The sequence below is a fragment of the Harpia harpyja genome, chromosome 3 (genome assembly GCF_026419915.1).
Source record: "Harpia harpyja isolate bHarHar1 chromosome 3, bHarHar1 primary haplotype, whole genome shotgun sequence".
In the NCBI taxonomy this organism is placed as follows: domain Eukaryota; kingdom Metazoa; phylum Chordata; class Aves; order Accipitriformes; family Accipitridae; genus Harpia; species Harpia harpyja.
The window spans coordinates 19,056,668-19,128,756 of NC_068942.1; the positions used below are offsets into that span (position 1 = coordinate 19,056,668).

General features: G+C 39.1%; 1 protein-coding gene across 10 annotated transcripts; it reads left to right on the forward strand.

The window, feature by feature from the left end:
* The first annotated feature begins 5,486 nt into the window (after nucleotides 1-5,486).
* MAP3K7 (mitogen-activated protein kinase kinase kinase 7) lies at nucleotides 5,487-55,502 on the forward strand. Of its 10 annotated transcripts, none has more exons than XM_052781495.1 (18): nucleotides 5,487-5,718; nucleotides 17,994-18,104; nucleotides 19,722-19,787; nucleotides 21,283-21,328; nucleotides 22,003-22,141; nucleotides 23,277-23,401; nucleotides 26,896-27,024; nucleotides 29,164-29,294; nucleotides 29,695-29,776; nucleotides 30,966-31,117; nucleotides 31,762-31,921; nucleotides 34,515-34,595; nucleotides 40,971-41,038; nucleotides 46,693-46,801; nucleotides 48,733-48,819; nucleotides 49,645-49,706; nucleotides 50,246-50,361; nucleotides 52,436-55,502. In XM_052781495.1, the coding sequence occupies exons 1-18, from the start codon at nucleotides 5,629-5,631 to the stop codon at nucleotides 52,614-52,616; spliced, it is 1,935 nt and encodes a 644-aa protein (XP_052637455.1). In that variant the 5' UTR covers nucleotides 5,487-5,628; the 3' UTR covers nucleotides 52,617-55,502. The 10 variants fall into 10 exon arrangements, with proteins under 10 accessions (XP_052637455.1, XP_052637456.1, XP_052637457.1 ...); XM_052781496.1 differs by having other exon boundaries at nucleotides 40,974-41,038; XM_052781497.1 differs by lacking the exon at nucleotides 34,515-34,595.
* The last annotated feature ends 16,587 nt before the right edge of the window (nucleotides 55,503-72,089 follow it).

The following is a 72,089-nucleotide window of genomic DNA, read 5'->3' on the forward strand; positions in this document are numbered from 1 at the left end:
AAAATACCACAGAATTTATCAAAAATGATCTTTCGTTAATCTGAGATAATCTACCTTTGATTAAAAAGATGTGACATTTCATTCCATTTACCTCCATGTATTATTCTCTCCACATTTTATTTTAAAGCCTACTGAGAGCAGACCAACACATACTTAGATGCCTGGATCAGTTTTTGCACCTTTCTAGAATACCTTTGCTACTTTATAGTTACCTGGTAACACTTCTGTCTTTCTCTAACACATCTTCTATCAGAAATTTCACATACTACGTCTTTCAGACCTCTCAGTTGAAGATAGGCCAGTCTATTGCCATCTGTCTCTCCTTCTGTGTGTGTTAAATTCTTTAGTATCTTTTTCCCACTGGCCATTTAGTCAGTCAGCTGACCCCAGCTGCTGATAGCTGCAACAGGGGAAACACGTTAGTTTGGTTTCAGGACTGCATCTAGATTCTCTCTCACCTTTACTTTGCCCTTACTGCACAGTGGCTGCATTACACCTCTTTCTTAGCTCTCTTGGGGGTTTAGGCTGCTGGAAAACTTTGAGAGATATAACATGCCTCAGATTAGGAGGCAAAATAAGCTTCAGAAACAATTGTGACCATTTGAGTTCCTGTAACATTCATACAAAAGAACTTCTTCTTCTTTTTACCGAAATGAATACAGTTCCTTGCATACAGTTGTGTTTGGTATTTAGCAAAGCAGCTCATGCATTTATTTTGCAAGGTTTTTTTTTTTTTAATATATGCATTTTATTACAAATGATAAGGCACACCACAATTGAAGGAATTCACAGCTTTTTAGAAGACTTTACATAGTGTGAGGAAGTCTTCCCAGAACAGGAAAGAAGTAGTAAGAAAGCATGAAGCGTGTTGGGGCTGCTATCTCAGTGTATTCGGCAGAAGACACCCTCATGCTGCTTTGCAGGAGTTTGCAAACCACTAATGCAAGACAGAATTGGTGAAATCGAGATTCATAGTGAAATCTGACACACAAAATTTTGCAACCTGCTCTTGGGAAACCTGAACACAAAGAGCCAAAGGAGCTACATGAGAAGAGAGGATTAGGCAACAACTCTGCCATGCTGAGCGACAGAAATCTTTCACTATCATCACGGTGATTTGTAGTCCGGAGATATTTTCACTGTACCTGCACTGGAAGAAGTGGCCTTCTCCAGGGTCCCTCCTGGCTGGGACCTGAATTTGTATGGCATGTGTTTCATGGTGTGCTCCATACTACTGGTCACCAGGGACCTGCTCTGGCCTCACCCTTGCAAGGCAATGTACAAGACAGTTCATCCACCAGTTCTTGTCACTCAGTCATCCAGGCTAATTCCTCTCCTTTTAATTCCTGCAGGTTTCCTATGAATAGTGTGCATCCAGACACCTTCCAACACACAGGTGAGATGAGGCTGATGACTCACAATCAGTTCTACAGCTGGTATCAAGGTCTTTAATCACACAGGGTTCCCACAAACTGAAGTGACATAACTTCATATTTACAAGACTATATTTAACAAGAAAAAAACAGTCAAGTCTTGTCAGAAGCCTGAACTATTCCTGTGCTTAAAGCTAAAAGGGAACCTTTCTTGTTGTAAGTATGCCAGTTGTTGAGACCATCCAACACCTTCCACCACTACTTTCTAGTATCATTCTTCCATTGCTTAAAATGAGATATTTTAACCAACTTAAAAAAATTTGCGTATACTGAAAATACAACACAAGTTGAAATCTTCTGAGAGAAGAAATCACTTAGCTTTTTTCTAAATTGAGTTAGAGAAGAATAACGCTGGTTTGCTCCTCTTAAAAAACTCCTACAACTGTTATGTGGAGTAACTTTAAGGGAGCTGGACAGAGGGTAGCCAGGATAATATATCTGCACCTTCGTCTGTACTCATGAAAATGTGCCCAAATTCTAAGCTGCAAGATTCTGTATATGTTGGATAAATTCTAGCTAAGATATCTGGATGTTTGGGCTAAGCCTCAGGTCTGTTAAGTTGGCCCTGTAAACTTAATTTATATTTTGCGTAAGACCTACTGCCTAATCTTTTGAAAAAATATAGCTCTTAAACCTGCTTTATGACAGGAGCTCTGCAGCAGTTACCTCAGGTTTGAGCATTTGTGCGTGCTCTGACCACAGTATCCTGAGAATTCCAACAATCTTTAAGTGCACACCTTCCCAGCAGTGTAACCTCTTTCTGATGTTAGAGACAGGTGAGTGAGACCCAGAACGTGGGCTTCCCAGGTTATAGGTTTTTCTCCTTAACACAAAAGCCGCTTTCCTCCCAGATAAACACAGCCTGTGGAGGATGCAACTCTTCTTTTCCTTCACCCTTCAAATGTGTTTGTTAAATAAATATTTAAAATGTCCTATTTTGGGGGTGTACAAGTTATACCCAGTCCCCAACACACAGCTAATTAAGACTGTGTCAGTCAGAAAACAAAAAGAAGTAACATCACAATTACCACGCCCTTAAAACCCCACCTAATCTTCACAACAGTGACATTTTGATAATGATGATGACTCTGCCTTCACAAAGAGAGAACTCATTATTTTTGAGATACCTATTTCTACATCAATTTCTGAAAGGAAATGAACCCTACAAGCAACTATAATTGGAATGCTCTCCTCTGCGCTCTTAATTCTCATCAACAAAAAAAAATAAAGGTAACAGAAAAATCTCACCACTAAAATATAAAAGACTGCAACTGTCACTTGCCTGATATATATCCTCAAGAGAGGTCTGTGAAGCCTAACAAAAAGACAAATATTCAGTTACTTTTACTAGAGATCACCAACTGCCACCTAAAGGACCACCAACCCCCTAGCCCGCTTTCCAAAAAGCACTGAGGTAGTCCACCTTCCCCAATGCATAGCATATGTGTCCAAATAAAATATTTTTTAAAAAGTTTTAAGTTCAGAATTCTGCCTGACACCATGCTCAGGATTGCAACTAGGTATCAAGACCAGCAGTGACAGATTTTCACACATCCTTTTTTTTCATTCACTCCTGTTCCTTGGCTTGGGTTGACTTTATGTGTTGGCTGTCTTGAATCCCAGTCTTAAAAGTGTTTAGAGAACTGAAGCAATTCATCCAGCACTACGAATTTATCTGAGAGGAGTATGGTTTTGATCTGATCTGCACCTTCTCAATACCTCAGAAATCCATATTCTTCAACTTCCAAAACCCAACAGATTGCACACTCAGCAGCTGAGACAATAGCAGCTGCTTATACAAAAGTGATACGCTTTGCTTTAAGATGTTGGCAGGTCCAGGTACAAACGTGATACTTTGTAACTCCATGTCACAGTATGATCAAGATGTGTACTAATGGTGGCTTTCATTAAAACGAAACTCAAATGTACCTCTGGATATATGCCGGTGCTAGATCGGAATCATACGGAGACTACGTCTCTGGAGAGCACCACGGTCAATATGAACATCCAAACCTGTGTACAACCTGAAAAACTAGGGGCTCTGAATAATCACATTGCTGGATGAAGAAGATATTAGTCAGATTTTGTGGTACCTGGAACACTCCCATGTCTAACAGAAGCCTCTTTAGATCCTTCTAGACCAAGTCACATCAGAAAATCAAAAAGTAACAGGAACTCAACCCATTCAGGATACAAGTCTGCTCCCCACGTGCACACAGATGGATTGCATGATGTAATCGCACCGACCCAACCTGTTCAGGAGGCTCGTTTCAACTTGCATGCAACACAGTCTGCCCGTACACGCACTATGTCTGCTTGTCTGGGATTTCTGGATTGCTAGACATCTCGAAATCCTGGACAAATTACTAAGGCTGACAGAAAAGGGCAAGGGGAGAGCAAACAACCCAAAGTGATGGCCTGTCACAAGGCACAGTAGCTCTGACAGAGGCACTTTCACTTTAGTTTTTCTAACAACAGCTGAGCCATCGTGACAGTAGGTCACTGCCCATATTCATCCTTGATCCTCTCTCTCCTAGTTAATGGCTTAAGCGGCTTTCTCAGGCTAGCTCTGTAAACCAGCTCTATCTCCCATTTACGAGACTTCACTGTGAGGGACAGACATTCACTAGCATTTTAGCAGAGGAAGATCTAGGAAAGCTTACCAGATCTACTAAAATTACATACTATTAATAGTATTGTACAATAACATAACTTTTTATATATAGCCCCGAGGCTAAACATATCAAAACGAAGCACAGCTGTTTCAGTGAAACACAGCAGCTACATCCACTCATCCCAGCACCGATTTCACACTGTGGGTCACCCTGAAGCCTCAGCCTGGGAGATTTACCACCGAAACACTGATGCGTTGCTCCAGCCAAAAGCGGAAGCAGGCGCTAGCTGTTGGAAGAGCGGGCCGAGATTCCCATTAGCTGGGGACTGGAGAGGGAGCGGTTAAGGTATACGTTCATTCCCGAGTCCCCTTATCGCTATGTGTTTACATCATTCGCTTAATTACCCCCTGCTCCCCAGCTATCCTCCTACACACAGGCTCCCCCCCCCGCCCGAGAAAGAGCCGCTAGAGAGCACAGGCCAGCCAACGCTGCGCTTCTGCCTTCAGAGAAAGACGTCCCGGGACGCACGTCCCCCATACGCACACCTCTTCCCCTGGGGAAAAATTATACGGATTAGGAAAGGGTATAAAAATCCGGCACTCGAGGCGCGCTGCCCCGCACCCGCACGCCGGTAACGCGCGGCAGGCCCGGGCCCGGGCCTCGGCCTCTGCCCCCGCCGGCGCCCTGCGGAGCAGCGGCGCCCCGGGATGGGGTGGGGTGCGCCGGGCCTGGCAGCTGCCCGCAGCCCGGAGAGGTCCGCCCGCCTCTGCCCCGCCAGCCGCGGCTGAGACCCGCCGCCGAGACGGCGACATCGGCGCTGCCCGCCCCTGCCGCGCCGCTGCGGCGGCTGCCGGCGGCGCCGGCCGAGGCGGCAGGAAGAGGAAGCGGGACCGGCGCCGGCGCCGCGGCGGCTCCCCCTGGCGGAGGCGGGCGGCGGGGCAGGGGCGGGGTCGGCGCCGCCGCCGCCAGGCCGTGGCCCCGCCGCGGCCGGCTGAGCAGCGGCCGCTGCCGGCGCGTTTCCCCTTCCCGCCCCCTCCCTCGGCGCTGCCTCTCCCCCGCCTCCCCGGCCGGGGCAGCAGGAAGCGGCTCTGATGTCAGCGCCGGCGGCCGCGGCGCGGCTCTGAGCGGCTCCCCCGACCCCGCCGCGGCCCCCGACCCCGCCGCCGCCGCCGCCGGGGCTGGCGGAGGCGGCCAGCTTCGGCCCCGGGGGCGCCCCCTCCTCTCCGCCGGGCACGCGCGGCCGAGGCGGCTCCCGGGCTCGGCAGAGGCCGCGGCCTAGGGCAGCCGGCGCGGCGCTCCGCGGGGGTGCGGGAGGGCGCGGGATGCGGAGCGGCGTCGCCGCCGCCGGCGGGGCCCCCGCCCGCCGCCGCTGAGGCCCGCGGCCGCCGCGGATGCGGCCTCGCCCCGCGCGGCGGCCCAGGCGGCGCCTCGGCCAGGCCCTCGCCGACCCGCGCCCGCGCGGAGGGCGGGAGCCGCCGCCGCGCCCCGCGTAGCCCCGGCCCAGGCCCTCGGCCGCCCGGCGCCGGGCCCCCCGACCCCGGCCCGCCCTGGCCTCTCCTCCCCCAGGTGAAAGAGGAGGCATGTCCGCTGCCGCCTCCGCTGAAATGATTGAAACCCCCCCGGTCCTCAACTTCGAAGAAATCGACTACAAAGAGATCGAGGTGGAAGAGGTGAGTGCGGGCCCCGCCGCCGGGCGGCCTCCCCCCCCGCACACATACACACACACCCCCGCTCCCCGGGCGCGGCCTGCCAGCGGGCCGGGGGACGCCAGCCTGGCCCCCGCGGGCCGCCGGGGTTGCCGTCCCCGGCGCCGTCCCGCCGCTGGCGGAAGGGGCCGCGGGGGCTTCCTGGGTCTGCCGGGACACCCCCCCCCCCCCCCCCCCCCCCGCAGTGTACCTGCACGGGGGTTGTTGCCTTCTCCGCTGGATGCTGCAGCGGCTGGCACCGGAGGAGAAAGGCGGTGTGGCTGGGAGCGGAGGTGCCAGCTTCCTTCTGCCAGCTCTGGTGCTGGTGCTGTACTGGGGGGGGGTTACTTAAGCGGGATAGATTTGTTCAGGACTTTAAAGTTTCGCCGCCCATTTTGCCACCCGCTTTAGTACGGGTGGCAAACACCGTTGTCAAACGCTGTCACAAGAGGCAACTCTTAATTCTGATGTTTCTTTCGGATCTCTGCTTCTGTATGCCGCTGCTTTCTCCATCTGCCACCGAACTGAACCGCCGTATATGTAATCATCGTACCAGTGTTAATTATTTGCTGAATTTACAGCTCTGTTAGCTGTAAGGACCTACAGATCTCTCTTTACTATTTTCTCTTAACATAGGCTAGTGATGTTGCACTCGTGGATCTGTAACATTTCATTTATGATGTTGCACTCCTGGATCTGTAACATTTCATTTGTGACCTGTGCATGTTACCCAGGAAGTGACATTCGGTTGTGGTGTAACGTAGCTGGAAGCAAGTATTTCCCCTTCTTCGGTAGAAAGTTATATAGTAAAATGGTGTTACTTAAGTTCTTTGAGGCTGGAGTGGGATGGATAAAGTACAGAATTTCATATGTAGCTTTCATCTGTCTGGATTTCTTGTGAAAGTAGGATGGGTGTGATCTAGGATAGCTTACGTGCTTTATTAAAGGGCTCAGTAGTATGTATATACCACAATGTTGTTTAACTCTCAGAATCGCACAAAAATATTGCCGCTGTTAGATTTTTTTTTTTTTTCTTCCTCCCCTGCTAACGTCTCTACAGGAATGAAGTTGCTTCATGCAGATCTGTGCTGAATTTGATGAGGCCACCTTGGACCTAGCAGACACCCAAGACTGCTGAAAACAGTCTTTGTGCTTTTATTCATAGATTAACATCTTTCTCTTTCAGTAATAATTACCCTCCTTTTCTTAAAAAGTTTATGCAGAAGTGAATTTAGTTTTGTGTAGTAGCTTTTATAGATATGACAACCAGTGTCTCACGTTTTTAAAGTGGTTTGCTAGCTACTGGTTTGTTCATAATTATTATGGTGGGCTCACGTGGCCTGGGAGAGTTCACAGAACATAAAACCTGCAGTATTTTCTTAGAACACCAGGGCACTTTCTGCTGTATTCAGGTAGTGTTGTGGTAACTTTGGCTTTCACCATAGCAGACACTGGAAATTCTCAGAAGATAGTGTCTTCCAAAAGATTCCCTTTTCCCCTTTCTCTGAATGTGGCAATCATGAAGATTTTTGACTCTGTAAGTCTAATAGTTCCTCTTCCCTTTATGCATTTAACTGTTCTGAACTGAGAAAATTTTACAGTGTTTGGGAACTGAAAGTATTTTTGCATTTGATAATATGCTGATGTTTTTGCAACACTTACTAATGGACAGGGATCAAATCATCTGCTTTGGGAGAAATGGCTTTTCTCGCCCAAAGAAGAAAATAAAGTTGATAGGAATTTATCCATCATAAAAAGGTGTCCTGTGATGGCTCCTAGAAGTGAGTAGCACATCTAATATGTTACAGATAGCACCTTGAATTAATAAAACGCTATACAAATCTTTAATCCTCACGACACCCTGGGGAAGGCTGTTAGCAAGGATTATATCGCTATTTTACGTGTAGGAAATGTGGAGCTGCATAGTGTATAATTGGTGTAACTAGAATTTATCATTCTCAGGTTTAGTGCTCAGAGCTTGTATGTGTCCTATGTACCTGCCTAGCACCCACAGAGACAGGACTACATGCAGAAAAATGTATGTAGAGATGATGCCTAAGCAGTAATTTGTGCTTTATTTAATGTAGTTGTTGCATTATCCACAAAGTAGTATCTCTGTTGGAGATGACAAAACTCATGTGATGTAAGCAGGGCAAGCTCTCCTAAAGTCATCTCTCTATGAGAAAATCTGATGACGATGACGGCTGGTGTAGCATTTTGAGTTACGCTCAGTGTACCTGTCCTACCAGAAATTCTTACAGGTAGTGGGGATACCATAGTGCTGAACATGGTCTAAATGTCATTGCACAGAGGAAGAAATAAGATCTACTTTACAATAACACAGGTGAATTAGAGACCATCCTTAGATGTTGCTTTTCTCAACTGTGGGTATTGACCTCTTACTCAGGATGCAGTTTCAGTGCAAATAGTCAACTTTGCAGTCATAACAAAACATACATTGTTACTGAGGATTTTCTGTGCTCTCGCTTCAGGCTCAGAAGTTTTCAAGAATTTTCAAATGGCTGTAAGGACTCAAAATGGTCAGATCTTAATATGCTTGGCAAACTTCACATGTTTCAAAATGGAGTGTCAACAGATCTACACTGGGAACTCAAATGAATGCTTGTATAATCATAGCTTTGCTGTTGTATTATCAAGGCTGTCTTGTCAGCAGATAGCAGTCCCACTCTGCCACTGGTTTATTAATAGATATTGAAGTTCTGGAATACTTGCAGGCCCTGAGTCCTTGCTAATAAATGTGAGATCTATAAGTGTGCTTTCATTTAGGTTTGGGTGAACTCTACTGGATAATACCAAGAATATACCATATTTTGTTTTAGCTACCACGCACATGACTAATTGTACTGTAGTGTTACTTCCCACCAACATGTCAAACATGTCTCCAACTTCAAACTGCCTTTTCATTATTTAAAGTGCTTAGATTGAAGTAAAATATAGAGATAATTATTATGAATGAGTTGGAGTCAAATCAAAATTGATGTGACACAGTGGGACTATCTGCAAAACTAGATGGGGAAAAACAACGTAAAACTTGGGTTCAACAGAAATGTTCCCTACTTTACCATGCAAATTTTTGGCTGCGAGAATGTCCCCTCTTAAGTTTTCAGGTAGTAGATGGACAAATCATTAGAAACTGAATAAATAAAACTACAGAATTTATTTGAAAACTTAATGTAACTGAAATCAAGTCAACAATAGCCTAATAGCCCTATTTTAAAATCTCGTATTTAAATCTAGCCTAAATACTGCTGTCTCTTCTTCCCAGAGGTGCTTTCACATCTAAGCAATCAACAGACCTTGTTTTTGAATTGTTCTGGCAATCTGCTCCCTGCCACTCTTTCCTGAAAATCCCACAGCCCTTCCTCCATCATGTAACTTGATAACAGTCCCATACATGACCAAAACGCAGACCTCTTGATCACATGATGTGTGTATGCCTTGGATCACACAGCCAAAGGATGCGTGTCTGGTCATGTATGCTGTGGCCCTGCCCAGTCACTGTCTGATGTAGCCAGGCTGAAAACCATTGCCATATTTGCATGATTGCAAGTTACTTTCAAACAGTCTGAAAGTGTAAATTATTTGGAAACTGTTGTTTAACGCTCTGCTGGTATACTGTAGTATCCACTGAAGTTTATTTTCAATAATCTATTTGGGCAACAGCAGTTAATTCTAAGGGGATTAGGGTAATGTTTTCTTTAAGATGAACAGGTAAGCTTTCTAAATATTTATTTTAAAAAAACTACTTAAGGTGCCAGCAGCTAAGGAGATGCAATTTATGGCATGTTCACCTACCTTAGACGTTTTTGAAAGAGTTGAATAATGTCATTTACTGTCTGAGAAGTGTGCTGAGAACTGCATGTGTTCCTTGCAGTTATGGAGCAGAGTAGCTCAGAGACAAGAGAATGAGGAATACAGCAAGACAACTGAGTTTTGCTCCCCTTTATAGTAGTTAACTTTTTAAAAGTTAATGAGATGCAGTGACTGATTATGTCCATTACACTACAAGGTAAAGCAGATTTGCATGAGCTCCCGCTGAACATGGAGTTGTTACTACCTCCATTGTTTTTTATGTCCTGGGGGATTCTGTCCAATTGTAGAACACCAATCTGCAAAATTGGAAGAAGTTTAGATGACAACCGCAGGTGTGATCTGAGACGTGAACAATATTCTTGGATATCTGACCTGAGTACGAAAGGTTTGGTTCTCAAGAGCCAAGGGTGGTAGTTAGGAATCTGTTTGAAGTCAGTCGCATCTACAGTTTCTCAGCCTTTTTCAGAAAGTAAGCCTTCAAGGTGCAAAGCTGGGCATCCAGAAGCAAAGGCAAAAAATTAGTACATGGTGAAAACGTACACCAGAATTTTCTGTGATTTTACTCTAAATGAATTTCTGATATAATTCAAATCACTATTTAAATTTTGTTTAGTTATACCAGTGGAAGATTCTCTTCATTCATCTACATAAGAAAATAGCTGAAGTGTCAGCTGGAGTGTGAGTTTATAGTGGAAGTTACACAACACAATTTCATGTGGATGAAATTTAGGGTGCAGCAAATGTTAGGAGGTGGCTAATAAGCTAGTTAAACTGTTAATGTAAGACTTTACACTTATTTCTACACATGCAGATTTATTTAATGAATCAATTTGCATCCTGTAAAATAAACTTCTATTTTACTCTCCTAAAGAATGCGTGGGAAAGAAACCTCACAGGTTGTTCTATTCCAGCAATGAAAGCAAGATGCGCATTTGAGATAATAATAAAGTTCCGTGTCTAACGCAGCAGCTAAGGTCACAACTGACAGTGTAACTGCTATCAGGAATTGGGGGCAGGGGGAAGGCCTTTCCCAAAGCAAAAACTGAAAACAACAGAAAAAGCTTCACGTGTCCCTTATTTATCCCACCCAGTGGATTCTAGCAGTATTTTACTGACTGCAGAATGATTATTTGTTTTTCAAAGACCAGTAATTTTAGACTGTGCCAGCCTAGCAAGCCCAACTCCTGTTGGAGCACTTTACCCCAAGTGCCTAATTTCACAGCATTTTGTGTATAAAACTAGAATTTCCTGTCTGGGGTGCTGGAACAGGACAAACTGATTCATACTAGAACATCAGACAAGTGTTTTGTTAATGTGTTTAAATTACTGGTAATTAAAATGAGTTCAGTTCTTGAGACAGATGCATAAAAGGCTATCAGTATGTAAAAAGCTGGAATTAAAGTATAACCTGATAAGCTGTTATCTTTGCTTGAGATGCACGCATTTCTTAGAATGACTGAGCTATCAAAATGCAAAGAGGGTTGGTTGTGTGTTCAGAGCAAAGGAAGAATTTCTGGAAACACCCATCATTTTAGGAACATATGTGATGGTACTTTGATTCTCGATAAACATGTTCTGAAGCAGTTGAAAAGAGAATGATATCTTAAAATGGAACTAAATTCAGATAGCCGTGTCACTAAATAATAACTGTACAGTGTTGTTCAGCTCTAACAGATGATGCCCTAAATATGAACCAACTATATTAGTTTGTGGCAAGCAGAAGTTATGTGTATTTATTAAGAATATAAGTTGATTTTTAATAACTGATCTTTTTCATTAAGAAATATCTTTTTCTTACAATGTTTTGCATAACTTTAAAGTTGAAACTTGGAAACTAAATCTAAACTAAGTTACTTAGTTCACTTAAAATTAGTGGGTTTGCTTATGGGGGGGTTGGGGGGGGGTAGGAAGGGGGGGCAATTTGGGAGTTTGGGTTTTTTTCATTGCTGTGTGAATCCCAGAAAGTGAAAGCAACATTTAGAATTGGGTTGAGCACTTGTACAAATAAACTTAACCAGTCAAAGAACATAGCTGTAAGAATTAGCAGATCTGAACGCCTTCCTAAAACTACTGCCAGGGTATTGGCCACAGTTATTTGTGGCACGGGGCCGATTTGCTTCAACCTGCTTAATAAAGCATAGCACACACAGAGGAACCAAAGTTGGAATTTGAGGCTGGTTGAATGAATGATAGAAAATGTAGGCATATATTTTTAGGGGCTGTAAACTGTTGTTCATGGCTGCTTTTGGCACTTTTTTTTTTTTTAATCTATATGCTTTCTATGTGTCGTATGGGCAGGTGTGTGAAAGTGTCTGAAAGTATTAGTATGCTTTGTTGGTACTGCTGGAACTGTGGTAGATAGAAAGTAGAAGCAACTAAATTTTAAACTGTGTTTCTGTTTTTACAAAGCATTGTAGAACATCTTTTTTTTCTTCCCCCTCCATCTTGCATTGTGTCTGAAGCTTGAGAGATCCAAAAGTTCAGTTTGCATAAACCTTTCATTTGCAAATATACCAGTAACCAAAGGGACATAGATATTAAAGATAATTTAGAGACTGCTGTCTGTTTGGAAGCACGGATTTTGTTGGTGTTGTGTTGGGTTTTTTAACTGCTTGTCTTCCCAAAATTGTAAACAAAAATGTCATGTAGATACTGCAAATTATGAAGACAATTCTCCAAAGAATACTACATCTGCTAACCAGGGAGCTATTATATTTTATTGCTCTCTTACATATCCAGCAGGGGTTTTTTAGAAAGAAAAGCATTAGGTATCCAGCATGCAGAGCTAACTAACATGGAAACTTCATGGCCAGAGATGAAAACTTTGTTTCTTTATATTTTTGAGTAAATAGAAAACCTGTGCAGTTAACACGAAGTTGAAATTAATTCTTCCAAGGTTTTGACATTTGACAGGGGAATAGGGTGCATCTGAATAAACAGAGATGCATTTTTCTTGTTTCACTTGGGCAGGGGGGGTTACTGGTCACATCCCTTAGGGTGAAATACATCCTTGAGAGCTTAACATATCTGCAATCTCTATTTCCTGCATGATTTCTAGTCTACATACTTACCAGTCAGTATAGTCTACATACTTACAAGTCAGGATCATGTATCTTTGTTTATGTACAGCATTTGATTCTATTTGTACGCAGAGGTAATGTTTGTTCCAGGGAGCTTGCGTGGTTCATATTCTTTAAATAAGACTCCAAATACATTATCTGGAAAACATGCAAACGGCACACTCTTTCACCATGTCACTTCGTCACACAGTAAAACATAGCTTTTTACTGGTATGAATTTCATAGGGAGAGGAATAAATTTGTACATACTTTTCAATCTTTAAAGCTCTTAAAGCATTTCTACCAGTTTAAACCGTGTCTGTGTCGTGTACTAACCAAGTGGTTCTTAACAAACTTCATTCTATTATGTGGAAAAGTAGAAGCACTGGTGTTCTATTTCTAAATGTGTCATGCCCTGTATTTTCCTTTTTTCTCCTAGAAGATATTTAGAGAGATAAAGTCTTTCACCAAAAGAATGTGTTTATTTTTAGATCATTTTCCAAACATACACAGTGCTACAGATCAACTTCTGTTTATTGATTTGTTGTGTCAATAATTCCATTAACTGTGCTTCATATAATTCAGAATATGCACTACTGCCCAAACATATGGTGTGGCACCAACAGCAGGGGACAAGAAGGAATGAGCGTGAAGAAACTAAAGTTCAGGCAGCGCCTCCCTCCTGTGCTATTAAGTTACTTAGTTCCAGCACACGGTGTTGAAGGAAACTACATAGTGTTTAAACTGTTCTGACAAATTCTAATACCTACTCCTTTAAAGTATAAGTTCAGTGAAATCTTAAAGGAAGAAAATGAAGTGTAAGTGGAGTCTACCACAAGCTCCATTCTGTCGATTGTAAAGGATGTTTTTACGATGAGTAAGATATTTTTTCCAGATTAAGTAGGAAGGACATACTGGGCTTTCACATATGGTAAACTTCAAATTTGTATCAGATCTGTCATTGCTTCTGACGGTTGCTCCTTTCGTATGCTGTCCAAGAGGCTGAGCTGCTTTAATGGAGGATCAGCTCTTCTCTGTTTTCCCTGTATCCTAGGTAAATATTCAGTGCATTCGTGTCCTCTTCTCAAGTTCAACCCTCTGCCTAAGCAGGCACCAAGTCACTGATAAATTGTTATGAAACCTTGACTGCATAGTCATTTATCAAACTCTTTTCACCAACCATAAAATTTATATATCAGATGGTCTCTCACAGCCTTCTCTTATGTAATTAAGATTTAGATTACCTGGTAAGCTCTTCCTGTTGGTGCCTGACACTGATTTTTTTTTTTTTTTTTTTTTTTTTTTATTCCCCCCACCCCAGTCATCATCAGGACTTCATACAGTGCATCTGATTCATGGAATTTATTCCACTTTTCATCTAGAGCCCGAGTATTGTGACATTCATGGCACAATGTAAAGCATCACATTGGGTGGTACACTTGTTTATCTTAGTTTTTTCATTGAATAGAAATGTTATATAAAATATGGCAAAATTGAAAAATAGTAGTTTCTCTAGTATGTGAACTGGAAACACATGTACCAATTCTTGGTATTAAACTTGCAGATAGTCATGGATTTATCTTGAGAGGAACAGTATGCAGTTGTATTGCCTTATGGGCTGAATTTGACCATGTGGAATCAAATGCGAGAGATACTTGGGCGTTCTTTTTTCTGTTATACGTGTAATTTTATTTTTATATACATGTGAAAAATAAATATATTTAATATATAAAATATGTAGTATATATTACATAATCATAATATTAAAACTATATCTGCAGTACATATATTTGTACATATGGACATACACAAGTCTTTTCAGCAAGGAAAAATATGACTAGCCAAAAAAAGTAAGCCTGATCTGTCATAAACTCTTGTAAATTATTTGGGCTAAGTAAAAAAAAAAAAAAATGTTCAAATTGCTTCATTAAATTTTATCAGATGTATCTGAGACCAATCTTTTAACTGACATATATGCACTGTTTTCAAATAGCAATTTTTTTTTTTCCATGTTACTGAATTGAATGTGACAGAGCCGTAGTCAAAAACCGTGAAAGAGTGTGAGAAGAGGTGCACTGAGAAAAGGAGCCTTCTAAAAGGACTCTCGCTCAGCCTTGTGCCATAAGGCCAGCTGTATCCAGCTAGGAGAAATCATTACATGCACACCTCCTTTTCCTAAAGTGAAGAGTTCTTCCCAGTTACTTCACCAGTCTGGGTTCCTTCATACCGTAGGGGAGCAGCAGACCTTGCATTGCTGCTGCCAGTGCAGTTCGTCCTGCCCGAGTTGCTCTGTGCATCCTTCTCTCGGTAACTGTCTGTCATCAGTACTTCTCGGGAGTGAGCGGGCTGCTATCTGAGTTACGTGTGCTTGCACAGCGGATGATTTCCATGTGCTCAGTAAGTCACCACTTCTGTGAAATGCAGGCTTAATGGCGCGCGCACAGACTGATGAGATTTTTCTTAAACTGTAGGTCTGGTTACGCGCTGTGCGAGGTGGGTAGAGGGGTTGTAATGGACAACTCTCTTGTGCCAGTAGAAGAAGGTGGGGGTCCTGCCAACCCCAAGAAATTGGGCGATTTTATTCAAAACGTGGTCTGAGAGAGGATAGAAAATACCAAGGGAGACTATTTGGGACTTTTAGGTCTTCAGGTGATTCACTGTTTCCAATTTGTTTAGATGTACTATTTTCATAGGCTGCTTGACTATCATTCATATGGGTTGGTGTTTCCAATCTCAGTTGTGGACTGCCAGAAAATAGTTGGTGTGTGTTATATCACAAGAAGAGTCAAGGCCCTATACTGTAGCTGGGGGAGGAGGTGACAATCAACAGGTCCCTTTTTACATGGGGCAGAATGGGACACGTTCTGTGGATCTGCTGTGGATACCTTGTGGTAGACTCAGTCTATGAACCACTGTTGTGGAGGGTAAAGGTGAGAAACCAGGAACTCCTGGAAGGGTAAGTGTGTGCTGTAATGTAAAAGAGAAGAATACTTCTTTGTGTGTATTAAGGAAACCAGAAGAGGAAAATGCTGTTGATCACCACTGCTGGACAGCTGTCTCTCATATCCATATGTAACCTTTCAAAAATATTGAGCATACTTCCCCTTTTCTCATCTTCTTAATGCAAAATCTTGATTATTTTTTTAATTACATTTCTCCCCTCTTCAAATCAGGCCCTTGATTCCAGACTTTCTCATATTCATCATGAAAGTTTAGCAGGTCTTGAGCTGTGCACCTGCAGCCTTTTCCACCCCATTCTCAGGGGAAATCAGCTTCACTATTTATTTATTTGAGGAAATCATGTAGCGAGAACCTAACCCAAGTATGGTTTACATAAATGATAGTCAGTTTGCTTTGACATGGAGCCTTGACAAGTACAGTCTGGTGCTTGCACATTCCTGGCTACCAAGTTGCCTTCTCTGCATCAGCACTCTTAATTTATGTTCTGGCTTATTACGGGGGGGGAGGGGGGTGTCTAAAAAAAAAAAGAAAAAAGGAAGGTAAAATTATTAAATGTTATTTCCTCAAAGGATGAGCATTCAGGCAGCAGGCAGTTTGCATTGTTTCAGCATTGGGAATGTGTGGTTATTCACTGATCTCCTACAAATCACACTTTTCTCTTAAGAAATCATCCTGCTAAGGAGTGAATTCACTAGTGAACCTATAAGAATTGGTGTGCTGTTTATAATGTGGATGTAATATTATGTTTGAACATTTTGTGGGTCCTTTAATTATGATGCATCTCTGTATTTTAATTTTAAATATTCCTTCCCATCCCCTTTTCTGTTTTGGGGGGAGTTGTTTGTTTGGTTTTTTTATAAAGTCATAAATAACTATGAGTTTCTAGTGAAGAGCTTTGTAATTTTGGGAAGTGTGTTTTTCCATCCAAAATAATATTCTTTTGTGTGCATTACCCATTTAAGGAAGACAGAAAAATTAAATTCTGCCATAATAAACTGGTATGATAATCACGTTTGTAAATGTTTCTAGTCCACCTTCTCCTTACTTCCCTTCCTTTCCCTTCTCTTCTCGTTCACCTCCCAAAAAAGTGTTTATTTCATTAGAAGTGTCTGCTTTGTTCCTCAGAATACATATGATATTACTTGAAATCAAGGACTAGGAAGACAAGCATGGAATGCTGTTAAAACCAACAGTGAAGAACGGCTGCTAGGGCCAAATACAGAATCTGAGACCCCCCTACCTAGCCCCTTGTTTGTTCCGCCGTCCCCATCCTTCTCACCTGCCCTGCCTTGCATTTTTTGGAGTTGGAGGAGCTCCTGTCCCTTAGCTTCTTCTGTGCCTTTGTGTGCCTTCCATTTCTTCCTCCTCTCCACCTTTCTCTTTGGCGTATGTGTAACAACTTGCTTGTCTGTACTTTCTTGTAGCAGCTAGAGTCACTTTTGGTGACACGCTGGTTTCAACTTTACATTGCATATGCATGTTTTGTTGTTATTTCTGTACATTGCCATTTTTCCCCTGAAGAACACAATTAAAAAGTGAAATTTCAATTTACCATAGTTTGTAACTCACCAGTAACTGAAAGTGACCTCATAGTAAAAGGACACTTCTCTCTATCTTGCTTTCATTTGCATGCTTGGTTTCAAAGAACTACTCCAAATAATGGTGGTGGTAGGGCATCTTCACACCAAAAGTAAGAGGATTCTTGAATAATGTAGTATGCAGAAGCTGCTGCTACTGCTTCTGTAAAGTTACAGTGAAGAGTTATGACTCTTGTCTGGTTTTGTGTATTTTTAGACAATGTTAATTCCAAATAAACTAGAAAGCAGACTTCAACAAAAACAGAGAAAGCATAGTTTATACAGACACTGTGCTTATTTGGAGGACTTTCAGGAGAATTTGCTACTCTCACACTATTGAGGCATCTGTGAGAAAATGAAAGGGTAACTTTGAGCACATTGAACACCTCATCCTGACTTCATCATTGTCCTGTGAAATTGTTTGCATATGCATTTAAATTTCAGAAGTTTGAATTCCTATTACTAGCAAGAATAAACAAATACAGCAGATAGATATCATTTCACTGGTCAAATCTATAAAAATAAATTTGCCATCATTCCCCTAATTTTCTTCTGAGCAAATCTTGTTTGAAATAATTAAGATCATACTTTTCTGAAATACTGTTACTGCATGTTAAAATGTTTGTATGTGTATTTTCCAGTTCTTCTGTGAGGAAGCTTAGCTAAGGACCAGTTATGCTTTGATGGCATAATATTAAATTGCTGCTGCAAAACTTGATTCTGCATGTCTTCAATTTTCTAAGTTAAATTTCTTTTCTGTTTGTGAAGTCCTGCACAGCAAATGAAACCATTTCAAGTTTTAACTCAAGTGTTTCGTATTTTGTTCTAGGTTGTTGGAAGAGGAGCTTTTGGTGTGGTGTGCAAGGCAAAATGGCGAGCTAAAGATGTAGCCATTAAACAAATAGAAAGTGAATCTGAAAGAAAAGCCTTCATTGTAGAGGTACAGTAAGTTTGCTGGAAAATATGGGTTTTGATAGAGCTTGTTTTCTTAAAATCATGGGTGCATTTAGTGTACTAAAAGCTATGTCTGTATTACAAGGTAAATGCAGCCTGTGGTACCCAGTATAAGCCTGGACTCCTTGTCTTGCAGAACGGGACATCTCTCAGAGCACATTGCAGCTCCTTTAGTTCACTTTCCATAAAAACTGGAAGCAAGGGGGAGAAAGGAGGGCACACAGTCGGGGAAACACCAGTGTCTAGATTCTGTCCCAGTGTCGAGTCGGGGTGCATCTGAAATACCCACCAAAATCTTAGAGCTGATTAACTCTTCCAGGGACTACAGCATAGGTTCTTCAAAGGATCAGGTCCATACTTGAAACGGTTTCTAAGTTTTTTTAGCAGTTCTAATAATTGGGGTTTTTTTCTTAGATGTCAGTTTATTATTACTATGTAACTCATTAAAGGGCAATCACTCTTTCCGTTCAATGTCTACTTCTTCAGAAAGATCTTGAGTAGTTCAGATAAACTGATAAACTTCCAAAGATACATAACATTTTCTAGAATCAAAAGTTAGCCATGTAATTTAAATGAGATATTTTGTGACATGCTGCTTAGTATTTAGTCAGTAAGAATCTAGAATGTTCAAGATTTACAAAATATGCTAAAAATAAATCTCTTAATTTTGGAACTAAAAATTTGATACACTGAAGGGTTAAAGGAAGCATATTTGTAATAAGCCCCTCTGTGTAAATATTTACATGTTGTTCATTACCATGGAAAGTTTTTAATGTTATTAATCTGAGTCTAGTTTAATACTGAGTAGATCTGATCAGTCTCAGCATTTTTGTGTTCGAAAGAGATCTGAGAAGATAATGCCAGAAGTACCCTACACAGTGCAAGCATCAGTTGTAATACTTCATTCTGGTTTTTTAGAACTTCTGAAGTGTGCAGAAAACATAACATTAGCTCCCTAGACAATGAACAGCATAAGCTGCCTCAGAAGTCTGTATAAAGGGAAAAAAACTCCTTTTTCCTTCCCTTCTACTACCTCCTGATAAAGAAAAATTCAGTGCAAAATAGTCTGATCGCCAGTTAGTGCAAGCAGTGGTAGGTTCTTGGAACTATGTCACATTAATATTAAACTGGCTGGCTTACTTTATAGGGTTGTGGGGTTTTGCCTTTTTTTTTTTTTTTTTTTTTTTTAGAACAGTAATCTTCTATATTGTGAATAAAGCCAATATGATTCAGAGTGTTTATGTAGTCAGACAACTGGGATTCCAAAATTGTAGGCTCTAGGAAGAGCACCGAACCTATAGAGGTCGTAGTTGCACAGTGCTTATGACTTGAGTGATTTTACTACACCGTGAAAAAAATACTTTCTTTAAATTTAATTTCCTCAAAATTTCTTTGAAAATACAGTTCCAGTTAGACACAAACCTCATGAAATAAATTAAAATGCAAACAGGGCCATCAGTCTTGTGATTCCTAAAATCACCGTCTAGGGTTATGCAGACAGAAAATTGTAATTGCTGTTGTGGTTTATGAATTATAGATGTGAAAATAAAGCATTAGCCTTTTTTTTCCCGTGGTTTGAAATGAAGTGTGATTTGTATTGCAGCTTCGACAACTGTCACGAGTAAACCATCCCAATATTGTCAAGTTGTATGGAGCCTGTCTAAACCCAGTAAGTTACAGCTTTGTCAGTATGACAAAAGGTGACTAGCTTAACATATGCAAGCATCAATGCACAAAATGAGTATTTTATATACAAAAATGTGTATTTTATATATATTGTATGTTTTAGCCATAATAAGGAAATATACAGATATGTAGGTTGGTTGATATTTTCAGGTTTTTGTTTTTTCTTTCCCCTGCTATGAGAAATAAGTTCTTTCAAGAAAACCTCAAAGCTCTTTCTTAACACCGATTATACTTCAGTTTGTCAGAATGGCATCTGGTGTATTACATATGTAGTGTCATTCATATCTACAGTCCTATTAATTGCAAATCTGCAATATGAAAAGAAAATACATTAGTAACACATGATTCATAGCTTGTAAATCAGTTCCTATTCTCATATATGCAATTTTCAGGATTTGCTTTCTTTCTGCCACAGCTGCAAACAGTCCCACATATTCTCACAGCAGAAAAGCAAGTACTGTGACAGGACAGATGTATCCTTAGCTAATTCTAGTGTGGGCTATTTAATTGGTTAAAATAATGCTGCATCCCTTTTTTCTTAGTACTAGTGAAATTCTTTTGACATGGTGTCCTAGTTTCAGCTGGGATAGAGTTAACTGTCTTCCTAGTAGCTGGTACGGTGCTATGTTTTGAGTTCAGTATGAGAAGAATGTTGATAACACTGATGTTTTCAGTTGTTGCTAAGTAGTGTTTAGACTAATGTCAAGGATTTTTCAGCTTCTCATGCCCAGCTGGCGAGAAAGCTGGAGGGGCACAAGAAGTTGGCACAGGACACAGCCAGGGCACCTGACCCAAACTGGCCAACGGGGTATTCCATACCATGGGACGTCCCATCCAGTAGAGGAACGAGGAAGTGGGGGGCAGGGATTTCGCCGCTCGGGGACTGGCGGGGTGTCGGTCGGCGGGTGGTGAGCAATTGCACTGCGCATCATTTGTACATTCCAATCCTTTTATTACTACTGTTGTCATTTTATTAGTGTTATCATTATCATTATTAGTTTCTTCTTTTCTGTTCTATTAAACCACTCTTATCTCAACCCACGAGTTTTACTTCTTTTCCCGATTTTCTCCCCCATCCCACTGGGTGGGGGGGAGTGAGTGAGCGGCTGCGTGGTGTTTAGTTGCTGGCTGGGGTTAAACCACGACACATGGTATTTAAAATTTTTTGTAAGCCACTAAAAAAAAAAAAGGCAAATGAATTGCAGTTTGAAGACAGTATTTGCTTTTCAAGACTGGGGGGAGGGAGGTCATTCTCTTGTTTCCTAACTTACAGTGGGAACTAAGTATAAAACTGATTTCTGTTTCTTAAATATGTACCATTCAGACTGACTCTTTACCTCATAGATAAATTTTCCATTAGCTTAGGTATGGAGACTTTGCAGTTCCTCTCAAAGAACTTTTGTTTCAGTTTAACAAAAGCTGTTTTCCACCCCTACGTTTAAAACATCCCTATTTTTTGTCCCCTCCCCCCCCCCAAGGTGTGTCTTGTTATGGAGTATGCTGAAGGAGGTTCTCTATACAATGGTGAGTATCATTTCAACATAGTGTCTTCCTGAAGCTGAAGTGCTAGTGTTAGGGCAAACATGATCTAAAATATAAAGTTGTTTCATACATGCATCTCCATCCTTGGAGATACTCGGAAGCCACCTGGACACAGTCCTGGGCAACCAGCTGTAGGTGGCCTGCTTGACCTTGCTTGGTAGACCTCCAGAGGTCCTTTCCAACCCCAACCATTCTGTGGTTCTTTGAAATTCTTAAAATAATTTTAAGGAGAAAGGAGTGTGCTTTTAAAAACCGCTTTTCAGTCCACTGGTTTGTTTCTTGATATTAGTTTGTTACATTTTATAGAAGTCATTTCAGGTTTTCCAGTGGAACATCTGAAAGGATTGTTCCTTACCTTGTAAATTCCCTGAGCATTTGTTTAACATATACTTTACCAGAGATAGCTGAGAACAAGCAACACCTTTCATATTGAATTTTAACATCAAAAATTATGAAAACCATACTAAAAAAAATGGAAAATATTTTGACATTTCCATTATTTTAACAGTCTGCAGAAGGATATTTTCAGTTGCGGTAATGAGGCATTGATAATGACTTAGATTCCATAGAGCTTTCTGACTGGTATGTTGTTAACTCTGTTGTATCTGTTGTAATATGCAATAAAGTTCTTTTTAGTTTGTGCCTTTGTTTTCCAGTGCTGCATGGTGCTGAACCTCTGCCTCATTATACTGCTGCACATGCCATGAGTTGGTGTTTACAGTGTTCCCAAGGAGTGGCATATCTCCACAGTATGAAACCAAAGGCTCTAATTCACAGAGACCTGAAACCACCAAAGTAGGTTTATGGCTCATATTTCATATTTTCTTAAAATTGGAATTTAAGATAATTTGTAATAATTTCATTACATTTGGAAGAAATACCTTTAATTCATAGTAACTTTATTGGATGCACTGTATTCTAAATGAAAGCTCTGCATTTGAAACTTCAGTTACAGAATGATGGTGCATAGTACAGGAAATGAACTGTACTCAGTTACTTTCTGTTAAACTGCAAAAACATCCTGCTCCTGCCCTGCGTCATGGAAGAGGGTTTTGATAGGGATGTGGCTTCTAATCAGAGGCATTTAAAATGCCCCAGTTCTACAATGGGTTGTGCTATTCAGTAAGAGAACATTAGGTGGGAGGTTGTTTGGTTGCTTGGTTTTAACATCATATTTAATCTGATACATCAGAGCTCTTTTCCCACATAGCCATCCTCCTCTATCCCTTCCTTCTGCCTGTTCCACTACCCCTGCCAGAATCTCCCATCACTTTCCACTGAAACAAAAATGGATAGTTTTCTGCCCAGTCAGTTTGTCTGACTCATTTCACAACTTCAGATCTGGCTCCACAGATTAGGTGGAAGCAGATTAGGGGATCAGCAGGATCATCCCCTTTTGGTGGTAGCCTGCAGTTACTACCAGATAAAATTATAATGTGAAGCCACACTTTAAATCTTGAATTCTTTCTTGTATCCCCAGTCTTGATTTAGAGAGCTGTTAACATGTAACTTCGAGTGCTTTAATTTAAATAAATAGCTACGTTGACTGACATTAATGGGAGTCTTGATCGTTCTTCTTTTGGTAAAATTTTTACAGCACTTGTTTTTCAACCTCTGGCATCTGAAAGACTAATTTTGTCAATATATGCTTAGTAGTTTGTTATGGCTAAAGATATTTATTTAAAATTAGCATGTAGAAATATTAATAAATTATAATATATATTTGATTATTTTAAAATATTTCTTATGTTCAGATTAGGCAAAAGTGACTTTACTTATTTCTCAAATTATAAAACTAAAGCACTAAGAAGCAAAGCCTTAGATACTCAACTATACTAGAAGATAGTTGTTGGGGTAAAAAAAAATCAGTGGTTTATTACCAGAGTATTTCATCCTGCAATTTTAATTTTTTTTTTTTTTTCTTTGACAGTTTGCTCTTGGTAGCTGGGGGGACAGTTCTAAAAATCTGTGATTTTGGTACAGCTTGTGATATTCAAACACACATGACCAACAATAAGGGAAGTGCTGCTTGGATGGCACCTGAAGTTTTTGAAGGTAACAATAATTTACAGTGTCAATATTATGTGTTCTTTCCAGGGATGCAACTGTGAATGAATTTGGTGTAGGAAGTAAGAGCATCGTGTAATCTTACTTTATGTCAGTCAGTGTATTAAAGTTTGAGGTAACAGCTGAAAGAGTCTTGGCAGAAGTCTAACGTTTATTTAAAAATCTGTATGATTGTATATTACCAAATAATTATGCGGAGTTTCCAAAACCAGCACAGAACTGACTCTGTTGTGTTAGTATTAGACCGTTAATTACATGAAGATGTGGAACCTTTATGTGTCATTGCTGAGATTTACATAAGGAGTACCTTTAGACAGCTGCTGTTTCTTATTTTATAAGTAAAACACAGCCAGAGGGCTATTTCCCCAGGATTATTCTGTTTCTGAGATTAAGTAATTTCAAACTCTTCTGACATTTAAATACACTGTCATTTCTTTCACTCCCTATTCTGATCAGCTTTTATCTTTAGAATTTCCCTGTTAGTATCTCCAAGTTGAACATAATTGCCTTCATTTTCAATCCCCCACTTTCTTGTTAACTCCATCTTTGTCTGCTTTTTGCGTAATCTAGAGATTTGATGTACCTCCTCTTTCCTACATACTGAGGAACTGGTTATTAACAGTTAATTAAGTAGGAAAACAAGCTATTTCTTGGAGTGTAGCTGGGGAAGACTGATGACACTTGATAATTAGATGGGCATGATTATTGCTGCATGATTATCAGAGAAACAATCCAGTCAATATTAGATTGCAAATTAAACACCTTTTAGCCAGTCGGTGCCTTAAATTATCATTGCGATTAGCAGAGTGGTCTGGAGAAGTCATCTTCCTGCTTTAGGAAGCAGGTGTCCTGGCCTTGGTATATTTGGCAAGTGCCTATGTGCAGCAGTGGTTTCCCAGATTCTGGATCCAAGTGGCCTCTTTTCTTTTACTGTCCTTATTCCAGAGAGGAGCAGCAAATTATATATGCCCATATATAGTTTTAGGAGGTGTTTCCTCCCAATCACCACCTTTGGAGCTTTTGTTTTGAAGGTACCATTTTCTCCTGCATATTGCTTAGAGGAGCCACCCAAGGATGATCTGTTTCACTCTGGTACCTAAAAATTTTCCGTTATGTCACTTTATATAGAGGCACCTACTCCATTTCTTTAACTCTAGCTAGGAATGCTTCTTTTCTTAACATTTTTTAATTATTAAATGAAATTGTATAAATGAGAGAGAACTACTTCTTCTAGACATAATCAGTTGGACAATCAGTGTTAAAGGTAGATTTTTTTTGAGTGAAAAATCTTTATCTAAAATGGATTTTGAAATGAGTATATTGTAGTAGGGATTTACAGTGCATATCTTAATTCCTCTGGTGCATGAATTCAGCAAGGCAAAACAAAGAAATCTTGTATTGCAAATTTATTGTTGGACAGCAGCAAAAGCCTTCAGTTTACAGTTGGTTTTATGTACTTTTGTCTGAAAGCATTTACTGATAATGACAAAAATCTTTATACAAGCACAAGTATCAAGGAAAGAAAGGAATCTAGTAGCCTCTATGATGCGGCATATCAAATTACTCTTGAAACAGTCATTAAACTACTAAAATAATCATGTCAAATGTCAAAATTGTTAAAAATTTATTTGCTTATGCTACTGCATCAGAATTCAACAATGGAATAAATGCTAATATTATTTTAGTACTGTTCTAGTACTAGCATTTTTAGATGAGAATAAAGGCACAGGAAATATCTGTTGTAGGTGCCAGAGTGCTCACTGAAGTAGTTGCCCTAATATTAAGATTTTACCCCTATTTTAAACATTAGGGCACCTAAAACCTTGTGCAGATCAAACAACCTAAATGAAAATAATACCAATTTGATCAGGGAAAGGTGAAAGAGAGCAAGTGCTCTAATCTCAGAACTCCCTTTAGAAGAAACTGTTTTAAAATTGCTTTGGGATGATTGGATAAATCGAGGAATGATTGTGTCTATCCTACCTTGGTCTTGTTACATAATGAAACAATACAGAATACTCTCTCACTTCTTTTGGACTCTCAGTTTTCAGAATTAGTCGAGGACTTCTCAGCCACAAAACAGAATTAACACTACTTCCCTGTCATGGGCTGTGTGTCACAGAAATGCAGTGGCTGCATCAATGAGAGAGATTATTTTGCTTCCCTTAGCAATCTGCCATTGTTTACAGATACTTTTTTCCCAGCATCTTTGAAAATAAGCTGACTGATAAAGCTATTTCGTCATTCCCCTTCAGTAACTTTTGAACTCATTAGCCACATTCAGCTACTTTGATACAGGTGTAAAGAGTTTTGGAGATGCCAAGTTCTTAAAGAGTTTTGTAAAACCAGTAGCTGTGAGAAGTCTGAACTAGTGCCATCACTTAGAGAGGACTTGTGGTTCATGCTGCAGCCTGTCTCTCATGTCTGCCTTGCAAACTAGCTGGTCTGCAAGACCTGGCCTGAGAACATGCTGCTTTCCTTGCACAGTTTGTCAGAGGTATGGGGGCAGAGGAGGATGGCTCATAGGCAGAGTGGAGGCTATTGCAACTGGATGCTATATGATGGGTATCCACATGGAAATAGGCTTCTTTAATTTCACTGTTTATGAAATGATCTGTCTCAGTGATGCTTTCTGATTACATATTAACAAAAAAATCTCTTGGCCACTTGATGTCAATTTTGATCCTTGTTTGAAGACAGATGAGCAAATCTCTTATCGCTTATATTCATGCATTTATTATCATGTCATTAGCTATTCACATTTCTTTTTAGTATTTGCATGAGTTATGGTTACAGAGCATACATTCTTTCTTTGCAGTCTCTGAATATTTTTATTCATTATTCTATATCACCTATGTGTCTGCACCTTTATCAGGAGTCTTGGAAATATTGAACTTGCAGTCAAAGAACTTCAATTAAGTAATGACATGACAAAAAGAGTAAGAATAATAAACAGGGAGGAAATAAGATGGTGAGGAACTGAGGAATCTGCTGATTTGTTCATATGGTAACTTAGTAGTTTTGCTAGAAACCTGTAACTAATAAAGAGCAATGGATATGACAAATGTTATTGGCTGGCATATTGCCACTAACATGGAAGAAGTGAGTTGAAGAAGAATATTTAGAGGAAGCAAGCATAGTCAGTTAAATCCTGAATGCAAGAGATCTTTGAAACTTAACGTTTGCAGTTTATATTATATACTATAAATATTATATAAGAAAATGGGCGCGTTTTATCATTTCAGGATGACTCCAAGTGAAAAGGATTGATTTCCAGAGAGAGGCATTCTTAACGATCCTACTGTCAAATTATTTCAGACTTAAGTTAGTGTGAATCAGCCAGCTTTAGAAAACTGTTTTTTCTCAGTAAAACAAATGTGAAGTGAAAGAAAACATATAGAGCTATTTATCAGCTCAAACTGTACTTCTTTTTAATGTGTTATATAGAAAAGAGACAAATTACATTGATGGCTTTCTTCCAGGTAGCAATTACAGTGAAAAATGTGACGTTTTCAGCTGGGGTATTATTCTCTGGGAGGTAATCACCCGTAGGAAACCTTTTGATGAGATTGGTGGTCCAGCTTTCCGCATAATGTGGGCAGTTCACAATGGTGAGTTGAAAATACTTTATCGTATTTGAAGTTGTGGACTTGACCTATAAATTTGCTAAACACTTGTAACTGTGCAGCTTTAAATTACTAGTTTTTCTGTTTTATACTTCATTAAATATGCTTTTTTGTCATAAAGACTTAATAGTTAGACACCACCACTTTTGTGTAGTGTGGGTTTTGTGTTACTTGGCTGCTACAGTGCTTGCATTTCCTGCTACATGTAACTAGTGTATGAACAAACAAGGGAAGAGCCATGTTCTTTTTGTTATGACACTCCATTTTAAAAGTGATCTCAATCATGTGCTACAAAAAAACCCAGAACCCTTCTGTCTGGATGAATTTTGTTAGCCAAGTTGTCTCTCTCTCTCTCTCTCTCTCTCTCTTTTTTTTTTTTTTTTTTTTTTTAATTGGGAATCTGCAGTAAATGTGTGAGTTTAAGTAACTTGACCTGTCTTTAGAAATGCTAGAAGCTGTCAAACTCCTGCAGGACCATTAGGCATTAAAAATGTTACTTTGGTTTTCATCTGGTTTATTTGTTGTTGTCATTCTGCTGTTTGAATTGTTTTACCTTTATATCTAGGTTTGTGCAGTCATGGAGCGGGATTCTACTGTGCTAGGTACTATACAGAGCAGATTCTCAGGAGCTTAGAATATAAACAGGAGACAATGGTTGGATTCAAATGGACAAAAGAAAGCAGCAGTACAACATTGGTCAGAATAATAGACTGTAGTATCTTCATGCTAGTGGTGTAACTCTTCTAACAGTGTGGGTTTAGGTACCATGGCAAAGCAGAGTTTTAAGAAGAATTAAGTAATGACAGTGAAGTAGTTCAGTGAATGTCTGCCAAGAGTTTCTGCCATTTGTGAAAGACAACATCAAAGAAAGCATGAACTTGTTTGGAAGATGTAATTAGCAAACAAGCAATGAAGGCCAGTACTCTGCCTGAGTGTCATGGCTTCAGTACTAAATGATAGAAGCTTAGGCGAGCACAGGCATCCTATTCGATGAAGAGAAAGGGGCAGACAGTGATAGAATGGATGAGCATTATAGTCATTATAATGCCCAAGATAGATTTTTGTAAATGGCATTTCTGAATGAAGAAAGAGATTCTCTGTTTCAGTTTTTCAAGGACACAAGTCATTGAGATTAGGAGTGATGATGATGAGTGCCTTGCATAAAAGCTTTAACTGTAAAAGTAAGTGTAAATGTAATAGTCAAATCAGAAAGCCTTGGTAAGGTGTGAGAGTATCCTTTAGGGGAAGACAAATTCCCTATCTGTCCCTACTTTTGCTTTAAAAACTTCTCTTTTTTTTCTTTTTCCTCTTTTTTTTCCCCCTTTTTTTCTTTTCCTTCTTAAGAAGGAAGTGTTAGTGCGCTTCATCTCACTTGAAACCATTGTGACACCCTTACTTCATGTATTACTTGTTATGGTTAATACATTTTTAAATACTTGCTGCTTTCTATGCAAAATGTCACTACATCTCATGCATTAAACACAACTGGATGTCCATTAATTGTAGTCATTGGTGAAATAGTAAAAAGAGTAGAACTTGAACCAAAAACCAGCTGAATACTTGCACAACAGTTGAAGTAAAATACGTAATTAAAAATGTGTATAGGCCATGAAAAAGTCACCTGAAATTGGTGCTTCCAGTGCTTAATAATTTTTCAGGAAGTTCTTAAGAGCAAAATCAGCCCTCAAAAATACTTTTTTCCTTTCTCCCCCCCCCCCGCCCCCTTGTGAGTACAGCATTAGAAACCAAAGGCTGTTACTGCTTGCTTCCTAATTTGGTCTAGACCTTTATTCTTCAGAAAGTGGTAGCACATTCATTAGCCATTGTAATATGTTATACTTGGTCAGTCACTGAATATATTCAAACCGCTACCAAATGAAAAGTTTAATTTTCTTTCTACTTGTTTGTATGTAATTGTAATTTGTATGTCCTGCAAAGGAACTTTTTTTTGTCAGTTTTTTGTTTGTAAGAGAGAAGATTAAGTACAGGCCAGTTCTTTCAGACTACAATTAATTATACGTTTTCCTGTATTTATTTAGCAAAATACCAGAGAGAGATCAGTCGCTGTCGGTCATCTTATCGTCTGTTTAACAAATTAAGGTTTTTTTCTAATTTCCATTATAGGTACTCGGCCACCACTGATCAAAAACTTACCTAAACCAATTGAGAGTTTAATGACCCGTTGTTGGTCCAAGGATCCCTCACAACGACCATCCATGGAGGAAATTGTTAAAATAATGACACACTTGATGCGGGTATAAAAATTTATTTTAGTGTCTTAATCATTTCTTAACCTGTTAAGTTGGGAAATTGAATTATAAAAGGTATGCCTTTTATCACACTCTAAAGGCAGGCTTGCATGTTTTCTCTCTCCTTCTCTCTCTTTTTGATAAAAATTATCAAATTATTACAATAGAGAAGGGAAATCATTCCTCTTCTTATGGGAGAGGCATACTAACTCATAACAGATTTGGGGAAATAAATAAAATAGTCATAGATGTATTTAATGTATTACTAAAAATAATTGCATTTATTTCTCTTCTAAATAAATTATTATAAACATAATATATTTATAAATTATTTTATGAGGTACTATTTAAATAATTTTAAAACAATTGTTAATTACTTTGTCAAATCATTGCTGTTTTTTCACAGTACTTTCCGGGAGCTGATGAACCTCTGCAGTATCCTTGCCAGTATTCAGATGAAGGCCAAAGCAACTCTGCCACTAGTACAGGTACGCTTGTATAAATAAGAGAAAAGAACAGCAACATGAAATGATGCAGATGGATTATAAAGCACATTCTCATACTGATTTTGAACTCAAATTGGGAAAGGTAACCTTTCCAAAATCTTAAGCCTTGGCAGGAATCTATTTTTTTGTTAAGACTTCATACCACATCATATTTAGTGTTCTCAGCCAAATGGTTTTGCTGAAGTGTACCTCTAACAGAGTACAAGCATATAATAAAAGCTGTCTCCAAATGTCCAGCTTTAAGGTCTTCTCCTTTTTCCTCAGGAAGGTTGCTAGCAATTGACACTCTTTCACTCAAATGTAATGTTTAGGAGTTGGCATTTTTAAATTTCTGACTATTCTGGAACGCTGCACCTGCTTTCAGTTATGATCTCCACAATTTAAACTTGCAGTTGTTTAATGTTAAGATGCAGTAAATACAGTAATTTAAATTAAGTTCGAGGAAATAACTAAAGGTGAATGGAACAAAATGTGGGCTAGGCTTTCAGATAGTCTTGCCTTCAGAGAAATCCTTTAATAATAAAAAATAAACATAATTGGTGTTCTCATTCTTTAGAGTACAGTTTTCCCACTTCAGTTGTTTTTAATCTTAGGTGTCTTCACCTTCCACTGCTTTGTTGGTTTGTTTTCTATCTCCAAACAAATTGCTGTTATTTTGGATAAAGTTTCCTTGGCTACTTTGCAACTTAGTGATGTGTATATTACAAAATCTTTTCAGCTGTAGCATTGTACTGACTTTACTAGCTGTTCTCCACCCCTCAGCACAGGATTTTAAGATACGATTTATCACTTTAAACTGTGAACATATAATGTCTGTTATTTTTCAGGTATTTGTGCTCCTGTGTGGTTAATGATGGACTTTGTCATTAATTGTGAATGAGGTTGCTGGTTGTGTTGTTAATATAACATCTATCCCAACAATTTCAGAGGAAGCTAAAGATCGACTTCAGAATGTCATCATAGTACTTAGTTGTGTATTCTGTCTTTTTCACTCCTTTTGCTTCTTACGTTAATGGATCTGTTGCAATCTTGCAGCTTGCCTTTCATTAAAAGTTTTCAAAAGTGTAGCTTTAAAGCAAAGTTAGGCTTCTGAGAATGCTCAAGTGAAGAGATGCATTTCAGTGTTTTTAATGGAAATTCTCAAATGTTTTTTCTTGTTACTGATTTCTAGGTTCATTCATGGACATCACTTCTACAAACACAAGTAACAAGAGTGATGCTAACATGGAACCAAGTGACTTCCAAGGAGCTTCTACCAATGACACTATTAAACGTTTAGAGTCAAAATTGGCACAGCAAATGAAAAATACAGCCAAGCAACCGGTAAGCCAATGTGTGCAATTTTGAACCATAATAATGAAATGGACAAAGATGGACAAAAGTGTTGTAACTGCTACGAAACATTAGCGTCTTCTTTCAAAAATAGTACAAAATTGGATCCAGTTAGTTATAGGAAAAGAATATGAAAGGGGATGGAAGAATATTGAATTATTTCAAAAAGGTAAACGGGAAGGCTCTAATAAGATCTCCAATGAAATAAAAAAAAATAATTCATTTTATTTAAAGGGATTCATTAGGTTAAAAAAATTTATATTTGAAAATCGCTGCCTTAATTTAAAACTGAAATGTTAGTATAGCATAAAAGGATTAAACATCTATGTGCATTTTGAAAATACTATGTTTTACTTGAAGCAGATGAAAAAATACAAAGATTCTCTTGTGACAATATTGGTCTAATTTACTCAATTTTTATCTATATAAAGTTACATTACTTTGAAAGCTACAAATATTTGGTACTTTGTATGCCAATAATAGCTAAATTATTACCATTTATTGAATTACAAATTTTAAATTGTCACTTTTAAAATGCACATCATAGAAATGTATTTTAACCTACATACTGTGCATATCATGGAGGGGCTTCTGCAGAATTTTTTTTCTTTTTAAAAATGTGACTGTTGAAACAGGGTGATCCTGGCCGTTTGAGCTTACCCCCATCTCGTGGGAGCAGCGTGGAGAGCTTATCAGATGTTCGTGCGCGACCACAGTCAGCCCTTGTTTCAGGAGAAGCCAAAAGGATGAGTGCTGACATGTCTGAAATAGAAGCAAGAATAGCTTCCATCACAGGTAAAATTAAAGGATGTTTGGGGGATAGACTAAGGAATTGGAAGGAAGGAAAGGTGGAAGGAAGATGTAAAACATGCGTAGTCGTACGAAAGGTTAATACCACTAGCCGTATGAAAATGCTTTAACTTTCCATGTAGTCTTTATTGTCCTGTATTAATTGTGGGGGGAAAATGGCTTCATTCACAGTTGTACGCTCAAGAAGGTTAAGTATTTTAATTGGGTACTTTTAAGGTTGCGGAAGAGACTACTTTTGTTGAATTAGACTTTTACCTTTTTAAGAAATCATTATGAGACACCTAAATATCAGTCTCATTCCAAATGCACAACTTTCTCCTTTGCATCTGAAATAATGTTATTCCATCTCTGCTAGCGTAATTATTTCTAAAATAACATTTCCTTCAAGGTTATTCCTATAATATTTTGAAATTAAGAGGAGGGTTTAAAGTTCAGCATGTTACCAAGTAAGTTTTAAAATCCACTGTGACAGATTTCAGAAAGAGAAACATAGTTAGATTTTATTCATCAGATTAACAAAGCATTGGTGTCTTTTGTTTTTTAAAAAAAAAAAAAAAGCTACAGGTGTTTTGCCAGGTTTGCTTCAGGTAGCTATAAACTGTTGTGTCTAAACATTGAATCCTTGAGTGAATTGGAGTTTATGTGTAAGTATAAATACATAATTTTATGGTGAAAGCAATCTTTATTCTTCCCAGAAGAGCGAATTAATAAAAATGTGTATACTTGGAAAACACTTTCTTGTCTCTTTTCTTCATCAAAGATATTGTTTGTTAATCTGTGCAAAGTTCAGGTTTTAAGTTTCATATGTGAAACTTTTTTTTGTTACGGTATATAACCACAGATTTAAATAATCAGACAAAATTACTTTGGTTAGTCCAGGGTTACTTAGCTGTTCTAGTATTTTTCTACCAATCTGAAAATTAGGGTAACGGACTAGCTGTAATTAATAAGGAAATATGCATCATGTTCTGGCTTTCTTGTGCACCATGACTATTTCATTTTTGTTCTTCATTGTATTATGATTACTCCAGGATCTTGTTTTACTAAATACTGAAGTTACTCATGAAATAATATTTATCTTGCCCTAAACACTTTTTAGTTTTATGTTCTTATTTTAAAGCCTTATTCCAAGATTTGTATTGTCAGTCTTTGACTGGATGATTGTGTAGCACATCTCACCCTGAATATCTCTAAAGGTTTCCTAACACAGAAGGCAGCTGCGTACTTACCTGATAATAACAATATGCTGGTTTTATTTTAAAATATGTCAGGACTCACTTTGGTCACTGACACTCTAAAGTCAATTTAAGTTTTTGACATTAGTGGAGATAACCTGGCCCTCCTTTGTGTGAGTTTTTAATTTTCCTGTTCTCTCTTCCTTAAGTACATTTCTCTGAATAGTAATTATTATTTCAGAATATTCTAAGATTTTTGTTGTTGTTGTTGTCATGACTGTAGGGTTTCTTTTTCTTGAAACAAAAGTATATATTGAACGTACTAGGTTTTGGGGGGTTTTTTTTAAGAAATTACTTCAGGCAGTAGTGGACTACTAGAAATGAGGTCAAGCCCATCTGACTGTAACTTTTTCAAAAAAGAGCTGAAACAGCACTGTATTGGTTTTGCTTTGTTTTTTAATCCTGTTAAGTTTGTGACAGAAATAATATGCTATGAACCTAAAAAAAATTGTGTGGCTGGGTGAGAATTGGGCTGTTGTTAAGAGTAAATCAGGTCAAGAATTATTTAATCTTCTTGTTTCATCTATTGCTAGATTAAGTGTAAGAGTAAATCGCATAATGCACATCACCATCACTTACTAAGTTTGAGATATATATGCTGCAATGTTCTACCCTTAGGAGATAGATGTATTCAGACTTTCCTTTAAATGGGAACTATTTATCTTAAACTACACAAGTAGTAAAACAAAAATAGTATGATTAGATTTTATTCCATAGTATATGTTTCTTGAACATCATTTAAAAATTAAAAGGTTGGTAGTGATAACCAGTTTGCGAAACAAAAAATCTTCACTAATAGGACAGAAGAATGGAAGGCAGGAATGATTGTCAAATGTAACAAGACTAAGCATTTTTTCAGAGACAGATGAGATTTCCTTTAAAAGGAGGTGATTTAAAGAAACAGAAGTACACAGCTATTAATCTTGTTTATAAAATAGTTTGTACCCAACACTAAAGAGAAAATGTTAAGTATGTTCAGGCTATCAAGAATTTATTCTGAATATACAGGTGATCTGAAATAAATTGTTCTCTGTTTGGATAATTACATTTGGTTTTCCCTTCCTTGTTGCCATGCTGCTTTCTGTGTTTGACTTTTGTGTTGCTAACTATAACTAATTACACGGTGTTGTAATGACAGCTAGTTCTGCATTTTTTGCTTTTTAACAGTTGCTTTACTATGTGTAAGCATGAGTGGAAGGCAATGCAGTTTATTCTGCATGACACATTTTTGCATGAACTATAGTTTAACCAAGTTTATGAAAAATGCAATATTAGGAATTTAATAATTTTGCTATTGCCATTTTAGTGTTTTGCATGTGTATTGTATATGTGTATTTTTTCAGCCTATTCCAAGCCTAAACGAGGCCATCGTAAAACTGCTTCATTTGGCAACATTCTGGATGTCCCTGAGATCATCATACCAGGTATCGCAGACCAGGTGAACGGGTCAATTGGTTAAGATGCCGGAATAATGATCAGACTGCTAAAAATACTTCTTGCTCCAGTTGCTCTAGGGCAGAACTAGAAATTATCCCAGTAATTTTTGTAATGTCTCTGTAAAGAGGAACATGATATTTTAGTACAAAATTACTTTTATCAGTAAATGATTTGATCTTCTAGTTCAAATTTACTTTTATTGATAAAGGATTTTTTTCTTTATGATCTGATGTTCAGAGTCTTCTTATAGAGCAAAACTACATATGCAGTCTTTTATTACAATACCTCATTTGGTGAAAATGCACTTAAGTTGAAAAATTCCTGTCTAGGTAATTATCTTGCCCTGATCTTTGTTGTGTTTGAGCACTCATTTTTAATCTAATCAAATATTAGTAGAACAAAAAACTTAAGTACATTACATACAGAACTTCAAATCCACATGATACTTGTGATTAAAAAAATTAACGCTTAATCTATGTAATTCTTCTATGTGACTACAGTTTTCTAGAGCTGAAATGTGTCTGCACGAGGTATTTGTTGTGTTTAAGTTAATGCAAACTAAAATTATTAGGAAAGGCTTCTGACAGGAAGAAAATCAGTATAATCAGGCACCATAGCTGGTAATTTCAGTTGGGATTTTAATGAATAATTCTCATCTATCCCAAGTCTATATTTAGTTAGCAGCATATCGTTTTCCTTTCCCATTCCTTTTTTGGCAATCAAAGTGGATTTCTTTCTTTCGTTTTATACTTCTCAAAGCCTAAAAACAAGTATAATCAATCCCAAACTGTGATAGGTATACCATTAGCGGTGTGCAAGTTGCTTCAAAATGATTTGTCAGAGGCAGGAGATGCAAGTAATAGCATCTACTGCTAATGTAGAGATCCATTAAAAACTGTGGACACCCCTACTCTAAGTTTGTGTCATCTGAGGAAGTTTCCTTGTAAATCTTGACATTGTTTGGTATTTTAAAGTTGAATGCAAAAGATAATTTTGCACAAAAGTTTCTTTGAAATAACTTTATTGAAGTTTACATATAAAAATACAGAATGTCAAAAAGTAGATTCCAAAGAACAATAGCACTACACATGAAAAGAAAACCTATTTGGCATTTGGGCTAACAAGTCAGCAAGAAAGTTTACTAGCATAGCTTTCCACTGTAATTTTCAAATGGTCCTGGCCTGCCATAACATAAATGAAATCCTGAGAGAGCAAGGAAAGAGCAAGTGAAGAGAACTGTCAAGTTTTGTGATGTCAACATGTGATGAGAGCCTGGTAAATAAGCTCTAGAAGCTGAGTGCCTCTTGTCTGCACACTGTCTGCACGTAACGGCACTAAGGCTTCCATGAAACCTTGAAACTTTTAGAGAATAATTAAAAAGTCAGTGAAATAAAATGCCGTGTTGTTTTCACAACATAGATTGTACCGGTCTATTGGTTTTAGTTATTTAGGCAGAGGAAGTAGATATTCTTCACCTAGACTATGTTAATTGAACTTGACAGGATGGGAATTCCAAGCTGAATTTGGAATAGATCTGAGAGGAATTGCAACCGATAGAAAAGAAAGAAGGTATAGGATTGGTCCAAGCATATTAATGAATTCTCTCAAAATTTACTCTTAAGGTATGTAAGTCTTAAATGAGCGATAATGAAATTCACTGTTAATGCTTTATCAGAAGCGACTATTCATAAAGAGGAAGATTAGAGTATCACATAGGGTGAATTTTGTTGTGACTGGGGGAAAAAATAGAAATAGGGTAAAAGCCAGGGCCACGCACTGTGGGTCATACACTAGCAACAATTTCTTTTAATAAGATGACATGGGACCATAGCAGATGCATGCAGATTAATCCCAGATAGTATAAGCCATAGATGTAATGCAGCTGTGAAAAACTGTGAAATCTTAGGGTTCATCTCCAGGCAAGATAAGGAAGCACTACACTATTTACAGGCCCTTGTTGGGGTTTAATCAGGAATTTAACATACTGTTCTGGGCAGCCATATAAAAGAAATATACGCGCGTTCTGAAATAATAGTAAGAAAAGCTCCTAGGATGGTATGGAGAGTATAAAGGAGAATCTGAAAGCATGGGGGTTTTAGCCCACAAAATGAAAGCTGAGAAATGAGTAATTATTTTCTATAGATGAATCTGCAGCTAAGGACTAGGAAGAGAGAACTACTTAAGCTAAAAGACAGTATTGGCACTATGGAAAAAAGATGTAAATTTTCTGCAAATAAGTCTGGGCTGTATATCAAAAGTTTTCTGGCTGTCAGAACAGCTTTTCCGTAAGAATCCCAAGACCAGAAAAAAAGAGATTAATTGTTAGATGACAGGGATGTGATCATCTGCCCAGTAAACTAATTATATTTGGCTGTATACTTAAAGCAGTTATTCAAAGGTACCTTGCTCAGTTATTCTTTTAAAGACAATATAACGTGGCCTATTTCTCATCTCTTTCCTTTCCTTACCCTCTCAGCACAAGGCTTTCAGTCCTGGCCTCTTAACACACTTTTCCCCTTCTAGTTATATTTCCAAGACCCCCAAACTGGCACCTCCATCTCAATCCCACCCCATTACATTCCTCAGCACTTCTGCCACGTACCCAGCTCCTCCGAACTTCCCTGGACGTGTCTGTCGGTGGGGCGAGCAGCCTCTCTCCGTCCTTGGGCAGCGCGAGTGCCGACCCAGTCTGTGCTGCTGCCTGGAGTTCTGCTGAGCACATGGGAAAGCAGCTGCTTTCCAGAGAGGGGAGGCACCACGCAGGCATGTTACCGTGAGTCAGCTGCTTTGGGGCAGGGCTATTTTAGAAGTATGAGTACTACATCTGCTGTCATTGAGGTTTTTCATAATGTGTTGCCTCAGCTGCTTTTCATCCATGAACTGATTATGCTACCAAGGTCATAAAATACAAATTTTTATCAGTTGAAGGTAAAATGTTGTCAGAAGGGGAAGTTTTTCATATATATTTGCTATTCTTTCTAAATAGGTTTAAATAAGGGTGAATAGAACTTTCTTTCATTTAAGATGCTATTTGGTGTTAGTAGCTTACAAAACTTAGAAACTGAAAAATGGATCAATTAATTCCTTTTTTGTGTAACAACTTCGCAAATGAATTTTCAGTGGTGGTATCCTGCAACCAGGTAGCCAAGTGAAGTACCAGGTTTTTGGGGGGGGGGGGGGTCAGTTTATAGTACATGTAATATATAATATAGATAATAAACAACAACATTTTATTATTTTATATATATATGAAAAATAAAAACCCTACTAAGTACAAAAGGATTAAGTAGCTATGTGTTTAAAGAAACAAAAAAAAAAATCTAAGTATAATTTGTAATATGATCAAGAAAAATAATCAGAACACCTTTTTGATACAAACCAGTCAAGCAGCATCTAGCAAACATACCTTCAAGTACAGACTTCACTGGCAATGTTAGACATCTCATGCATATAGCATGCATGCATTTGGCTTTGTAATTTTGGCATCTGAAACTGTGTCACAGCGTTAACATTTTTATAGCATTGACTCTGCATAAATGATTACTCAGGATAGACACATTTTGTTGAGTGTCTTTAGAAAGTGGATAGGAAATAGAGATGCTTTAGGTCTGTAACTTTTCCATCTACTTCTAAAACGAATATAAGCCAGAAATCCCACACGTGTCTCCCCAGATCACTTCATTCTTCTGGAATTCAGATCAATGTTTTAACTTCTTTAAAATGTCTTCTAGCACTGTTACATTCACTGATCATCCTGCACTGTGAGAGAGGTTTGGGTCTTGTAGGTGTGTAAGGAAAAGAGAGTACTGTGTGCAAATAAGAAAGTGTAAAAGGAGATGCAAGTATCTGCTAAAGGGCAGGGAGAAGAGTTCATAGCTGGTCTGGATATTTGGCTGGAGGGGGAAGGGTGATCAAAAGCCTTAATAAGCTGTAGAATTTGTTTTTGCTGGAATATGTGGGGCAGGACACGATGGAAGTTTCCTTTCTCATTTAATTTTAGAAAATAAAACAACAGTATGTGAAATGGGTTTTTTGAGACCAGGAAGTATGTTTGTGATGACTGATTTTTGGTCTTAAAATTCTGTAAACGACTGAAATCCTGACATAGTGCATCAAGCTACTGTACGTTAACTTCTGTGCATTTACAGATCTCTTAGTTTTTGTAATGAGAACAATTAGTTTTAAATGGATGTAGAGTTAAAAACAAGATCAAAACTGTGAGAGGAAAGCATAGAGGAGTAGCAGTGATCCTTTCAAACAAATATTATATGTTGTATATTTTTCAATTGAAATTTGTCTTGAATCTGGAGCAATAAGTATTTGTTGATTCGTAGTCTGTTTCTGCTTTGTCTAAGCTATTTGCCAGATGTCTGCAGTAGTTATACTAATTAAAATGGCATTGCCTAGTAGAGCTTGCTCTTCCCTCATGCTACTAACTTGAAGATATTTCATTTAAAGGTGTTCATTTATTACAGCACAGTAGTTTTGGCCCCTTTTTCTCTCCCCAAGGCATTTTCTTTTCTTTCTTGCACCCCGCCCTGATTATTTTAATGTTTTGGCAGCCATGTTCTAATATTTCAGCAACACATGTGCCAGGTTCTTTAAATTCACAAATGTTGCTAATCTGAAATGAGAATTTCAGATATTTTTGCAAGCCTATTTCAGCTAAGCTAATTTTATAACAGTGTTGTTGAATGAAATGTGCACATAATTTTGTATCAGTCGTGGGTGGATCGCCCATATCTTGAATATTGAGATAAGCTGTGGCAGCCAGATGAAGTATCCACAGCATAGAATTCTATTAATCGTATAGTCTTGTTTGTTAAATGATTAGGCAGTGAAAAAGTTCACTGCAAATGAATGAGTTCAGAAATTTTGACATAGATTTGTCATTCACACAATCGCTAATATTGAAGTATTAAACATAATATAGCCACTGTTCCTTAGGTAAGTATATACCTTCCTGAATTTCAGAAGCAAAAGATCAAGACCACAAAAAAGTTGCAATTCAAATTTATTTGTAGTCAGAGCAGAGAATATATTCCCATTCTAGAATCCTTCTTGATTTTCTTATATGCTTGTTTCTCATAATACTTTATATAAATTTCAGACTATAAAATGTCATGACAAATTGGTAAAGTGACACTGAGAATTTTGTATTGCTGTTTTGTGGTAATGTGTTCCTACATGTAATAGTACCTATATTTAAAAATTTAATATACGATACCATGAAATGTATTAATTAATATTAAATAGTCTTACATTTTTGTAGTAACTGTTGCAAATCAAAACACCTGTCGAGGCAGGCTGTGGAGTCATATGGAAATGATGCTGAATAAGAAGTATCCAAAAGGTTAAAAAGTGCGACGCCTCTTCCAGGGCTTTGAGTGAGCTGGGTTGGCTGTTGCGTGCAGGGTCACTGGGCAAGGGGCTGCCAGGGCTGCAGGACATGTTTGAGACGCTCCCCTCCAGTAGAAAAGTTACGTAATGCAGAGCTAAGAGCAAGAATTTTGAGCATTGTCAGCTGTTACTCAGGACGTTTTGGTGTTTCCTTTTGGACAGCTGACCTGCTCTCAAGAGACAATATAAACAATCACCCTAATAAAAATCAAAGTAGCCAGGGAGATTCCCTTGCATAATCTCCTCTTATTTTTACGGAGACTTTGTTTCCTGGAAATGCCTTTGATTGTGTGTCAGTGTTAAAATTTAAACTGTTTTATGTAGCTGTCACTGGTGGATAATTGCTAACAGGTGGAAGGAGAAGAGGAAAAGATTACAGCATTGTGCTCAGTAGGTTGATGGTGAGATGTGATTTAGCTGAACGGTCCCCTTTTCACACTTCTCAGAGCATGAGAATAGGACGTAGTTGCGTTTATCTGAAGGAGACAAAGACCAGAAGGAAGCGCTTTCGCTTCTTAATTTTCATGAGGGGAGCAGCACGCGGGCAGAAGTCCTTGCTGTGTTCCTTGAGCACACCAAAGAGCAACAGGTTAAAGCTGGCAGCCTGTTATCTTCGCGGTCTAGCTTTTAGAAATCCCCATAACGTAACGCACTTGAAATAGATGTCGTCATCAGCTCCTGCCCCGAGTACTAAGCCTGACCAAATACATGTGACAGAAGATGGTGGAGTAGAGTGCAGCAGCTATTCATGTGGTAGGAGTGGTTATTGTATTAGGGTATACTTTTTGTTGACAGGCCAGCATGTTTTGAGTTAAAATTCTGCAGCTGTCTCTCTCTCCCCCTCTCTCACTTTCTCTCTGTGGATTTGTACAAATTCCAAGCTCCTCTGCAACAGTCGCACCCTTCTTATTTTGTTCTGAATAGATTTCACTGGTTTGTTTTTGTTTTGTTTTTTTTCCCAGCAGGAAACGGACAGCAGAGGCGCAGATCCATTCAAGATCTTAGTGTTGCTGGAACAGAGTCCAGTCAGGTAACGTCTTTCTCGTCTCTTCTTTATCTTTCAGTAAAGTCAACACCGGATCTATACAGGGAAACTGGTCTGGAAGTCTTCACCTTTGATGCTTTTGTAGAAATGATGTGGAAGTTTGGCAGACTGTAGTGTCATTTGTACTGCATTTAAATGAGGTTCCACAAGGGTAATCTATGAATGAGCTCTAGATGAGAAGTGTTTTCTGTATAGCTCGTGCAGCATTTATCATTTTTATGTACACATAGTTTTCGTGTACCACTTAATTTGGCTGAGGGCAGATGTTAGGCAGGAAAGCCTTTTCACCTCTCTAGATGTAGAAAACAATTCTAATTACCACATAAGATTGTCTGAAGCAGTTATACATACATTAGACTCACTTTTTGCATAAAAATAAAAAGCATGTGCATCAGTATTATAAATGTATTTATTATCAATCTCTGAACCCTGAATAGTAACTTACAGTAGTATCTCTCCATTTCTTGGGAAAGGTTTACAGGAGGGTGCTGTCACAAAGTTTTGTTTAAAAACAGACTATCTCGATAAGATATTTTATAATAACATAGCTTCTTATCTGGTATTGTAAGTGCCATGGCAACAGACACAGTGGTATGCTACATTAAATTGAAATTCAACTAAGAACAAATTAAACTAAAAACATATTAAATTAGAAAAGTACAGCTAATGCTTCATTCAGATGTGTTTATTTTGTGTTTTTAATTGCTTCATTGTTTGTTTCAGTAATTCACAAAGGCTATTTGGTCGTTAGTGCGAATTGGCAATTTTGATATCCCTACTATTCTTTGGATGTGGGAAACTGGAGCTTAACATATTCATTGGGTTAATCAGGTTTCCATCTTAAACAACCTACTGCAATAACGTAAAACGGGGTAATTTGGGGGGTGTATAGTTATCAGGGAAATCAAGATTTGATCCTTCTTTAATTCTGTAGAGTGTGATAGCCACAGAAACCTCATCAATCCCCCAGGTATTATTAGTAGAATTTACTATGTACATCTATCAGAAAATAACAAATGAGTCTTAAATACATTTTAATATCTTCAGAGAAGACGGGTTTGTTAGAAAGAAATTAATCTGCAAAATTTAGTAAAGAAATAGATTAGCCTATTCAGTTAACTGTAGAACTAAAATTATGAAAGACTTGGGGGGGGGGGAAATTAAGTGACAGTACATCAGTTATCCCAAATTGCACTGATTGATATATGAATATATTTAATTATAGCTTTTTTTTTTACTTAAAATTTTTCATTCTGTTCATTTTAATGAATGGTTAATATTTAAAAATAGAGAATTTCAGCCTTTACTTCATATCTTAATAACTACTATAATAATCTTTCTTTGAAAGCTGCTCTACTGCTTATATGGATGTTCTAGCTAAGTTGTCCTTGTGACTGGGAGGATACAGAAAAGTGTTTTTGTTTACCTCACTAATTTCGGATGAGGGTCTGTAGAAGTACCAGAATCACATTTTACTTTCTTGCTTCTGAGAGTGTACATATTGGAAATCTAAGTGGAAGAATTACAGTTATCTGCTTCTATCTTGCAGTTTGGGGCAACTTTATAATAAAATCTGGAAAACATAATATATTAACAGGCATGAAAAATGCACCTTGGAAGAAATTTTTGCCCTGCCCATACAAACGAATAATGAATTTTCACCCCCTTTTTGGTTGAGAAGAGATAGCATTAGTTTCAGCAGACTTTTCTGACTTTTGACATATGTATGCTTGTATATTTTTTTAAAAAATAAATTCGAAAACAATGAAGAAAGCAAGCACAATGTAATTATGGCAAAAGACTTAAGATTACTCTTTATGGGTTTCTATAGCTCTGGACCTCACTGCCTTGAATTTTTATTAAAAATCCCAAACTGCTATCCATATAAGTAATCTACTAGCCAAAGCAGAAAAAACATCTGTGACTAGCATAGCTCTGGTCAGTTTATCGTCTCTCCCCATATGCACCATACCATATATAGGTTATCCTTTCTAATGTGAAAATCCCCTTCCCCCCCTCCTTTCATTGCAAACATCCTTCTTCCCTGCATTCCATTCTGCTTTACACCCACCCTGCGGCACAGCCTTCTTCACCGAGCAGCCATGGCACTGCGTGCCTCCGCTCCCGCACCCAGCCCTTGTAAGCCCCTATCCCACTCAAAATTGAAGGATTGCCACGGTGCTGCTTTTCCTTTTTTTTAACTATTTGACTGACACACTAAAGCTGATCAGAAGGTTTTTTTATTAAATGTGTGTTTCCTGAAAATTGCCACTGTGTCAACAGAAAATTATTCTAACTGTTTTTTTCAATCAGGAAGGTTTGTCCAATTCAGAATGGAATTTTTGTTAAGGTGGAGGAAAACACTGAACTTGATAATAATAAATATACCAAAGTTTGGGGTGCTTACCAGAAAGGGTAGACCAAGACTCTTGTCTCCCTGTTTAACTGCTGGTCTGTTTTAATCTGACCTTCTTGTATGTTTTTGTGATTGTATGTATATTTTATTTCCGTGTACTGTTCGAAGAATTTTTTGTGTGGTTTGTATGGCTGATGATTACTATTTTTATGTTGTTGAGACACTTAAGGCATTTTCCAGTATTGCTCTTACTTATGTTATCAACAGCACAGTAATAGTGCTTTGCAGATGATTTTGCTACTCAACTGACCCTTTTACATCAACAGTTTAGATAGGAAAATATGCTAAGCCAAAGGTTTTCTGTCATTGGATCAGCTGTTAGCGTGGTTTGGTGTTGAGAACCTGTGTTCAATTTTTCACAGATTTCTCAAGTGCTTGGTGACCTTAGGCTGGACCTTACTCGAAGTGACATGAGCAGCACTGATGCAACCCTCTCTGTACAGTCAAATGCTACATTTCCATTTGTTTCCATCCATACACTGTGATGCTCTATTCATTTTTCCACATAAATTTTTTTTGCACTGAATTGTTTCTTCTGCCTTTCCATTTCCCTGTAACGTGCATTTTAAAACATCGTATTGTGCCGTCTCTCCAGCACTACTGCTCTTGCCTAAACACCTTTGTAACACAGAAACAGATGTGCAGACTCTGAACTGCAGCCATAAAAACTTGTGGCGGCTTGAAGGAACACAGCGAACCTGCTATTTACACTGGATAGAGTCTTTACAGAATTCGATATTTTATACAGATACTTAGAAACATATTTCACATAACCACTCAAGAACTGCAGGCTGTGGTCAGATGCCTAGTAAGGTGTCCACATCCTTGCCTGTGTATCTTTTATTGGGTTGGTTGTTTTGGTACATCATCCTTCACAGTGCTATTGTAATATCAAAACTACTTCTTTTAAACCTTTTTTTTTTTTTTTTTAATAACTGTTGCTGGGCCTTCATAACTCCTACGGTTTACTTTCAAGGGGTAAAAAGAATTTAATATATTAAAACCATGTACTGTATTGAACAGTTGAAAAGCAAGATCAGAATGTACATGCCCGCATGCATGCAAGCTAAGTGTGATAATTTGGGCGATCTGATATTGTACAGATGAATCATTCTATCCGTGAGATTGTGAAATTGGTCACGGATACACATTTTTTTTTCTCCCCTTTCACAGCGAGATAAAATCCACAGATGAGGAGACAGGGTTAGTAATGATGATTTCTTTAAACTGGGTTGCCCATTTAAATTAAACTTGAGGGGGGCATTATTCCTCAGAGCACACCAGCTTTTCAAGACTGCAAGTCTTTGAGAAATGGAAGCTAAGAAGCTAAAAATGCCATGTCGTTTTCGCCACCTGGCAAAGATGATTTGAGAGTAACCTGATAACAAGTTTGTTGAGCGTACTGAGATACCTGGAGGAAGGAAGGATGAAAAGATAACTGTGAAAGGGTAGCAGAAACTTATTGCTAAAGAACAGTCACTGGCTTATCTGTCAGAGGGGCTGGTGTCCAGGCAGCCTAAAGCATCTCACTCAACACACACTCAAATGCTGTAATCTAACAGGTGTTCAGTTTTGGGAACTTCCCTGGGACTTTTCGATGCTTTTTAGATATGCTTTAGATAAGAATCCTTCATTTCTATCTCTACTAATTTTGTCTAAATAATGTTATCAAGGAAACGGTTTTTTTCTGTTGATGGATCAAAACAGTCTGGTACAGCAAGCAATTTAGTACAGCATTGAGAACTTATTGTAACTAGAGTACATCTCAGGTGCCCTTTGCTATCAACTGTAGATACTCAAAACTATTTTTGCTTAAAGGACTTAGACACTGTTAAAAGTGCTTTCTCTGTCTTCTGACCTTTCACATGAGCAGAGTGTGTTTATCATTCATATTTGAGGACACTGACAGTAAGCAGTAAGCTCAGCAACTTAAACCTTGCTTAATATCAACAAATACTCCAAAGCAAAAGCTTTTTCAAAATCTCTGATGCTGTCTGTCATCCTGATAATATCATCCATTGGATTATTTCTACAATAGTTTATTGCCTTGTTTCTGGCTACTAACATAAAACACTAAATGGTTAATAAAAATTACAAGAGAAACATAATGCAGTTGAAATAACGGATATTTCAGTGTGTAGAATCTTGTTACTCTTTGGATTGTTACCTGACTGAAATCCTAGCTTTTAAGATAGGATATTTGGAAATCAGAGTCATAAAGAAATACAGTTCCCAGGTAATGCATATTTCAGTACTTCTTTTGAAAAATAGAGACATTGAATTATTTCATGATAAATACACCATGCTGAAAATAGTTGTATTTTAATAGCTTCTTTTCTTTTTACTTCATTTTTTTTCCTGCAAAACTCGCTGCGGTTTATAGTCTTAAGTCCTTTACTGTGTTACTTTTATGTCAGTGAGGGGGTGTATGAAATACAAGAATATAAATTGTAAGTAATAATTCTGAAAAAGAAACTCAGTAGAATAATGAAGTCTGTAGTATGTTTTTTGCGCTTTGGTGAACAAAAGGATTGGAGGAGTCACGCTGTATATAATGGAACTTCCTAAAGTCTTCTGGTTTAGTTCTTAATTTGCTTTGTGAGAGAGAATGTACTCATTTTTTAATTGCTTTGCTTTAATTGATTGATCCTTTGGGGTTAAACACTTTTTTCATGTTTTCTGAAGATGGATCACATAACCTCTGAGTTAACATAAGAACCACAAGAAAATTGTAGATTAACACAGCGCAGTCTAGTGTAGTTACTAAGCTGCATTCCTTTAGTTGAATGTAGTTCCATTCATTGATTAAACATTGGAAACAAACTTTTATTTCCTCCTTATGTTACAGAGCTGCTAGATTTCACTGAATGGTGGTGTGAAAATTACTAGACATAGTGTCATGCTTTTATATAAAGATCTTGAATACATTGTTCAGCACTGCTTTTTATTATGCTGAATAGCCAAATTATATCCATTTCTTTTTATATGGGGAAGATGGAGTAGAAATGGGGATGAAATTATGCCTGCAATGCATGTAAAGTTTATCAAACTATCTGGAGAGCTTTCAGGGTAAAAGCTTGGGGAGGAGGATATTTGGGAGGATTATAAGTTCAGATTTCTTCACACTATTTTTCTTTTTAATAATGTTTTTTAAAATGAACCCTTCAAAAAATCTTCTGTTAACTTTTCTTGTCATTTTTTTTTTTTTATTGTATCATTTTAGGAGAGTAGAAACAGCAGTAGATCATCTAGTCCTAGTGTGAGAATGATCACTACCTCGGGACCAACCTCTGAAAAGCCAACTCGTAATCCATGGACACCTGATGATGCAGGTAATCCTTTGTTCATTAGTTAACTTTCTGCCTGTAAAAAATATAAAATATTTGTTTGATTATGCAGTGGTGTGTGCCTAGACATTAACAAAACTAAGCAGTGAAAGTCACAGTCCATTTTACTTCTGCTTAAATTAAATCATTACATTACTGCTTTGTTTTGCACACTGGCTTTAAGAACTTTTTTATATATAGATTATATTAAGTTACATAAACTTGTAAGCATTTTGCTTGTAAGATAGTACTGTACATATGCAGTGATAGTAGTATATAATGCAGATCTTTTAGCACCAGTTTTTGACTGTAGTGTGGTTTGGGGGAATTAGGGAAACAGACATCTTAGAGCATTTTAGTCTTGTGCATTTGTATTATGTATGCACAGTTAAAGCTTTCATTGCTCTGACTTTTGGAATGAAATGTTATATAGGTGAGTATCAGGTAGAATACGTTAATTCTATTTTTTATCTGTGCTGTAATTTTGCTTATGCAGAATGTACATGTGCACACAATCTTTCTGTTTTTAAATGAACTAACATAAGTGTGTCTGCAGAAGTGTTGTAAATACTTCTACTGTAGCATCACTGTTCTTTTGTTATGGAATAGGATTAAGAATGAACATAATTTAGTAGTTGCATTCAATTTTAAAAGTCATAATGCACTCCATTATGAAAAGAACCAGTACTGGACTGCATGAAAGCAATGGATCCCCACAAATTCTTTTTTAGAACAGAAATAAGAATTACATTTTGTTACCAAAATCTACGTGTTGAATCTTAAACTTAGTCTCGAGCTGGTACCTCATAGTGCCTCAAATTCTGAAATCTTTTTCTTGTGATCTGTTCCATCTTTGGCTGATCAGACTCTTTCATTCTTTTCCTGTAACCAACTGCAAAATGGAAACTCACATGTGGACTGACTCTTGCACAAGCATATATATATATATATGTGTGTGTGTGTGTGTGTGTGTGTATATGCACACCTGTATTTTACCAAATATAAGGTGATTCTGTATGCAAGATGTGTACTTTTTCTTTTTTCCCCCCGTTTTAGTGGGAGGAGGGCAACATACTCTTGTATTTTGCTTCTCTGCTTTCTTCCTTCTGTCCGTTGTCGCTTTGCCTGATCACACTCTGTGCGTTGTCACTCATAATGTCCCAAAGCTCTTTCCCACTGCCACAGCCCACCCCGTGCCCTCTTTTGTGTAGCATGGGTCCTGAGTTGCTTTAGGCAGTGAGCACTCACAGGAATTGCTGCCTCACACGGAAGCAAGCTCTTACCCAATCAATAGTTCATTGGGTACTGAAAGTTGCTGATCATGTGCCAGTGCAAAGGCAGTTTGTCCCAAGTCTTTGGCCATAAATGCAGCACAGCACTAGAGCTAAAAGTCAGGTCTGTTTTCTAGCACACAGAAATCCCTCACCTTATACTCAGGTAAATACAGAATGTACCACATGTATATTTTTTTCTTGTTAGGTTTATGCAGTCCATGAACAAAGAATTTTTTTAATTTCTAAAGGGAGAAATAATTGTAGTGTTTTGTAAAAGAGGGTATGTTTTTAAGTTAATGAGGCAAAATGGTAAAATGAGGATGCAGCCGAATCTGGTCAGACACAGGAAAATTTACAGTTCTGTGACAGTGCTGAAATGCTCAGGAATGTAATCGGAAGTATTTTGCGTGTATCGATGTATTTGAAACATTGCAATAATTCCTTTGCTGTAGCAGTATTCCATATATGGCAATAGTCTGATGTAGGGAAGGACTTTTTATATTGTTCTCATTTAAGATACTGTGGTGATTAAGTTGGTTTTAGGGTTGTTTTCTTTTTATTTTTTCTTTTTTTTTTTTTTTACCACCTTCCAGTTTCCTTACAAGCATACACTTAACCACTTTTTCTCCATTCCCACCCTCTTATTTCTGTTTCCTTTTGAAGCTGCTCTTGGAGATAGCATAGTCTTTGAGGGCAACACCTTAGTTTCTCTACCACGACTACTCTGTGGCAGGTGCTTTTGGGGTATGGGTAAGCAGCCCCTTTTTTTTCCCACCTACCCTCCTCCATATAATCCTCTAGTAGCAATAATGCAGCTATAAAATCAGTAGTTTCTCCATGTGTCTTTACTCCTATGTCTCTTAAAGCTTAACAGTAACCTTTGTGATCCCCAGATTGCGGGCTACCAAAAGATAGGATGTATAAGAATTCAGAAACATGTTAAATCTGGAATGAAAGCACTAGAGAAATCCAGAGTAATTGCAGCGTAAGAAGAGAGCAGCCAGGCCCAGGAGATAGATTGGTTATTGGGTTCCTTGCTACCCACAAAGTATCTCTACAGAGCAGAGAAGATGCCCTAGAGCATGTTGTGAGGAAGATACTTACAGACCTCACTGGGAGCAGATTTCAAAACTGAGCAGGAGGTTGTGCTTATTTTATTCTGGCAGAGCTGGTTTGCACAGCTTCTAATTTTAAAATCATTAGATGCATGGGCTGGCTGGCTGATCCTTCATAAACAAGAATGAAATGGCAATTTTTTTATAAATAGAGAACGCGATTGCAAACTGTACAAAAATAGTATTTTTAAAATCTGTATGCTGTTACGTGGCTTCTACAAGTGTAGGATGATAACCTTAATCTTTATTTCTTCTTGGTGTGATAGACCATACTTTTGAAGTTCTTAACTTTATCAGAAAAACAAAATGATTCATCTGCCTTGGGATTGCAACGCTGCTGTTTCCATTTGCCTTTCCACATTCAGATTGTGTATTGTGAAATGATTTAGAATTCTTGTTTTTGTCCTATAAGAATAGAATTAACAGAAAATACATGACAATTTTCTTGGTATTGTTACAGAGACCAATGGGTCAGATAACTCCATCCCAATGGCATATCTTACATTAGATCATCAGTTACAGGTAATAAATATATGCTTTATTAGATTGTTTATCTTGCATTTCATTCTAATGTGTGAATTTTGGGCTGCAAAATACAGTGCCACATATTTACCTGTGTTTATATTCTGTCTAACTTTTGACCAAGGCTAAAAAAATATATTATGTAATCTGAGATTGGTTGACTCAGATTTGATCAAGCTATTAAAAACAAGCCCTGGGAAACATGATCACTGATACCAAATGTAAGCTGAGTTTGACTGTCAAAATAAGACATTATTTGCTTGAGTGTTACTGAGTTAAATTGTCGTATTCACTTTATTTGTGGGATTAAACACTACTTCAATTTCTGTGATAGAGTGTCAGATTAATAACTGCAGATTTGAGGTTTGAGTCAACTTTGACATCAGTGCAGTAACATTTTTCAGGGCATGGTTTAACACTTATTTTTAAAAGCTTACTGGTTTTTAAAAGACGTTATAAATACACTGCAGAGACATTCTAACACACTATATACTAAGATATCAGTTCATCAGTTTTTAACATGTCTGATTTATTTTCAGCCTCTAGCACCATGCCCAAACTCCAAAGAATCTATGGCTGTGTTTGAACAGCACTGCAAAATGGCACAAGAATATATGAAAGTTCAGACAGAAATTGCATTGCTGTTGCAGAGGAAGTAAGTGAAACGTGTTTAGCGTTTTCTGTTCTTTTGTCTGTTTCTTTTACACAAAGTCTGTTATCTGTGACTGTTATTTCTGGCTTTATGAAGTTACATTTCATAGGGCATAATTATTTTCCAGCCTTAATCTCAGAAATACTGAGCTGCTCAGTACAGGTGAGATATTTAGAGCAGGTAACTGAAAGTTTTAATCATTATCAAGACTCTTCTTCTGGACAAGTCCTACTTTAAAGTGTGTGGCACATCGGTGTATGTAGTATACTAGTAATGTTTGCGTCATCTTAAATGAAAGACCTGGACTGTTGAGGATGAGGAACCTTGGAATTTTACTTACAATGCTGTCCAGTAAAAGACTTCCAATTGTAATTTGTAGACAATCACTTGGTTTATAGAATTTTGAGTAATATGTCAATGTTACTCATTTTGCAGTTAGTTTTTATCTTACATCTGACTTTTGCTGATCATCGCATGTGCAACAGTTTTATCAACACACATCTTATGTTTTTCTACCAGGGATCTAGGACCTAACGCTTAAAAGCTGTTATATACGTTCTTATCCTTGTGCACTAGAAATAAACTCTTTCCTCTTACATAGTGTATACATATAAGTGAAACAACTGCACGTATTGTTGGATTAGGGCCAAAGTTATTGCTGATTTAGAACTTCAGTTTGCTATAAGTTCTGTTGTGTTCTGCTTCTCATCGCTCGTTTCCTGATGCTGGGGAGCCGTTCTGAGAGGCCATCTATACTCCCATATAGCTAGGCCAAGCAACACCTTGTTACCCACCAGTTGTCTGAGTCACTGCAGGCAAGCAGTTGTTAATGAGGAGCTTGTCTTGGTGTTTGTGGAATAGTTAGTGAGAACAATGTGTGTATAAACCTTTTGGACATTAGAAATAGCATACAGAAAGGGGGAAAAAAACTAGCTAAGATTGACCTCCTATCATCTATTCACTTGTGGCTTAGCATCCTGAGAACAATTTTTTTTCAAGTGCAACTAGAATTTTTAGACTTCATGAGGAGATACTGAAGCTAGCATGAAGATCTTAATTTTGGCTTTATTTCTGTTGTCCCTAAGGGTCAATAAATTATATAAAAATGTGTTTCTGTTTAAAAACTGTTAATTCTGTAACTTTAGATTTCTACTTTATCTTTTTTTCTAGGAAGTTTGTGTACACATTTCTCCCAAACTGTTTTTTTAGTCAGAACAGAATTGCTCATAGGTGTTAAAACAAAAAATGGTATTGTGATTGATGAATTTAATGCTGGTTAAGGTAGTTATTAGTTCAGCCTTTATAGAATGATTAAGTTTTCTTTAACTGTAATTACAAACCATATGGCAACAATTAATTAACGTGAACTTTCTCCTCCACTATTTTGTTGCTAAAATATTGCTGGCAGCTTGCCTTCTTGTCACCTCATAAACAAATAGTAAAACAAACTGCTACATCAGTTTCGCAGGATAATTTATAGCAAGTTTATCAGTGTGTTTGTTCCTCTAAAATTGTTGCTAAAAAACAAATTGAACACTTATGGCATAAATTAAGTGAAATGACAGTTACCTAAATAATGGGCTTAATTCTACTTTTCCACTGCTTTAAGAAGTTCTAGTCCAAATAGAAAACAGCACTTCACTAAAAAGTTACCAAAATTATTGCAATTTTTTCTTTTAAGTTGCCTTTTGAGTTTTTAAATGTACATACAGTTAAGCAAATTTAGAGTTGAATATATTTATGAAATTCTGTGTAGATCCTTAGATGTTTTACTGTGACCTGTAGAACTACATCTGAAAGACATTATATAAAGGACAATTTTAGAGATTGAGGCTATGGCTTGCAGCTCTTTTAAAGTTTAAATGTGGATTTGATTTGGAAGAGAATTTTTCCCCAGACTAGAGTAAAGAGTAAGATTTCTTTGGGGCAACATTTTTTTTTTTCCCCACAAAATATCACCAGCCATGAGTTCAGACTGATAATCAAATACTGATTTGAAACATGTGAAGTCATCTACACACAAATAGACGTAGATTATAAATGGCAATTACTTTTTTTTTTTTTTTTTTAATTTTAGGCAAGAACTAATAGCAGAACTGGACCAGGATGAAAAAGACCAGCAAAACACATCCCGTCTGGTACAAGAACATAAAAAGCTGTTAGATGAAAACAAAAGTCTCTCCACTTACTATCAGCAATGCAAAAAACAATTAGAGGTCATCAGAAATCAGCAACAGAAACGGCCAGGCACATCATGATCTCCTGGGACCTTTCAAATGAAAAATATGCACAGAAAAGACTGATTTTTTTATTATTATTATTATTATTGTTATTATTATCCCTTATTATGACAACTCATGAGTGTTAGCTTCTTGGTGTGATCTGTATTTGTCTGCTACACTTAACATCATTTAATTTTCTTTTTCCTATGGTGGACATCCAGTTCAACAGGTTAATCAAATAAGGTGAGAAAACAGTGACTTGAATTAACCAACAGCCCTCAATTTAAAGTAAGAACAGTGGCTGTATGCATGCTCCTTGTGTGAAGGCTAGCCTAACAAGTGTTAAAGTGGCTGCTAAATTGTAAGATCTTGGTTTTAGTTTTTGGTGTTACCTCGATAAGAGCGAAACAAACACTTTCGTGTTTAAGAATGGTTTTGTTCCAGTGTCTCATCTCAACTATTAATATGACAGTTATTTTCAGGACTTAAACATGCACCAAGCTGCAGAGGTGATGTTGGCTGACCAGAATAATTCATGATGCATTAGCAATGCCTTTTACCTGTAGATGTAGTGTATTTTTTCCACGTGCAAAATGGTAGGCAAACTGATGCCAGCATCCTTGGTTCAGTGCTTGATAGCCCTGCATTTTGACTAATATATTTCTTGTAATCTTGCATTCATAAAATATTTGAAGTAAAAGGCTGTATTTTCTTTACTTTCTTGGGGGGAATGACATGCAGTTTCATTTAGTTACTGGGCAAAACTTATGAAGGTGATGCACTGGGCAAAGTTGGTCTCTTCTATAAAAGAGAGAAAGAATCAGTGTGTTTTAAACCTTTAAAGCTTTTGTTCCTGTAGCATCTTTGGAAGGAAATTCAGAAAGCAAATTAATACAAAACTTTAAATACTTGGTCCCTTTATACCACTTCTTGGATTTTTTTTTTTTTTTCTTACAACTTAAATGCTTTTTAGCAAATACCATGAATGTAAATAAGTTTGTTTTAGGTATGGAGACAATGGGTTGGGGAAATGAATTTATTTTAAATAGCAAATCATGAAATGGAGTTGAGTATGCAAATAGCAGAAGCTATTAAGAAAATGAGGGAAATGTCTTAGATCTCCATCAGGAATCTCAGTTATTCCACTCACTTGAACATAGTTCAAAGGAAGTCCACCACAGAATGCCTGCTGCCTTTGTGACTGAAGAATTGCGTTTAATGAACTCAAACAGAATATGTAATGATCAGTGTCATTATTTACCATTATTACATGGGAGAAAATAACTACTTGTTTACATTGCAGATTGATTATTTGGATTATGAATTGACTTTTAACTGGTACAAAAATGAGGCACTTCTAAATATAATGAGAAATTATTCCTTACATAAGCTCTTGGTATACTCGGTTGTGGGCAGGGTTTTAATAACACTCTTTCGAAAAAGGAAGATAGAAAATTGAAGTTTAGCTCCTGAGCCATCAAAATAGAAGTAATCTGAAATTTGACTTACGCTTATTTCAAATGAATAATTATTCATAAAAGCCCATGAGCAAAACTTGGAAAAACATTAAGGGTAAAAACCTCACAGTATTTTCTCTTCCCCTTCCTGCCTACCTGATAAAAAACATTAATACTATTGTGCTTATCTGTGAATAACAAAGATGACAAACAGTTTACTGAACAGTGTCATCCTGTCTTGAAAATAAATCTATTGTTAGTGAACCTTTGGGAGTTAGAAACCCTTCCCTCATTTTATTTAAATAAAGGAAGGGTTATCATTCCCAAAACCTTAGCAGATAATTTGATTAGTTAGCTGAAACTGATATTGGGATCAACTTAAGGGCACACATATTTATAGCAAAATGTAATTGGCAGAGAAAATAACTGTAGTATTAGGAATAGCACAAGTTATCCAAAGCATTGCTGTTAACATACATCTGTCCATCTACAAAAATGGACACACTCGGTGATCAGCAGCTTACTTAACATATGCTGAAGCATGAAGTAGAACAGCATAAATACTAATGCTCAACTTCAGATGCATGGTTGGTAATTACATACACAAAATCATTTCCCAGGACAGTTTTTACAGTTTGCCTTGTCATAAAACAGATACGCTCAAGGTAAATCAGTACTGTATATGAAAAGTCACTTTATGGCAAAGCTGGAATATGAAAGTGAATGCAGTGCTAACTTAATGGTACATAATACAGAAGTCTGTTCTAACAGTAGCTTATGACTTTTCAGCGTTTATGTTAAAAAGGGTCTCAGATGGCAAAATAAGTACTGTGCTACCGTGCACTGTTGAACTCGGCTCCATTCAATAGTTAGGTTATATTGCTCTTGTAATTTTCAAAGGGAATTTGGAGTTTGACCTTTTGCCTTCAAACTGCCCCTTTCTTAATTCCACCAAAAATTTAAAAAGTATTTGCCCAGATTTCTCAGTGAAGTGTTCTGTGTGGCAAAATCTGTGTATCATTAAAAAAAAACAACCTGTAAGGGTAGAATATAGTGGTTTGGGCTAATAAGAGTTTAACAGCTTAACTTTCAGTGACCTTTATTATTTTCATAAGACTCTTGTTTTAAAGTTGTTTACAAATGTACCTTTATTTTTCTCTTAAACTATCTGGAATATTCAGGAATTTTTTCATGTACTCTTTTGTCCAGTTAAAGCTATTCCTCTAGTAACGGAGGTGAAACATCTAGTTTTGTCTGGGCACTGCCTTCTCAGAAAAGGTAACAGGCTCTGCTTTTTGTTACAGTATGTGTTCTGTAAGATGTTGTGTAATTGAAAATATGCTTCTGTACACTGTGCAGTTCTGCCAAAAATGGCTTTTTTTAGGCTTTTGGGGTTTTTTTCTGATGAGAAGTTGAAGATTGTAATTCAAAACTTGTATATAAAATGGTGAATGATTTCATATGATTCAGAAATGAGCAGTGTGGCTTTCTGCTACAGGGTTTTATTGCGTTGTCAGGAATCTAATTAATAAAAGCTGAGAGACTTCCACAAACATGTAGTAATGCCCCAACACTTGCCAGGGCATCCTTGATCTCCGATGGAATCCCACACGGGGTGGGGGATAATCATCATGCAGTTGTTCCCACTGCTGAAAGAAAATTCTTCTGCTATTAGCTCTTCCCTTCCTGTGTGCAGAAGTAGGGTGTAGGATGAATAGTCCTACTCATAACTGAGTATCAAGATATTTTAAGAATGCAACATCTTTCATACGGATGTTCTGCAAAAAGATAAGCACTCGTCTTTTGTTGCTCGCTTTGGACAAATTCCATTCCCTGGAACTTCTCTATTTTGTTCATAATGGATTTTACTGCTTGAGACTTTCCGTTACCATACCACAGACAGAGACAACCCATTAACTGTCTCTTTGCCCATGAAGAAAACACAATCGTGCTTCAGAGCTGTTCTGAGCTGCTTTGAACAACTCAGCCATTTTGGGTACCGTGCTCAAACCTGCGGGAAAGTTTGAAAGGATGAGGGCAAAGGTGCGGCACACTCAACCTCAGCTCAACACTCAACTCAACTCAACACTCAAAATACAGATTTCCCTGTGGTGAACTGGTTGAAGAGGAGGATCTTATGAAAGTAAGCCTGTGTGCCTGTATATGCACACATATACACACTGTTATGTACTTATGTATATAGGTGTAGGGAGCTGCATATATCAAATCATAATTGATAGATGTCTTTATTTCCAAAATCTGAGCTTTCTGTAGTTAGCTTTTATTTACTTTAATAATGTCACTAGATGAGAGGTGCTCTAAGCCTGTGAGGATCATGTTATATAGAGGCAGATAAATACAGGCCTGTGTATGTGAGAGTGCATCGGTTATTTTCTGTGCCCGTGTAACCCTTTTCTACTTCTTGCAGGGACAATTCAGATCTCCCACCGCACTTGGACAGATTTGTTACAAATGTTTTGACTTTGAATGTACATCCTGACTCTGGTCATGGAGAGGTGCTTAATGAAAGAGCAAAACTGAATTTAGACCGAATACTTTGAATTTTTAATTATTAATGAAATACTGTCTTAAAATACTTAGAGCACTGCTAATCCTAGGGCTTTAACCTAAACAAGCATTAATGAAAAAAGGGTTTTTATTTATAGCTGTGTGCTTTAAACTAAGTAGCTAAAAATCTGAGATACTCTAAAGGATGAAATAGGCTTGTGTTCACGTAATTACACATGCTTTGTCGATACCCCCCTTCTAACTTGAATAAAGGCAGCCCAGCTACTCTTAGCTTGGGAACTGTTGCCTTTTACGGATGGAAAGAGAGGAGCAGATCGATGCATTATAAGAAGTTAAAAGCATATCCAGCCCTGTGAAGCAAAAGGCACTGGGAGAGGCAGACCTGAAGCAGGTGGAGTGGAGCCCCTGCCTCCTTGGTGTGAGACCACAGCTCTTCGCCAGTGCTGGGGGAGATGGGGGGGTGGCACAGCACACCCCGACTGCGGGTCCCTCGCTGTGTGCAGGCTGCAGCTGGGAGTTTAGGCTTCCCTCGGACCTCTTCCTGCCCTTAAGCAGTGCGTGCTCCCTGCGTAAATAGGGATCGGCTAATGCTGGCACGCGTACTGGTGGAAATGCAACGGTCTTCCCTTTTCCCAGCCATGCTTTTCCCTCCCACTGGTGTTGAATGGGAGAGGCTGTGAAGCAGCTGCACGTAGGCTGCTCTCCTGTGGTATTTAGGCAGAGGACCAAGGAGTGACTTACATTCATATAACCTGTGGGCACAGCATGTGGGATGGGACGTGATTTTAGCTTATAGCAGACGATGAGAAAAAAATCCCTAGTTGTAGGAGACGTCATATGAGGAGGTGGATATGCCTAAGAGCTCTATCTGAGTCTGTTCCTCTCCTTTTTCACGAGGAGCAGCAAGGTGGACTTCACCTGTCGGGCTGCCTTTGAGCAATGTGCAAAGCCACCGTGGCTATCGTGGTAGCTCCTGCAGTGTGAAAAGAGGGGTGGCCAAAGAGCTGCTTAAGAAAAGGAGAGCTGTTTGCACTGAGCCTTTTATGCAGCGTTGCTGGTATCAATGCAATATACATGTAAGACTACTCGGACTCCCTTCCAAAACCAGGCAAAGTTACAAAGATGAGGCTAAAAGAGGGAATAAATTGGACATCCTCAGGTGACAGGAGGTATTTGCCAAGCCGCCGCAGCAGAAGGGTTCCTGTGAACGTCTTTGTTCTCCAAGGCCCCAGAAGAGCCTGCCTGTGCCCGTCACCGGCGGACTCCTCAAACAGCTGTCTCCAAAAAGTTAAACCTGGTACGTGCAAATCAGGCTCTTATTAAAGTTTCTTACATCATCGTTAGCAACGCGGCTAGAGCGTAGCTGGGAATTGTTCATGAGGTAGGAGGTGAAGCTAATTTAGCTCGTCCTCTGAGGGCTGCCTGGGGTCTGCAGGGCTGCTGGGCACAGACTGCTTCTGTCAGTAAAGTGCTCAGGACTCAAGAGGCAGAGAAGGCGCAAGGAGCTGTTTTGGTCAGCGCAGCTGGTCTTTACACCAGAGCAGAGTGCCATGGCTGAATGTTAGCAGGCCTGCTGGGGAGGGCCATGCTGCTGTTTGTCATTAGAGGGCTTTAGCCACCACTCCGGCTGTCCTTGAGTGCTGGCAGACACTGACGCTGTCGCAAAGCGTGAGGTTTAGGGTGATCTTTGTATGCTCATCAAAAACACTAGGTACCAAGGGATGGCTGAGGAGGGATTTGTTTGGGGGAAAAAAAAAAAAAGCAAACAAAAATGAGGGTGAGGGTCACTGAGTGGACTGTGTCCCACATCTCTGGATCAGGGAAACACCCGTAGCCTTGGCACAAGCCCTCCTCCGAGTGCACTACTGAAGGAGCCACGTGGTGAAACGAGAGGTGGGGTGGAGGTTTTCGTGGTTGCTTTCCTGAGTGCTCTGACTTCTCAGACCTGAAAGCAGAAAGAGGAAAAAGCCTTACCAACACAGCTGGGGATCTGAATGTGGCTGGCTTATTGTCTATTTTGCATACTATGGCATGCCACCCTCCAAAAAGTGCTATAGGTCAAACTGAGTTTTCAATCTCAGGAGCTTTAATTCTCTGGTTTTAGGACCATGTAACCTGCACCGCCTGGGCAAACCTCAGCCTTCACTGGCTTTGAGCAGGTACAACTGAAAGGGCTATTCCTCTCCAAGAGTGGAAGGAGCCAGTGTACTCAGGTGAGAGCTACCAGCAGCAGCAACTTCTTTCCTCCAAGTCAGTGACTTGAGTGAGGTGGAGGGGCAGGTGAATTTGCCCCTCCATAAAGCATAACTTTTTATCTAACTACTTCTGGAGCAGGACCTCAGGCTAAGAACTTGATCTCTTTTTAATATAATCCTATTGTGATAAATCATGAAAGGTGCAAAAAGGGATGAACATTAACAATCTAACTTGATTTTAATTGTCTGAAAGCTCAGATTTTGGGGATCTTTTTCCTTCTCTGGTGGCCAGTCTCAGAGCTAGAAGAGGAGCTAGCTGATAAAACCAATTGCACACAGCTTTTCTGTATTCTATTAAGCTCCTACAAATTTAGTCTCTGCCGATGAGGCTCATGTACAGAGATTAGACAGTTGCTGAAGTAAGTCATAAAATCTAATTACAAAGAAGATGGCTCTAGAGAAGTTTAGCCTTTACTTGATTTATTTGGGAGCAGATTTTGTAACAGTGAAGCTAGTCATTTTCAGAATATCTTTAGTAGGGAGAACATCGGTCCAATGGCGGGTGTTGATGTTTCAAGTTTTGAAGCAGCACTGTGTCTTCGTTTGCCTAAGTGGTTACTTCTAGTCTGGGTATTGAAGTTGCTGGGGGAAAGCACAGCTTTGGGTTCACAGAAAGTGAACCTGCAAAGTCCCTTTCTGAAATCAAACAAAATGCTGAAATACCAAAAATTTGCAGGAAAAATGAAGGAGAATGCCAGTGAGGAAAATGAATTTGCCATCAATTTGGCATGTTAATCCAGATGTCTAAAACTGGCTGGGCAGGGAAGCAAATGGTGTATTACCCTCACAGATGCAGGAGGGAGATGGTGTTCCAAAAATTTTGCTTTTTCCAACTCTGTCAGTTGGTCTGAGAAGTTGTTACTCTTACAGCAAACTGTGCCTGGCTGAGACCCTTTCACCATCACAACTATAGACAATATCACTCTCTTTGCTCTTTAACAAACGTCAGGCTCCCAAGACAGTACAGTCCTTGACCGGTACCAGCACGTGCAGGGGTAGGAAGAGGGTATGCTCTTCCACATTTCCCAGGAAAGTCTCACTAATATCACAGCAGCAGCTGCAATGCCCAAGTTTCTTATGAATGGTTTATAGTGATAAGCAACTTGCTGCTTAAGGTTTCTTCATTTGAATTGGCTTCTTGCACCAAAAGACAGCATTTCTCATAATTACTTATCCCCCCCCCCCCAAGAAAGCATATTAGAATCAATTAAAAGGTAATCTATAAATTAACATTTAAGAAATCTGGTTTAGATCACTTGTTAAAACAAAAGAGCCATCCATGCTGGCAGTCTAATATAAAATTATCTGTAGTAGCCCTCTGTCAGCCGATGCTGCCAGGTCCCAAGAGCCCATTTTGCTTGCAGGATGAATGAGCTGAATGTTTCAAAAAGTGCTTAAAAGAAGTTTAAAAGTGCTGACTGATTATATTCTGGTTCAGTGTCCCTCCTGCTGTGTAATGGACAAGTGTGCAGTAGCTCTAAAATATGCCTTAAATACAGAAGCATTCAGGCGAAGCGTTTATTCATCTGTATTCAAGCCACCACAGCAGTACTCTACATTGTGAAGATTTTTGCAAGATCATCACAACAGATTTCTGAAATCTCAATGCTATCAACTCCATCGTCTGCCCTGCGGTCCAGCCTGAGCATGTCAAGAGAAGAAAAGTGGCCGCCTTCACAAGCCAGTCAAAAATTGAATTCAACATCAGTGTTATTGCTGTCAGTTGCATAAAAATATTGCTGTATAGTATGGCAATGAATCGCAGGCTATGCTGATCACTTATTAACTTGGCATAAATACAAGTCCCTTAAGAATCAGATGATGAACACTAAGCACTTTGAGCTCTCCTGAACCTTTATGATCCAGTGGCTGGTATTTACTTGGACTAATGTTCCCCATGGTATCTGCACAGACCTAATAGTTGTTCTGTGAGTGATGATAATGCACTAATGCTGGCTGCCCTTTCTTTCAGGCACAGCAGAGTTCAAAACTTTTCAACATGATTGTAAGCAAGCCATGACTCTGGGGATCTTTTTTGTTTTGCTCTGAAGAGACATGGGAAAGAAAACTACAGGTTTCTCTGTTTTCAAGAGCTGAGTGTGCTTGTCCGGGTTGGAAAGCTTGCCCCAGTGTATCAGGGCAGCAGCAAATGGAAGACGTTCCTGTCACTGTGAGCTTGAAGATATGCAGCCTTCTCTATTACAAGAATCAGGACTGTAGAGGGATGATGCTGTCTCTACTCAGTATATGGCTATTCTTCCCATACTGACCATTTTCTCAGAGCTCAGCTTCAGAGCAGGTAACTGGAGGGGTGGTAGAAGTATTCACAAAGATGCTTTCTCCCACTTGCTTTAGAGGCAAGGGAGAGATGTGTTCCTCCACAGTAATTCAAGCTGTGAGCCTAATTTAGGCTTCTGAAGTGGATGATGCAGACCATAAATCCCTCTGCCTTGCAAGTCAGCCTCCCCATAGACTACACAGGTGGATCTGGGAGAGATTACTCTCAGATGCCTTTAGCGTTTGTGAATAGCCCAAGAACTCCCCATTTGTCAGCATCTGCCAATGAGGAAAACCAGAGATGATACCTACACCCATTTTGACCCATCTGTTGTGTTTGTGCTGCTGAACATGTTCTGGACCTTAAAATCATTTAATAGCCAAATATATAATTGACCTGCAGTTTTCACAGTGAGAGTGCGTAGCATAACTTGCCCTATTATTTGGACCAAGGCTAATGTTTGGCATAGAATAGCCAGGTTTACCTAATTATCCCTAGAATTAGCAGTATCAAGAGCAGCACAGGCCATGTGTACCCTTGGTGTGTCTGCAGGCAGGCTGCAGGAGGACCTGTGATACAAGGAGAAGTCTTGTAGCCACCACAACTCTTCACCTCAAAGAGCAGCAGGGGCGTTAAGTTGTGGCAGTGGTTTTGCAAGGTGAATGCCTATAATCTAGGCTAACGTCGCCGATTCACTCTGCCGCCCAGCAGACAAATTAATGGTGTGAGTCAATGTCAACTCCTACTAAATAAACCAGCGGCCTAGAGATGAAAGGCTCTGTATCCAAATTGTTTTTGTTAATTGCACTGTGGGGCAAGGATAGATTTAATTTCAAGGACAGGAATATTAACCTCAATTCCTTTCTGTAATTGAGTGTGGAGAAACAAGAGGCGTAAGCAAGGGAAGCAGAGAACAAGGACATGGGTCATTAGCACTGTCATCTGGTCTCACAGGCAGCAGCGTCTTGTAAAAAATGTCATTGCAGCAACCAGGAGGTAAAAGCTTATTTGGCAATGTACAGAGCATAGTAGTAAGAAAATTTACAGCAGTGATTGGGTTTTCACCAGTATTTAGATGCACAAATCTCAGCACAGGCTTATAATGATAAACCAGTAACTGGAGCCCATCTTGCAACAATTCATAGGGTAAAAACACGAGCAAAATGCTGCAGGACAGTCTCCATGGGTGATGCTGGCCCCATGGGAAGCCTTTAAGTGAAAAAGATGTGGTCATCAGGCCTACTTTTATTACTGATATGTAACACTTAGTATTTCTCACCTGAAAGCTTCAAATCACTTTCCAAAAAGCACGATTACAGGAAAATAGAGGCCCAAGGGAGCGTAGCTGACCTTCCAGAAGGTCCATACCTAATTTGGGAATAGGATTCACGTTTCCTGTCTGTCCATCCAGTAATTTATTTAGTGGGCTCCAGTGATTCTGTCCCTGATTAAATATCAGTTAAGCAGCACAATTCAGGAGAGGTTTCCTGGATCTAGCTTGTCTAGAGAATACATCCTTCTATTTGGCAAGGATTGGGTATTTTTTTTTTTTAATTTTTAACTGCTCTTTGCAGCTAAGTTGATTAGACTGATACAAATGGAAGCAAACCAATTACAAACCAGGTCAGCTGTTGTGAAAGTGGGATACCAGTGAATGAATGGGTACATCTTTCGGATATACATAGCAGGGTGATGAAATTACATCTAAATAAGAGATAATGTGTTTCCTATGTATAAAAGGCCATGGAGTTTGGGCTTGCTACAAACTAGCTAACTCTGCTTAATCTTGCTCAGGGTCATAACTATTAATGAAATAAAACAATCTGAGAGACAACTTTCTGGTAGTGCTCTAAAGAACTTTATAATTCAGGGAGAGAGCAAAATATTCTAAACCAAACACATTGTTACTTGTTAAAAATTCTGTAAAAGCATTTTAAAATTATGGCATCATTTTTTGTTGAACTAAGAGAGATCTATTTGTTATACACTTCACGACTGTCCTTACAAATGACTGTGCTTAATTACATTAAAATGCTGTGCAGTTAGGAAAGAATGTGCCTAAAGCTGTATCTCTACATGCAGTGCTCCTAAGAAGAATTTCTCACCAAGCTCAAATTCTTTCTTTTCTACTATTTAGAACACAGGAAACGCAAGATCATCTTCCTTTTACGAATCCAGCAGTGACTGCAAAGCCGTAAATAAAAATGCATTACTTTCCTGTGACACCAGTGAGAGAGCAAACAAAAACTCAATAAAGGCATGTTTTACTTATATCTGGAAAAAACCTTTAAGGCTCTGCAAAATAATAAATTTTGCTAGTCTCTTGACTTAGATCAGTTACTCTTGGCTCCCTGGAGGCCCATCATTTTGAGAGAACTGTGGCCTACTTGGATTGAGAAACCAGGCCAAACTCTCTTTACTTTAAAAAAAATAAAAAATTAATGCCAGTTTCTTGCAATGATCCAAAAAATACAGCTCAATTCAGGAGGGCACAACCAAATCCCAGCACACTACAGAATGGCGGCACTGTGTTCTGTGTTTGCTCTCAGTGTACCACTGCTGTGTTAGCAAAGATCTGGTTTGTCGTCTCTTGCTGGGAGAATCACCTTTTGGAGTCTTGCAGAAATTTCTATACATGCTTAGCTTGGGGTGCTGTTAAGGCCCTGGAGACCCTCACCTAGCCCCAGCCGGGGAGCCAGCCAAGGCCAACGCCTGTCTGGTGGAGCGTGCCAGACATTTGCGCCACCAATGCCTTAAATTATGATTGAAATGACAGGTCAATTTTTTGATCAATGGCTTCTTCCTGCCCAGCTCAGGTTTCTTTTTCCTGTATTCTTCATCACTGAAGTTCAAGCAAGTACAGAGGTCTTACACAGTCATCCTCTACTTGTAATCTCTCTTGTAAGACTGGACATGTGCACAGATGGGTTTTAAACTGCCTAATTATTGATCTTATTTGCCAATATATAGAAATAAATACACGATAGACACAAATTAGCCTCTAAATTCAAAGTGAAAAATAAAAACATGTTATTCCTCTTTTATGTGTAGTTTATGTCTACTAGTAGACAAAAGCAATATATTTTTGCTATGTAAGTGGTAATAAATGCACGTAGTTTTTCTGCAGAATTTCTCAGTGTCAGCTTTGCAGTAGCCAAGACACAGCATTTATGCTGGATCTGCAAGAAACCACAATAAATTTGAAAAAGTTAATTAAACAATACTGAGACTGCCAGCAGGGGCTAAATTACATCATGCTATAACCTGGGTTTCCTGGAGGTGAGAGAGACTGCTGCTGAAGGAGGGCTGAGCAGCAGGAGAAAGCTTTTTTTTAAGCTATATTGCTCACGGAGCCCTTCAAACCGTGACGCTCCACTCTGTAACTGCGATAAGACCCTGAATAAAGACCTGGCAACAGAAAAATGGTGCCAAACAGCCCTCATAATCTCTTTTGTGCAAGGCAATTTTTCCCTTGCATTAACATGTCAGAGCACCAAGGACTTTGTACTTACGAAGACTTTTTGTTTTGCTATTTCCCACAGAGCAGTGAATTTTGTACTACTGAAAGCTGTGATTATGCAAAAATATGGCCTTTTTTTTTTCCCTCTTGCCCCTGAAGGAATATCATTACTTTTGAAGAAGCAGCTCTGCTCTGCAGAGAGAACTTGGCAAGCCTGGTAACTTAAAAATCTGATTGCCAATGAGCGAGTCTTCAGTTGTGCGTACATTTAATTTTGATGCAGTGGCCTGGGAATGTTCCTGAGCTAATTAAAATGCACTAAGTAGTCAGCTGGTGGTGCTGAAAGCTGCTTTACAGCTTGGAAATGGGAATTGCAGTGGTTTCCTCCTTCTGGTCCGGAATTGTTCATAAGGAACATCACGTGGAGCCTGTTCAATGCACAAAGCGTCTCTAATGGGTGCAAAATGGTTTTGTGTCTGAGATTAGATGTTATTAATAATTTAACAGCAAAGAAAATGTGCACTTGGGTAGAGGCTGGGGTTTGCAGCTGCTACAAAGAGCCTACTTAAAACCCAGGCTGACCTTGACAGCTGGACAGGCTTGGACACAAAAAAGAAGTTGGATTATAGCAGTTAAGAAGGAGTAATCTTAGAAGCATCTGAAATTAGCCTTTATTTATTTTTAATAAGCACCTTGGATGATACTTTTGCTTTGGGATTTTCCACACTAAAAAAAAAAGGCAAAAAACAACACAGTGCCTAAGTCACCCAGATTAATTACTAGAGTATTCTTTGAAATGACTCAGGCAGCCAAAGGAGGGATGCTTGCAGTATTTGCAGCTGCCACCAAGGAGCAGGACAAGCGCAGGGCTCTGCTGCTCTGGCTGGCGACTGCCGTGGGTAAGCCCTGGCATGAGCCTCATGCCCACAGTGGCTTCTTATCTTTAACCCTGAAAGGATTCAAAAAGTGCTTGCTAGAGTCCAGCTTCTGCTTCAGTAGCGGGCAGGGCTCTTTTGAGGGGCAGAATTGTGGCATTTGTACCACTCATACTCCTACCTGGCACAAAAGATGCAGACAAATCACTTAGAGATGAGGCATCTCTGCATTTAACTACATGCTTCCTCCGACTATTTTTTTGCTGCAGTGCAACCTTTCTAAACTTACCGGTGATTTACCTGAGCTTGACAGAAAGGAAAATGAGGTGTGTTTTTACATTTACTTCTGCCAAATGAGCATGTAGTCTCACAGTCACCTCTGGAAACTGGAGGGGTGGAAAAGTGAATTTTCCTCTTCTCATTGCAATTTAAAGAAAGCATATGGAAACTATTTTGGTGGATCTACAGTCTGTATCTTATTTAAAATAAAAATTGTCCATTGAGTAGATTTCCACTTACTCTAGCAGAGCTCTGGTGATTTACATCAGTTAAGAATCAGCTCATCATTTCCTTTAAAGCTACTTATATCGTTCTGTGGTTGTGAGCACTCTACAAAGCATTTAAGCTGCATTTTTAAGGAGAAGGAACCCTCAACAAGCTTTCTGTTGCAAATACAAGTTTGAAGTGATATTTTGTGGTGAAAACATGGTTAGTTTTCCTCTTCCAGAGATTTTAGTGAGGTTTAGTGCTATTTTAGATATAATAATCTGTTTAATAAAAAGGAAATGTTTCATTCCGTTGATCTCTGTCAGTATTTGTAGTTTATATTATGTTTTACAAAAAATCATTATCACAAGCCATTTTATTTAAACTCAGCATGTTAAACATGGCTTTCCTGAAGCTCTGATGTACTATCAATTATTTAATAAGCATGAAGTTTACAACTTAGCTAAAGGTTATCATCTATAATAGATACATCTGCTTGTGTTTTCCCAAAAGCCACGCATTTTGACCTTTTTGCTTTACAAAAGAGTAAACTGTTTATGTGTCTGTACAAACTACGATGGGACTGTGGTTTTCCTCTTGATTTTGCACTGCTCGCTTTACATGATCTTGAATTAAAAAAAAAGTTAAGTTGCAGCAGGTTTATGCCGGAAAATAAATACAAACACTGCTGTACTCTCTTGAATGCTGTCATTATGATGTAAAACTTTATATTAAAACCAATTTTGGGCACTGTCAGACTGCAACACAGAATACACTCCTGAGGACAATGCTCCTTTTGGGAATGATTCAACTTTTCTTGCAAACGAGGCCATTTCTAGTAAGATAACACTTTCTCAAAAGAGCCAGACGACTTAGGTATCTGAGCTGCATGCTCAGAAGGGTGTTTGGCACCTTGAGACCTAGGTTTCCACTGAAGCCAATGGGACTTAGTTTCCTAAAAGATCAAGTCACTTTTGAAAATGAGCTCTAGTTGGCCAAATCATTTTGATCTGGCATCACAGTCCTGTAAAAAAAAAAAACAAAACAGCTCTTTTGGTGTATAGCAGCAAGGCCAAGACCACCTTATTTTTACTCCTTCTGTAGTCACTAGCACCCCTGAAATTGAAGCCCCTGGACTTGGGGTGACACAGACCACAGAAATTTGGCACCTAACCTTCCAGATATAAAAGTGGGCATTGCTGAAGAGTGGTCCAGCAATCCCACAGCCAGGCACTGGGGAATGGGCCCCAGTCACCATCAGCAGCTGAAGGGATCAGTTGTCCAAGTGCATACATTTACTAATTTTAAATGGGACAAAGGCTCTTAAGTCATTGGGTATATGTAAAATTTTTAGCCTGGTCCTACCAGAGTTACAATTTCAAAGACACGTGGAGGAGCTTTGTGTTTGTAGTGGAAGGCCAGATCTGCTGCATTTTAGTATATGGGGGTATTTTTGCCCTCCCCCCCCCCCCCCCCCCATTCATGACATGAGGAGGAACCTCCCCATTGGGAAGGAAATTTTCTGGACTGATGCTCAGTGCTGTGATACCTTAGAGGTAGGTTTTGGGTGTGGTCGGCTGAGATGTTGTTTCTCTGGTTTACTCCTAAAGGAAGATGTAGCTGAGGCTTTGTGGGAGAACTCTCTTTGTTCCCTCCATGAACCTGTACTGAAGCAGGTAGGAAACATTAAGCAATCCATTATTTTAAAAGAAAGATTGTTTAAACCAGAATGCCTGGAAGCACCTTAACTCTAGACAACTGGAAATCATTTTCTAAAACCTCTTATTCAGTAAGAATCATTTAATTCTTTGAAATGTAGGCCATTTTCAAGTCATTTTCTACAACAAATGTGACCAGCTCAATCTGTTCTTCACATTTTAGTAATTTAAAAGGACATAACTGAATTTTATTTTAATGGTAATTGCAAACTCATGCAGAAAATGTAAATGCACACTTCCCGATTAGCTTGCAGCATAAACCATGGCTTCTATTAATGTATTCCAATTTGTAATTCTTTGCACAGTATGAGATTTGAAAGCTGTGATTAAAATTAATTAGGTTAAGTAAAGTTTATCCCCCCTGAGCACTGCTATTTGAAGAAAGAAATAGTAAAACACTAGCTACATCTGGCACTGCAGGAGGCTAAAGCATCACAAGGAGTAGCAGCATTGCTTTTTCAGAAGAGTTGCATGCTGCTTTTTTAGCGTACCTTAAGCACGATGTATCCATTTCTACAAGCTAACTGGGAGCTGTTAAGTTACTCTTTGCCTCTTGTAAATGCTCTGGAGCTACAACATCTGTATGAGCATCTGACAAACCAATCTTTGTAATACAGTGGATGACACTACTTTGCAAGTGGCATCATTGTTACCTAGCTAGGCATTAAGAGTGCTGCCCCACCGCCATAGGAAATAAGTCTCCCAAGTTCAAGAGGTGACAGAAATGTTGTCCTGAGGGAGCCCCTGGAGTTTTTGCTTGCTAGTTTATTTGGTTGTTGGTGGTTGGGTTTTGGCCAAATCCTTTTTAAAGGATTTTTTTCCAAAGAGGAGTATTTGGATAAAAAGGAGTACAAGTGTTGGGAACATTGAGCTTGCTGGGATGGAAAGGCCTTTTTGAAAGAAACGACAGTCACACTCTGACCTCTCCTTTCTGGTCCAGAGACCAGGACACTGGCTGGAAACACTGCGTAACACACCTGTGTGCTACATTTTACACTCTCCGATTTCTGTCACTCCAGAGGTGGCAGCCAATGCTCCAAAATCTGGTCTTTTGCCATTCTCTGTCCCTTCCGAGCAACAAATTGACTAATTGAGCTATTCTTTATCAGGTGAAGCCTTTTGCAATCAGCATCTGTCACAGCCAAACCCTTGTATTAGTGACTAGGTATTGAGTAGGCTTGACCCAATAACGACATTTGGGCTAGAAGGAGGAGGTTATTTTTGGAGGCTGATGCCATTTGGTGACCCAAGACGAAGCCTTCATGCCTCTCTGATGAAGACAGGCTGTTCCCGTCAGGGGAAGGTAAGGGCACTGTGCCAGATGATAGCTCTTGAAAATGTTTTGCCCTGCCGATGAGCGCTCCCTTTGCCTTCTCTTCCAGCCAGATCTCACCATGAGCTGCACCCAGCGGAGCCCTCCCCGCTCCCGTGAGCCGTGCTGCCATGCCTGGAGCCCCTCTGTGCTTGTGTGGTTACCAGGAGGCACCTCAGAAATTGAGTCAGGTGGGAGAGTGAGGAATGATAGGAGATGTAGTCCGGGCAGGGAGAATGAAGCATCCTTGCAGAGAGCGAAGCACGATGGGCTTAGCCCACAGCACTCACCAGACACCCCAGCAGATAGCAGAGCGGCACATTGACATAGGGATGGCCCTCAGGTTAAGCCAGTTCAAAATTGGATGAAACTTTTAGAGGAATTAAAAAATTGAAATCTAAAGCACACTCCAGGTCAGCAGTGAAGTCTGAGAGGAAGTTTTCACATAACTATCTCTGACACTGCCATGGCATCTGATTAGGAAAGAAACAGAAATGAATTTTGCTGTTGTTACCCTTGCTCTAGTCCAATTCTAACAAGCACAGAAATACATGAGTTGTGGTGCCTTTCTCACCCAAACAGCTGCACTCTCTTACCTCATATTTCATTGCCTGAAGTCAGGCGTTGTGCAGAAAGCTCAGTCCCGGTAGAAGAGTGAGGCTGAGCTGCCGCGCGTGGCAGAGGAACCACTACAGGCTGGCACCCAAGGCAAAACTGCTCGTTTCTATTTCTTTGTCATGAGAGTTGAAAAAGAAGAAATGGGAAATCCCATTAAAATGGAAACGCTTTACACTGCCTCCCTGACAGTAATTTCTGAACAAGAATTTCTTACTGTCTACAGTATTTCTGGATTAGAAGGAAAGACCAGAGAAGATACAGCCATATGGTCCTTTAGCTATGCAGCTGCCCGAGCCCGTAACAGCGCTGCCATTGGGGTGGTAAACAAAAGGGATTGAAAAAAAGAAGACTTTGCAGTACTGTGCAAAGCCACAGGCTTCGCAAGGCGATTCATGGTTTCTCAGGCTCAGGAGGGAGCTCTGCAGTCCCTGAGTCTATCATCCTTTTAACTCAGGCCAGGGAGTTACACCCAGTAATTTCTGTCGCAGGCCTGTAATTTACCTGAGCTACGGCTGTGTGCTTTAGCAAAATGGCAGGGAGAATGGAGGGAGTACTGTCAGACTTGACACGACAGTAAATCCTTAATGAGAAAGCGGCACGAGGCTACGGAGCCCAGCAGATGTGGTGCCTCCGAGCCAGGTGCGAGGGGAGGACTGGCGAGGCAGCAGCAAGAGGGCTGCAGCTGGCCGGCGTCTGCCGAGCCCAGTTTGAAGGACGTCCATCCCACTGAGCGTTGAGGGTCTTGTTGCACCCTCCTGTCCCTGGGGCTGCTGTCAGAGGACCAGAGCAGGTCTGAGTCTTGCATTCAGTCAATAGGAAGGAAGAGACCCTACATAAACCAGAAGCCACTTAACTTGCTAGGTACAAAGATCTCCTTGTATTTTTAGATATCACGGTCAATCCTACTCCTTCCAGCAGTCTTTTTCCTCCCTCACTTCTCTCCTCGGCACAGCACTGACACCACGACTGCTCTCCCCTTCCTGCCCTTCTGCAATCCCCATCGACGCTGCAGCACACACAACCCGAGCAGCATGGGTTTGCATGTTTATTGAAGGAGTCTGAGAGTAGGGGGAGGAAAAGAGATGATATTTACAGAAAAAGTAGACAAATAGAACATGATGGCTGGCAGTACTGGCATCATGTAGGTAACTGGGAGTGGGAGCAGCGTGTGATGATGGGTAACGATGGCAAAAGGAGAAGCAGCACATTTACATGGGGCTTCGGCAGCTGCGAAACATTCATAGGAATGCAAAAAGTGAAGGCCAGCATGGGACTTTGGTAAGAGGGGTGTCCACTCCCCAGCATTCATTCACCCATTCATACCCCATTTTAGGGAGCATGAGAATGGCCAGTCTGAGCCATTACAAAGGTCTCCCAGCCTGTCTTTGATGGATGCTTAGAGAAACAGGGCATAGATGCTGAGATCTTTCTGCTGGCAAAGTGTCCTGGGCTTGGATAAGCAGCTTGGGTTTTTCTTGAGCTGGAGGTTGCAACATAAATCATTGTGTTTCATGAACCTTCATAGCTGCTGAAGTACAAAATGAAACCAACTGCGAAGCATCTTGAAAAATGAGATCTTCCTATACAACACTTACCCTAGAGGGCTCCCTTTCGCCATGTACCTAAGGAAGGCGGCATGTCATCAAGAATTAGGTAGAAAGGGCTTGCGAGATTAATCTTCTTATTCCTCCATAGTGCAATATTGTTTCAATAATTATATCTCTTCAGAGGTTTGCCCAACCTAATTCAAATAAGCTTCCTCTCCTTCCCTACAGAGGTGACAACAATCTAGTGGACACTCTGCAATCAGTATTTATCAACTTAGGAGTCATTAGGATAAGTCTGGCCATTTGCTCTCTGAGCTTAGGACAACCAGCCCAATTCTCCCCATAGCTCATGCAAGGGAGCTTGGCATGAACTGATCAGGCTTCTGGAAAGTCATTTTGCTGACTACTGAAGTGGAAAACAGGCAGTGGTGGAATTGGCATGGAATTACCAGCAAAAGTACACAGAAAAGGTGAGAGGAGCTCTGCCTCACAGATTCTGGTAGGAGATTTTTGTTGTAAGAAAGAGATTAGTTTCCAAGTAGGAGGGCCCATTCATGTGTTCTGGTACAGAGCCAGCATTACAGAGCTAGTTCACAAGTCGCTGAGATGGCCACTAACCTGCTGCCTCGTCCAGTGCTCTTACATGGGCTTTTGCTGCAAGCACTTTAAAATTAGTTTTCTTTTTTTCTTTTTTTTTTTTTTTTGCTTTATGCCTGAATGCCCTGTTTTGGGGAAAAGACAATCCTCAAAATAATAGAACTGAAGAAAGGATATGATCAACTGCCATACAGTAGCAGTATAAACTCTCACTGACCTGCATGGTGGCATGGTCCCAAAGCACTGGATTAGTGAGGTTACTCTGCACATGGGGTTTTGCATAAGGAGAGGCTGATATGTTTCTGCTGGCCTGGCAAAAATTCATAACAAATCTGCAACGCTGCTTCAAAGATCACCATAAACAATTCAGTGCTCTC

Bases quoted from the DNA above. Each gene is read 5' to 3' on its own strand.
- MAP3K7 (XM_052781495.1), top strand. From the start codon at position 5,629: ATGTCCGCTGCCGCCTCCGCTGAAATGATTGAAACCCCCCCGGTCCTC. The intron at 41,039-46,692 runs GTAACGTCTTTC...GTATCATTTTAG, and splicing joins CTGGAACAGAGTCCAGTCAG to GAGAGTAGAAACAGCAGTAG. The intron at 46,802-48,732 runs GTAATCCTTTGT...TTCCTTTTGAAG, and splicing joins ATGGACACCTGATGATGCAG to CTGCTCTTGGAGATAGCATA.